Source organism: Mesoplodon mirus (assembly GCF_964341445.2).
Source record: "Mesoplodon mirus genome assembly, chromosome: 4".
Taxonomy (NCBI): Eukaryota; Metazoa; Chordata; class Mammalia; order Artiodactyla; family Ziphiidae; genus Mesoplodon; species Mesoplodon mirus.
The window spans coordinates 187,655,029-187,723,995 of record NC_138979.1 but is presented as its reverse complement, the minus strand read 5'-3'; the positions used below and the strand labels follow the sequence as shown (position 1 = coordinate 187,723,995).

At 65.1% G+C, this 68,967-nt stretch overlaps 1 protein-coding gene across 1 annotated transcript; it reads right to left on the bottom strand.

The window, feature by feature from the left end:
* Nucleotides 1-20,163: 20,163 nt before the first annotated feature.
* On the bottom strand, nt 20,164-60,396 carry KIF26A (kinesin family member 26A). Its single transcript, XM_082618322.1, has 16 exons — nt 60,259-60,396; nt 59,664-59,909; nt 46,785-47,219; nt 40,045-40,235; nt 33,508-33,697; nt 29,112-29,324; nt 28,489-28,582; nt 27,941-28,203; nt 27,651-27,831; nt 27,353-27,515; nt 26,847-27,009; nt 23,357-26,225; nt 22,185-22,390; nt 22,076-22,096; nt 21,559-21,709; nt 20,164-21,363 (listed from the first exon to the last, which is right to left on the bottom strand). The coding sequence occupies exons 1-16, from the start codon at nt 60,298-60,300 to the stop codon at nt 21,182-21,184; spliced, it is 5,610 nt and encodes a 1,869-aa protein (XP_082474448.1). The 5' UTR covers nt 60,301-60,396; the 3' UTR covers nt 20,164-21,181.
* Between the last annotated feature and the right edge of the window lie 8,571 nt (nt 60,397-68,967).

Below are 68,967 nucleotides of genomic sequence, written 5' to 3'. Positions count from 1 at the left end.
GGGGGAACGGCCCCTGGTTCTGCCTGCCCCCCACATACCCACCGCGCAGGCCCATGGGCATACGGGTTCTGCTCAGATATGCAGTCCAAGGCCATCCCCTGGGAGCAAGTGGCCACTCCCCAGAATGCCCTCCCCCTGCCCACAGCCAGAGGGGCAGGGCCAGCTGAGCCCCTCTGGGCGGCCTGGGAGGCAGGAAGCTTCCGAGCCCAGGTGGCCTTTGCACACCTAAAATGAGCTCTTCCTCAAGTACCAGTATTTGTCCCCCACCCAACAACAGACGGAGGCAGAGGGTGGGACCATTGGAGGTTCCCCCCTCCCCAATCCCAGGCCATCACTGGGCAGCCTGAGCCTTGTCCCCCTGCCACCTCCCTTCATGGGGGGAGACAGGACATTTTTGCCCTTAGGACAAGGCAGGCACATGCTGAACCCCAACCCACGTGGGCTGCTGTTCGCTGAGTGATTAAATTAATGGAGGAAAGCTGGAGATGTGGAGCACACACCCTCCTCCCCTCCCTCTGGCAACCTTGCACAGATGCTCTCCAAATGCAAATGTCCCGGTTAGGTGCCAGGGCTTAGCTGTAGGGTTTCAAGTCTCTTGGTTGGAAGTAAGGACTCTGTGTGCCCACCGTTCAGCTTAAACACAGCCAGGGACACACCTTTGGTGCAGTGTCCTTGCAGTGACCTTGAGCATTCCGGGGCCTGGGATACCCTGAGGAGCCAATGTGCCAGGCTCCTGCCAGCTGTCTCCCCCAACCTGGTCACCACACCTGCCCCTAGCAGCGCCCCTGCCCCGCACTGCATGCCCACCTGCTGCGTCAGGGGTTTGCCGGAACTGGGTTTAAACTACGGGTCTGAGGGCTGAGCCGGTCAGGCTTCCCCTGCTCAGGCCCGGGATAAGTGAAAATGTCACTGGGTATGAGAAAGGAAACCTTATTCTGCAAATCACATTTTTAGGTGCAATCCCTTAACTTTCTTACATTTTTTTCATCTGTTTCAAAACAGCTCAAGGTCATCGTAGAAAATCCAAACACAGAAAAGGCCAGATGCGCTGTCCCAGGATAAATCTGCAGGTCTATTGCCCAGCGTCACCACCCCCAGCCGGCCCCCGCAGTCTTTGCTCCCCTGAGACTCAGAGTTTGGGGCAGTCAGAGCCTCCTCTCCTGGCACCTTGCTCCTGTCCCCTTCTGTCACTTTTCTGCCTATGAACAACTCCTAAAGGGTACTTGCCAGGGCACCTTAAACACGGACAGGACACGGGTTCCCTACAGCCACCGTGCGGGGGAGGGCCGGGCCCGGCTCTGTCCCGGGCTGACTCCACGGAGTGCCCCTGCCCTGGGTCCGCACACCGCCAGCCCCGAAGCCAGAGGCCACAGAGAGAGCTCGCCCAGTGCTGAGGCTGGCGACACAGAGGGCAGTGGGGAACCCCTCTGTGTCCCCACCACACCAGGCCACCAGACCAGGGCCTCACGCGGCGGGGGCTGAGGCAGAGGTGGAGGAAGGCCACGCACACGCCCCATCGCAGCACATCCCCAAAGCCCCCTGCCCACCTACCCTCGGGTCAGCGCCCCTGGTGGCCAGCGTGTCCCCACCCGGAGCCGACTCTGCCCAGGAATGAAGCTGGTCCGAGCCACCGGCATCTGCTGTGGGGCGCAGACAGCCAGGAGCCCCCCCTTCCCCCCTCCGGGGCTCCGCTCCAGCCCCCACCCCGCAGTTGCTGATCTGGAAAAGCGTGGCTCCGGCGGGCCCAATGTTTATATACTTAAGAGTTTCACACACAGTTCTCAGCCTGGGCAGTTTATGGCGTGCCGCTCACGGGACCCCCAGGACGCCCACCCGGCCCCCCGGCCCCGCAGAGGCCTGAGCTCCCCACCCGCCCTTCAGGAGGAGTGGCCCCTTCCTCCACCATCCAGCAGCTTCCACAGCCCGAGTGTCCCAGACCCCTGGCCTCCACCGTGAGTTCAGGGTCCAGCATTCTCGGTGCCCCTGCGCTTGACGTGAGTCCCGGGCAAAATGCAGAGACTGGAGAACCGTGGGCCCTGCCTCTGCCCCAGGCTCCGTGGATCTTCCCCACGGTTCAGGCCAGCATCACTCACTCGCTCACCCATCCGCTCACTCACCCCACGACAGCCACAGGGACCCCCGCCGAGGATGCCCCTCCCCACGAGGGTTCTGGGGGGCAGGGTGAGCCCAAGCCTCCCCTCGGCTCCCCCCACCGAGGGCCTGCTCATGAGGATCTCTCCAGCGAGGGCCCCCGCCTGTGCGGGAGGGTGCAGGGGAGGGCTCCCCAGGACAGCCCGCAGCCCTAGAGCCCCGCCAACTGCAGCTCATTATCGAGTTGATGAGTGCTAACAGCTTTCCCGGGCAGCCTCTGCAGGGCCAGTTCCAGGAGCAATTAACTGTAATTATCCCCGGTCCCCGCGCCCCCAGGCCCATGAAGGAGAAATCGAGGCTGGGCTGCGTGGGTCCCCCAGGTGGCAGCAGGGGCCTGTCCCTGCCCTCTGGCGCCTCCGACAGCCGGTCTGTGGGGGGGAAATGGGGGAGGGAGCCGGGTTCCAGAAGGCTCAGGCTGGCTCCCCACCTCAGCCCCCTCAGGCTGGCTCCACCCAGCACCCCACCCACGGACCACACGCAGTGCCAGCTCCTGCCCCACGCCCACCAGCACTTTCTGTGTCTCAGGGTCCTTCCACGCCCTCCCTGACCTTGCACTACCTGGAGGGAGGGGGACCTGTTCCCATCTCAAGGAGAATCTGAGGTTGAGGGACAGCTCCAGGGTGGGGTGGAGCTGGGAGGCAAGCCCTGGACAAGGTGGCATCAGGACCGGCCAGGGCTGACCTAGAGGTGGGTCTCTGACTCCCACCCTGCCCCAACCCACAGCGAGAGCTTCTGCCACCCTGGCACAGCTCGGGGGCCATGGGGGTGGAGGGGGGTCAAGAAGAGAGGCGCCCGGTGACCCCGGCTTCCCGGCCTGGACCACGGGTAAACGGTGACCCCTCCGCTGGCACTGGGATCCCAGGCAAAGGGTGGGGCACGACGGGGGGAGCAATGGTCTCCATTGGGGTGTGTCGAAACAGAGGGGTGTCCAGGGGACACAGGCAAAGGGCAGCTGGACACCTGATCTGGAGTTTAAACAGCAGGGCCAGCTGGAGGTGGAGGTGTGGATGGAGGGCACGGCTGAGGCTGTCCCGGCCACGGCAGGCCACGGCGCTGTGTAGGGCCACACAGGTGGGTGAGGGCAGCAGCAGGGACAGCCGAGGGGACAGTCCGGGGCTGGCCATACGGGGCTGAGGAAGCTGCTTCCCAGGAAGCCCGGGGCCCGCCCGCCTGTGCTGTCCGCAGAGTGCCCAGGGGTGTGCGGAGATGCCCCCACATGTCCTGCTTCCCCTCAGACTGCGGGCCGAGGGCAGGGATGCAGGGGACAGTGGGGTGGGGCACAGGCTGAGTGAGTGGTGGGGTGGGCAGCCAGGCCCCTGGGGACGGGGTGGGACCCTCCCTCCCCTCGGTCTCCTGTGCAGAAGCAGCTGAGGAGGCTGGAGGCTGGGAGAAGCCAGCTGGACCCAGACACCAAGGCTGGTCAGAGGACCAAGCTGGCCACAGGGATACTGGCATGAGCTGAACTGTGTGCCCCAGGTTCCCATGTCAAAGCCGACCCCCAGCACCTCAGAATGTGACTGCATTTGGAGACAGGGCCTTGAAAGGGGGATTAGGTGAAAACGAGGCCCTTAGGACAGGTCCTAAACCAGTCTGACTGGTTATAAGAGGAGATTTGGACGCACAGGGAAACACCAGGGCTTCGCAGGCACACGGGGAAGACTCGTGAGGACAAAGCAGGAAGACAGCCATCTGCAAGCCACGGAGAGAGGCCTTGGGAGAAACCAGCCCTGCCGACACCTTGATCTCGGACTTCCAGCCTCCAGGACTGCGAGAGGATAAATGTCTGTTATCTAAGTCGGCCGGGCTTGGTACTTGGTTCCGGCGGCCCCGAGAAGGCGAACACAGATGTTTTATACTGAGAAACAAAGCTGAGGCCGAGGCGGGGCAGAGGGCAGACAGGTGACCGCTCTCAGTCCCTCTCCAGGGCTGCCGGGACCCCAGCCCCAGGCCCTGAGCCTGAACTGGCCCCTCCCTTCCCTCGCCTCCTGAAAGCCACCCAGGTCCAGCCGTCCTCCTCAGAGCCTCCCCAAGGACCTCACTGTCCCTGCTCTGTGTCCCGCCCACCCCACAGCCCAAGAGCCCCTCGGGGAGGAGAAGGTAACCCCTGGAGCCCCCAGCCCAGACCGGCCTCCACGAGCTGGGGACCAAATCCCCCCCGTTCCCTGACCACTCCCCCAAGCCAGACTTTTGCCAAACACAGTCAATAAATTATTCAGTTTGCAAAATGCCATTATGTGTGAGTTTACTTAATTGAATAGAATAATTTATGGTAAAACCTGGGGAAAGAAAGATCGATGAGGAATGGCACAGAAGAATGATTGAGTTTCAGTGAAGGCAATTTGATTTTTATTCCTCATTATAATAATGTTAAGGGGAAAACATCAACTTGGATCAGAATCAATATTTGCCCGTGGCCGGACCATGAATTTTAACTGGAGGTGGCGGAGAGGTGGGCTGGCGTATCAATAATTAACGCCTCCTCGTCTGCCGCCACAAATAAATGACGGGCTTTGGGTCCAGACGCCCGCTGCCCGCAGATTCGCGGGAGCTCATAAAAGACAATTTAGGAGTCGGTCTGTTCGTGATACGTGTGCAACACCCCCCGACGTGATTCAGGACGCAGCTCCTACCCGGCTTCACAGCAAATCACCCAGAGACGGATGGCGCGAAGTTTCAGCGCTTTTCCTCGGTGCCCCGCCTCGGTCATCATGATGCTCTCAGCCAGGGCCAGGCCGGGCTCAGCCTGCGTCTGGGCCACGGCCGCCCGACCGCCCTGCACCCCTGATGCCAAGGACTAGGCCAGCCCGTCCTGGAGAGCAGCTCAGGGGGACACTTGTGCCGGCCACGAGAGGCACAGGCCAGAGGCTCCGCCACCTGCCACCTGCGGGAACCCCAAGAGCGTCACCTCCGCTAGGAACCTCAGTGCCCTCTCCTGGAAAGCAGAAACGGGGATCCCTGGGTCTGCACAAATGATTGTTCCTGACGCTGCTTCCCCCCGCACTGAAAAGAGGTTCCTGATCTGACGTATTCAACCCAGACACCTGCCCCATCCCTGTCCACAGGCGCGTGTGTCGACGCACCCACGGCCCACACCCTCTGCAGGAAACCTCTGGCTTCAGTCCTGCAGGTCCAGGGAGCAGCAGAGAGTTCCGAGGCCCGCAGGAGTGGTTCCCTGAGCCACAGACCCCAGGGCTTCCTGCGTCTTGGCTCTGGAGCCCCCCGAGCCCCCAGTGGCCCTTCTGTGTCGCCCCCACCACACACACCCATGCGGTCAGCTCCAGGGAGCCCGGGCCAGTGTGCGCAGAGGTCCTGGATCACTGTCCCCAGTTCACAGAGGAGAAAATGGAAGCTCAGGGAGGTCGAGGGACTTGCCAGGGGCCACACACCCGGGTGGCAGAGCCCCCCCTCTTCAGACCATCTGACCACTTCTAGGGACTGGCCTCGCACAGGGCTCTGCAGCGGGGACAGGGTGAGACAGACCCAGCACCACGGCCCAGCATAACGACATATATGCTTCACAAATGGCTCATGAAAGCCCGGAAAACTTAGCAGCTCTCGCTGGCCAAGAGGAGCCGGCTCCCAGCATGGCCCCTGCCTCCACACCCGCCTGACATAAATGAATGGATGAATGAATGAACAGACGAATTCTGTGTCTCAGCCCAAAGCTTCCTTCTGGAGCTGCCTGTGGGTCCCCTGGACTGTCTAAAGCATTTCAGACTAAACAGGTTCCCAAAGCAATGTTGGCAAATCCTGTAGTCCCGGGACTCCCACCTCACCAGCCTCCTAAACCAGAAGGGCTGTGGGTGAGGCCGTGGCCAGGGGCCCAGCACGCCAAACACCAGCAGTGTGTTGTGTCCAGCTCCCCATCCACTGGTGGAGGGTCTACAGAGGGACCTGGAGCTGCAGGGCAGGGATGCTGCGAGGGCTGAACGAGGTCTCGGGTGCTCAGTGGACCTCAAGGGAGGTGGCCAGCACTCTGCTTTCCTCCCGAGGCCCCATCTCAGCCTGGCCACCCCGATGGACCTCCCCTCCCCCAGCAGCCAAGACAGCAGTGGAACTGAACTGCCTGCCTCGCCATGCACATCCTCTGCAATTACACCTAGCATCCTTTCTGCCAGGAGGACACTCAGCCCTGCCTGTCTAGTCCTCTCTGCCTTCCAGGATCTCACTAAGTGTCTCCTCTTCCAGGAAGCCTTCCCTGACTACCCCTGCCCCAGGACCTCTCTTCCTCCGAGCCGCCCCCCCACATACGTCCTCTGACTTCTCTCCTGGCCTGGGTCGCCTCCCAGACTGCAGGTCACTTGCTAGACCATATGTCCTGCTTCTGGGACCTACGGGAGCTCAGCCTGAGCAGCAGTGGGACAGGCATCTCTCCCCAAAGGCACAGCATCACTCCCGTGTTGATTGTGTTGGTGGGGCGGAAGCTGGGTCTCTGTGGAAGGCACTCCCACCATCCTAGCCTTAGACCGACTTTGACCGCTCACCATACAGGGTATGGCGTCCCCCTCGGCCACAGAGCTCCCTGGGGCTGAGCTGAGCAACAGAGGATTCCGTGCAAATATTTGTTTCGAGAAAGAGCAGGAGACCCTCAGGTGCGTCCATGAGGAACACACCAGACGGACCGCGAAATCCACTGCGGGACTGCTCAGCTCAACCACATCGGGAAGCAACTCAGCAAATAAAGCAATGACCAAAAGCAGACTAAAAGGGCAGACGAGATTTCACGGGAAATACATGTTGTCTTTTTGAGTGAAATGCTGAGTTGCGAGTACAGGGTACCTTCTGGCCTGTCACTGAGAGACCCCCCGCCCTTCCTCCCTCCCCAGGATGGAGACACCTGGGTCCCTCCCGGTCATGCCTGAGAGCCGAGGGTCAGGACTGGTGCGGCCATGGGGTTGGGTTGGAGGCCTCAGGGGGCAGTGGGGAGCCCAGGTCACCCCAGGTTCTGGGAGGAGGATAGCGTTCCCACAGTGGGCGGAGGGCAGGGTGAGCGGTGGGTTTGAGGGGAGAGAAAGCACTGGTTTGGATCCCGCAGGTCTGGGGAGTGCAAGGGGCACAGGGCAGAGGCCAGGGGTGGGGGTAGGGGCGACAGAATCACAGATCTGGGGACATGAAGCCACAGGGCGGAGCAAGGTGGTCCTGGGGGAGAGGGGAGAGGGAGGAGGGCCACCAAAAGGACACCCACAGGGCGGGGCGGCTGAGGAACATCCAGGAGGAGGCGAAGCCCGGAGTGGAGGGGCCCAGGTGCCAAGAGGAGTGGCCCCACGTGGCACCTTCCTCTGCAGCCTGTCTGTGACCTTGGTGTGGGGAAGGGGAGGCCGGCCCTGAGCAAGGGGCCCCAACCCCTCCTCAATCTCCGCCGCCTGCCTTGCACTGGGGTGACGTCTGCTAGCAGGGCTGGGTCTCACCCTAGGCCCCGCTCCTGGGCTGTGGGTCCATTTGCAAGTCTAATCGCCCTGCTCCCGCTCTGCCTTTCACACCCCATATATTGGCACCGAAGCCCAGAGCCGAGATGCCTGCCTGGGTGAGCTGTGTCTATAAGCTCACAAGTATGGGGGCCCCCTCCTCACCCGACTTACAGCACAGGAGCCAAAGGGAGGACCCCCAAGGGGCAGGCAGGGAGGTGTGGGGAGAGGGCCTAGGCCAGGCTGGGGCCCAGGGGCCTTCCTGGAGGAGGGGGCTGGGAACATGCAAGGACAGGGCTCTCTCCCCACTCTACTTCCCCACCTCCCGCAGCTCACATTGGGCCACCCTCCACCCTGCCTCCCCCCTTCCCCATCACGGTGCCCCCGCAGGCTCCTTCCTGCAGCATCGGCTGGGGAACAGGGAGAGGAGTCAGAATGGAGGGACTGGGGTGCAGCAGGGAGCGGGGAGCAGGTGGGACCTCACTCCCCCAGGGCTAGGAATTGAGAACTTCAAGGTGGCTACAGCTGAGCATGAGCACAGTGGGGACCCCGAGAGTGGCTCTGGGACTGCAGAGGTCTCAGCCCTGCCCCCTCCCCTCCATCCTGACTCCACCCTGACTCCAGCCCTAGAAGCTTCCCCGCCCCTCCCTCACTGCCCCCTCCCGAGCCCCACACCTGCTGCCTCCGTGGGGACCCCTGGCCCACCACCTTCGGGGATGCCCTTGGGGTCTGGGCCAGTCTGCTCAGGACTCTAGGCTGGGAGGCCAGGGGCCCCTGGAGGCCCACCTGCCCCTTGCATGGCCAGCTGGGGCCAACAGAAGCTTCAAACAGAAAATCCTTGTACCAAACTCCAGCTTCCTTCAAGGGAAACTCCAAAGCAGCCCAAAGACCTGAGCTAGACCCTCAGATCCCCAGACCCTCAGATTCCGAAATCCTCCCACCTCAGATCACAGACCCTGAGACACCTAGAGCCTCGTTGCCCCAGAACCCCAGGCCCTGAGGCCCCCAGGCCCCCAGGCCCCATACCTGTGGGCCCTGAGACCCTCAGACCCTCAGACTCCAGACCCCCAGACCCTCAGGCCCCCAGGCCCCCATACCTGCGGGCCCTGAGACCCCAGACTCCAGACCCCCAGACCCTCAGGCCCCTAGGCCCCCAGGCCCCCAGTCCCCCATACCTGCGGGCCCTGAGACCCCAGACCCCAGACCCCCAGACCCTCAAGCCCCCAGACCCCCAGACCCTCAGGCCCCCAGGCCCCCATACTTGCAGGCCCTGAGACCCTCAGACCCTGAGACCCCAGACCCCAGACCCCAGACCGTCACAGGCACAGAGTGCCCCCACGCCCAGAGGCAGGAAAGTCTCACTACCCCAGGCGCCACCGAGGAGCAGCTGGAACGGGAGCTGACAGTTTGAGCAGAGCTCACGGTGAAGGCCTGGAATAGATGAAAAACAAGGAAGCTGCCATCAGCCACCCAAAGGAACGGCCCCCTCACCTGTGCCTCACTCAGACCTCACCGACACCTTCCTCCCTACAAGGTAGGCTGTCCTGACCCCAGCACTGGGCGAGGGGACACAGGGCGCCTGCCAGCTGCAGGGCAGGAGACACTGCCCTGCTGCCCGAGGCCCCGTTTCAGGAGGGGGTGCTGATGGGGGCTGAGAGGGAGGCATGGAGGCCAGAACCTCCCAGAGAGCATGGCGGGTGGAGGCTGGCTCTGAGCGGGGAGGGAGGCAGCCTGAGCCAGCAGCCCCCCACCCACCCCCTCCTCCCCCTGCTCCATTCCTGGTGCCTGGGGACAGAAAGGGGGCCTCCTGGGGAGAAGCCACCTTGTGATCTAAGTGCCAGGACCAGGCCTGGAAGCCAGACGCATGGGTCCTGGCTCATGGCACCCAGGGAGGGCCGGCCAGGGAGGACTGGGGCCGGTGACCATGGCTTGTGAGGACCCTAAACAGGCCGGGGACAGAGCCCATCATGAAGGACAAAGAGGGAGGGCAAGAGGAAGCAGACAAGGGCAGGGGGACAGACAGGACAGGAAGGGAGGTGATGGAGACCTTCGGGCCTGGGCCCGGTCCTGACCCCTCTAAGTGCCCGGGAGACCTTGGCACGAGCCCGCGCCCCTCGCCTCAGTTGCCCTCCCCTTGCTGAATGAGGCTGTCCAGACTCTGCCATTCGGAGCTGACAGCTGGCCCCCCGCCTCCACCAGACCCCGGGAAAAGAGCAGGAACTACAGGAACTGGGGGGCAGCCCTCTCTGGAGCCAGGCCCCTCTTTGCCGTGGAGCCAGAGGGGCTCTGGAGGTGAACATTTCTGGAGAAACAAACCCAGAGAAAGGATGAGGAACTCATCATTTTTTAAAGGTGCGTGCCCCGCAAACGGCATCCACCCAGCCCGCCAGATGGCTGCCCTCACCCTGGACGGTCCTGGGGCCCGAGCACCACCACCCACACCCATCTCCTGCAGCCTCCTTGACCTCCGCTCCTCCCAGCCCCGGGGCCCCAGCCCCTTGGGGGCTCCAAAAAGGAGGGGTTCCCCTGCACAGCTTCATCACCTCAGCTTTGACTGCCAGGAGCCTGGACCCCCGCCTGCCCCCATGGGAGACGGAGGGAGGGCTTCTCATCCCACCTGGCCCAGGACCAGCTCAGCTGCTGTCAGCCAGTGTGGCTAACTGGGGGTGTTCTTAAATTACACTTAAAGACCCCATTCAACCCAGCGGGGAGGCTGGTGAGGGGCAGCTGGTCCACTGGCCTCCACAGACCAAGGTGCCCACTGGGCCCTGCTCTCTCAACCCCAGCGTCAGCCAAGGGCACCTGCCCAGCCGGCTGCAGCGCAGAGCCCCACCCTCTTCCCGGCAGCAGCTCAGGGGCCCTCCTGCTGCCCTGTGGGTCCAGAATCTGGACTCTTCATCCCAACAGCCCCAGGCATCCAGCAGTGCCAAGTTTGGGACACGCAGCCCGCCCATCCTCTACTCAAGTGTCACGTGCTCACTGCTTGGAAGGTCACCACTCCTGCCACTGAGCCCCCGAGCTGGCCGGCCGGCTGTCCCTCCAGGACCAGGGTAGGTGGGGAAAGAGGCCGAGAGCAGGGCTCCTGATGGGAAAGACCCCCCCAGCATCGGGGTTCCAAGGACTTTGACGTGACAAGCACAGAGCACTGGGGCCAAACTCCCACGTGTGCGTGCGCACCTGCATGCGTGCGCGTGCGTGTATCTGTGCCCGTGCACGCCAAGTAATAAATGTGTCTTTCTGGGGGTGGCGTGCTTCCCACCAAGCTCATTATCTTCCTCAGCTTATTAACAAATCGCATGGCCTGACACGCGTTTCCCCCGGGACTAAATCTCCCCATCTGATCAGCATAATGTGAAATAAGTAAACACTGCGATGCTCCAGCCACGATCGGCCAGCGGCCACCTCCCTGCCTGCCACGCACCCGCTCCAGCCCTGGGCCCTGCCCAGGACTGGCTGAGTCTGGACCTTCCGCCGAGGGCTCAGAGCCGCGCCGGATTCCCAGCCCTCACTGCCTGTCATGGCCCATGGAGGGGCCTGGGGTCCCCGGGACTGTCCCCAGGACCTCCTGGTTCCCCTCACACATCTGCCAGCCCTGGGAAACTGCCCCCCACGACCCCTGCGTGAAGATAACTGGGGTTCTTCAGGGCAGGCCCTCGGGGTCACCGTGGTGTTTATAGGGAAACAGTGAACTGTGGGTAGAAGGGCCCACCCTGGATCACACAGGGCTGGAACATGAGGCCAGCCTTGCCCTCCCAGGCCAGGCAGGGGCACCAGACCACTTGTCCCACTGCCACTGCTTCCCAGATTCCCGATTCCCTTCTGGCTGATGGAGGAGAAGATGCTTTTCTCTCCAAGGAGAGAGAAAAGAGCACGGCAGGGGGGCCAGCAGGGAGATGGGACCGTGAGATGCACCCCCTGCCCCGGTGCCTGGATCTCGGAGGAGGGGTCACCTGCCGGGCCGCCCAGCTCACAGCCGTCTGCTTTGCTGCTCTGAGACAACCCCACCCCAGACCTGGGGACCAGGAGGCGTGATTTTGGGGCCTCCCTCAGGCTGGGGTTTCCAGGCCCAAAGGGCTCGAGAACGGGAGTCCCCAGCTGGAGCTCACCAGGCCCTGGGGGCACCTCAGCATCCCCCCAGCATGACACAGCCCAGAACAGTCCATCCTTGGGAGATTCCAGGCCTCCCACTGCCCGGTGCACGCCTCTGAGTGGACCAGTGCAGGGTCCAGAGGCTTGAGAGACACGTGAACATCTAGGCTCACATCCCTGAAAGGGTCGGTCCTGCCCGGCTTCCAGAAAAGCCGGGAAACCCCTAGAAGGCCCCAGAAACCCGAGCCCAGAAGCGGATGCAGGGAGCAGAGATGCCAGCCCACAGCTGCCTGAGTGTGGCCCTGAAGCCCAGGCAGGGCCGGGAGGTGCCTGACCTCGAAGGATAGGCTCTGGGTCACTGAGTGCTCCCTTGGTCCCCCTCACTGCCACCCTGAGGGGCGGCCTGCTTATCCTCTCACTTTCCCAGTGAGGAGACTGAGGCTCAGAGAGGTGAGGTCACTGCCCCGCCCAGCATCACACAGCAGGAAGTGCAGGAACCAGGCCACAGACCTGGCTCTGTCCTGCTCCAGAAACGGAACTGGGGCAACACTGTGCTTCCTGGCTGTGGGATGGATGCCCGCCAGCAAGTGCATGAGACCAGCCTTTTGTGACAGGCTCAGCAGATGAGTGTGTTGGCTGAGCCTGGATCCCCCCGGAGGAAAGTCTCAGGCTCAGCCAGAAAGAGCCCCCGGTAGACTGTCCCTTACAGAGACAAGAGCAGTGTCCCCCTGTCTGCAGGGTGGTTTAGGGACCAGAACCCCAGAAATGGGCCACACATGTAGGCAGCGGGCGGTCTTGAAGTCAGGAGTGGCCAGCAGGCCTGGGGGCACAGTGGGCCCTGCAGCCCATCCAGGCAATGGCCACCCAGGTACCCAAAGGGGCTGAGGTTCTTGTCGGGGTTGGAGGCTGGGGTCTTGGTGGGAGCTCTAGGAGGGGTTGGTGAGACAGGCATGGAGGCTCAGGGGATTCCAAACGTGTCCTGCTAGGACAGTCACTGATGCGTGGTGACCAGCAGGGACCGGCAGGTGACATTCACAGCTAAGCGGGCCCCCAGGAGGGTCAGTTTCCCATCCCAGGGCTGCCACTGCACACCCCCTCGGGAGACCCGCAGGGCCCTCGTCAGAGGCCGACCCTTACGCTGGACCCACCACCCTGCTTCTAGCGCGGCCCCCTCCCTCCATCGGCTGCCCCTCCCCCTCGGCTCCACTCATCCCTGTAGGAGCCCCGGAGCTCGGCACGTCATTAGAACCGTGTCCACTTCTGAGCAAATCAAATCACCCAAAGATGAGCGGCGAGACATGGAGCCGGGACCTTTGCTCCTGGGAAGAAGGCAGCAGGCTCCCCGGGGGCTGGAGCGACACGGGAAACCCCCTGGGGAAGCCTGGCTTTCCGGGTGTGCTGCGCACCCTGGGTGGATGGGGGCGGGACCGTGAGTCAGCCCTGCCCCGAGGTTAGAACAACAGAGGCGGGCGCTTGCTGACACAGGTGAAGAATCGTGCCCATGGAGCCCACGTGACCCTCACTCTGACCTTGTTGCCCTGTTTTGGAGATGGTGAAACCCCAGGTGCAGAGCTGGGTTTCGCACCCAGGCTTGGTGCCAGAGCCCACCTGTAACCTTGACGCTCTGCCGGCAGCCTTGGGAAGCACAGTGCAGGACGGCCTCCTCACGCCTCCAGGCTCCAGGCCACCACCCGCAGATCCCGCCTGCCCCCGCGCCCAGAAAGCCCCGGTTCCCTGCATCTTCTGTCCGCCTTGGCTCGCCCCAGCCCAGGGCTGGGCACACAGGGCTTGGGAAGTCCCCACCACTGACTGTGTCCCACGAGAATTCCTTCCTGAAGCCAAACTGCAAGGACGTGGAGCAAGCACCAGCCTCTTCGCGACCTCAGTCTGGGGCCCAGATGGTGGCTGATCCGGGCCTGGCTCAGGGGACATAGTGTGGCTGGTGGGTGGGCAGGCGGGGCCAGCTCAGGCTGTAGATCATCCCCATCCAGTCCCGAGTCCCCAGCCGAGGCTCATCCTGACTCGTAAAGATGCCAGCGAGCCCTGGGCCAGCACAGGCAGGCCCACAAATCAGCAGCAGGCACTGGATTTAGAGCATCACCCTCTGCCAGGCAGATCAGCCTCCCCAGGTGGCCACCGAGGCTGCAAGAAATACGGCCCCGTGTCTCAGCTGCTGGAGAAACAGGAGAGATTTATTCCAAACCAAAGAGGTCTATGTCTGCTGTCTGGGCGTCTCAGACACAGCCCGGCAGTGGCTCCTTCCACTGGAGGGGAAATCAAGGCACAGGAGGGGGACCTGCCCGGGACCCACAGTGCCACGTCTGTCTCAGGCCCCATACCCAGGGGTCCATTCTGGGGGTGCTCGGGTCACCAGCTGCCCCCAGGTTGGGAGTTTTCTCTTGGTGGAGCACCTAGGTCGTCTTCAGAGGACATTTGAAACCATTTGTTAACCTGGACCGTGTTTTCCCAAATAGCTGAGAAAAGCAGAAGCCAGTGGGGGAGAGGCTGCCTTTCTCCAGATTGGGGGTGTGGGCAATGGCTGTCCCTGGAGATGGCTGGAGGCGGTGGGCAGACCAGATGATCCATGGCAGGAGGCCTGGCTGCCCAGGGGGTGGGCGGCATGTCCCAGCTGACCTCACATTCCCCAAGTGATGAGAGCGTGAAGGCGGGTGTAGGGTGACCTCACCCTGGAGCCGCCCTATGGATTGTCAGGGACATCACTGCCCCTTCTCCAGCCCTGGGGCCGGGCCGGGTGGCCAGGTCACACCAGCTATTAGTCCAGCCTTGTCGGCACTGAGACTGCAGCCCCAAGCCCTCCAGCCAGCAGGCCGCCTCCTGGGTCAGCCACGGAGTCCACTGTGAGGCCCAGAGCCTGGCACCTGGCCTTGGAGAAGACGGACCCAGCCTCGGGCAACCCCCAGGGATGCCATCACCACTCCCAGATCTCCAGGGTTGCTCAGAGGTGGGGCCTGGGTGCCTCCCCGGCACAGTCCCTGTCCCCCGGAGCTCCCCTCTGCTCAGGGAGCCCCAGGAGGGGACCTAGGCTGACTGCTCCCCCCACCTGGGCACTCAGAGACTGCAGCGCCCCCAGGGCCTCAGCCCTCACAGCTGTCATCTCAGGGGCTCGGGGCATCCCCGTGCTGGAGACCCAGGCCTGCAGGCATATAATGCCCAGTGGGAGGCTGGTGAGGACGCTGTGGCCACCGACACAGAGTCAGCAGAAAGGCCAGGCCGGGCAGGCCAGGGCGGGGAGGGGGCCCCGAATTTGCCACTGGATGGCTGGTGGGCCACCCATTCCAGACTTGGCCACCTGGGTAGGGCACAAGGGTCTCCATGCAACCATCGAGGACATTAAAAATGAATCCAGGGGCTTCCCTGGTGGCGCAGTGGTTGGGAGTCCGCCTGCCGATGCAGGGGGTGCGGGGTTTGTGCTCCGGTCCGGGAGGATCCTGCGTGCCGCGGAGCGGATGGGCCCGTGAGCCATGGCCACTGAGCCTGTGCGTCCGGAGCCTGTGCTCTGCAACGGGAGAGGCCACAGCAGTGAGAGGCCCGCATACCGCAAAAAAAAAAAAAAAAAAAAGACTGGCCAAATGCAAGGGCTCTCAGTGACCAAAGCTGGAGGGATTTGAGTAACAAGATTAGGTAGTATTGGATTATAACCCAAAGTATAAAATAAATATCCGCAAGTCCATAGCAGTAGACATAAGTGATGGTATAATTAACAGCTCGCTTCTGTAGGATAATTCCAAATCATTTACGTAGGTGCCACCGCCCTTTCACGGTGTTACCCTGGGTGGGACCCTGGACCAGATAAAGGACATTAGGGAAAATCTGAACAAAGGATGGACTTCAGTTAATAATAATTATCATTATAACAAATGTACAACACCACACTAATGTAAGATGTTAATATTAGAGGAACCTGGGTATGGGGTATATGGGAACTCTCTGTACTACCTTCTGAATTTTTCTATAAATCTAAGATAAAGTTTATTTTTGAAAGGTGATTCTGAAACAAATACAAGATAGCAGGAGGCTAAGGTTTGGTGCAGCTGGGTGGTGGGTACATAATGAAACTCTGTGCTTGTCTCTGTAGGGGTTGTTTCTCCAGGTAAAGAGGGGGAGGGGGGAGGGGAGGGGAGGGAGGAAGACATACATTCATGAAGGCCTCCAGGCCTGGCTACCAGGCCTGCCTTTGTTTGGAAGGCTGAGCAGAGCACTGGTAGTTTTTAATCTGGGATGAAGTAACCTGGTCAGAAGCAAGTTTGAGGAGGACCCTCTGGCTGCCCAAGGCTGGAGTGGGGCGCAGAGGCGGGTGGCCCCCAGGCAGGGCAGCGGGCACAGAGGGAGGGCCCACAGGGCAGGCTCCAGGTACAGCGCCTGCGGAGGCCCCGCCCCGGCTCCCACCCCCTCCCAGAAGACCCCTCCCCGAGACCTCCAACGTCCCTGTGCGCCCACCTGCCCCTGTGCCAGGCCACGCTGGACTCGGGGACAGGGAGACGCAATGCCCCTTGGCCCTTTGCCCGTCTGGTAGGGAGATAGTCGCTGGGCCTGGGCCTTACCGTCCCCAACCACAAGGGTCCCCAGGGCCCCCAGCCCTGAGTTCCAAGAGGGTAGGGTCCTCCCTGAGCTCCATCCCCCACCACCCCCACCACCCCACTCTACAGACCTGACCCACAGGAAGCCGGGCTTCTTGGCCGGCCCAGGGAATTCCTTCCCGGCCCCCTCCCAGCCTCCTGGGCTTCCTGTGTGGAAACGGGCCCTGGATCCCGCCTTGGTAAACACAATATCAGGAGAGAGAAGTCACCCTTCGAGCTTCCTGTTTGCTGGGCGCAGACTCCAGGGCCAAGCCCCGGCCCCCGGGGGCTCCAGGCACCCTGCTGGGGCAAGTAGCGGGGTCTCCACCCGTGAGACAAACCCTCCCGCACCCAGGGCTGCAGGGAGATCCCACTGGGGGCCTCGAACTCCCCTGGGACCATGGGGCCAGGGATTCCCAAGTGAATGTCATGCACCCCAAGACAGGTCGTGCATGCCCCCCTGGATGGCACCGTGCACCAGGAGGCCGGCCAGGGGTTTTGGCACTGGGGGGAGACCCAGGGGTGGGACGGACGCCCAGCCACGAGCACACAAACGGTGGCGTAAACAGAGGCGGGGACTTCCCTGGTGGCGCAGTGGTTGAGTCCGCCTGCCGATGCAGGGGACACGGGTTCATGCCCCGGTCTGGGAATTTCCCACATGCCGTGGAGTGGCTGGGCCAGTGAGCCATGGCCGCTGAGCCTGCGCATCCGGAGCCTGTGCTCCGCAACGGGAGAGGCCACAACAGTGAGAGGCCCGCGTACCGCAAAAAAAAAAAAAAACAAACAAACACAGAGGCGGGAACTGAGGCCACTACCCTCCGCTGCCCCTGCCCCAGACCTCAGGAGAGCGCCAGGTGGCCCCCGAGGGGCGGGCGGGCAGCGGGTCACTGCTGTTTATTTAGGATCCGTCACTCCACCCCCGCCAGGCCACAGGGCTCAGGCCCAGTGGGAGCCCCACAGGGGAGGCTGACGTGACCTCACCCCCATTTCCCAGGGAGGACACAGGTCAGGAGGGGACAAGGCCCCACAGCTGGCATCACTGGGGCCAGAGCCCAGGAGACAGATGGCCCCACGGGCAGAGAAGGGCCCGAGGCAGGCAAGAAGCCTGCTGCAGCCGGGGCTCCAGACGGCCTTAGGCGGCCCGCCAGGCCCCCGCACCTCTGCCGCCACTGCTCCGGTCCCTCCCGCCACCGTCCCCACTGCTGTCAGCCTCCCCAGGGCCACAGCTCGGGTGATCACAGGAGGCTCAGGGCCGAAAGCTCGCTCTGGAAGATCCAGACTCTTCTCCTGGCACCTGAAGCACTGGGCGGGGGTCAGCACGCCCCTTGGTCCAGATGAGGCCCAGGAAAGAGGGGGCAAGTCTTCCCCGGGGGCCGCGAGCCGGGTGCTCAGTTCCCGCCCCGCCAGCCCGCCCATGCTCCCTGGCTCAGGCCTGTTCCCAGCCACCGCTGGGCCTGGTAAGCCCCCCGCCCCTGGTCACCCAGCCCGGCCCGACCGCCCCCCCCAGCCCCACCTCCCCACGTGGCCTCCTGGTGCCCAGGGCTGGGGCGGGGGGCAGGCGGAGCAGGCCTGAACTCACAGAGTGAGTCAGGCGGGCACCTCGGAGGCCGCAAGAGACCTCGCCTGGGTGGGCTCATGCCCCTGTCCCGAGTGGCCCAGGCAGCCCCCCGTCCTCTGCTTCCACCCCAGACGCGGCTGATCCCGGCCCTCCACCGGGAACGCCCCTCGTCCTCCCCTCCCAGGAGGAGGGACCTGCCCACCCTGGGTGTCGGCTTCCCCAGATGCTGAATGAGAAGGATGCCCACAGACCCCCGCCTGCAGCACGACAGGGGGCGGCCGGGCTTTGCTCAAGGAGCTGGGTCCCGCGCCACTGCAGCTTTCCCATCCATAAAATGGGCATTCTCGTCCTCACAGCTGCTCCTCCGCTGGGTTCCCAGCCTGTAATGACAGGGCTGAGGGCTTTGATGGTCCCGATGAAAGACTGCCCAGGCTCCCAGGCTAGCCCCAGGACAGGGGGTTCCCGTCCAGAAGAGCAGGCGCTGCCCTCCCGAGCCTCCCCTGGACTGTGGGAAGAGGGCTCCGCTGGCCCCAAAGGTCAACTGCCCGAGCCTGGGCCTGCTCCACAGAGACCCCCACCCAGGACAGGTGCTGGGACGGGGGCCCAGGAGGATCAAGGGTAGGAGGGGCCTCCTCGGTGAGAAGCAGGCTCTGGGCCCCTCAGTGACTGGGGCTCAGGTAGGGGAGCAGGGGTTTCTACGCGGAAGAAAGGGACCCACCCAGCATGCCCCACGCAACATCCCATCCCCCACACAGCCCAGGTGAGATGGTGCAAGGCATGCTGGGAGCAAGAGCACAGCCCTCAGAATGGATCCCGGGCTCACAGGCCAGCCCTGGTCCCTGAGCACGGATCCCTGACCCACCCAGACCCCAGCAGCACCCTGGTCCCTCAGGATGGAAGGGCCACCTAGCCGGGCCAGCACCTCCACACAGCAAGGTCAGACCCTGGATCACCGGATCCACAGGGGGGCTTCTCAGTCCCTCCCTTCAGATCACAGGTCCTGAAAGGATCTATGTCCCCATCCCACCCCAAGTCCCACCACACCTGTCCCAACCCCCCAGAAACCCCCAAATTCAGTGACAGAGAAGAAGGCTTGGGAGGCATCAGGCTGGCCTCAGAACAGAGAGGGAGAGCCTGCAGGGTGAGGTGGGGGGTCCAGGGTCCCGGTGCCTCTCGGCAGACATGCAACCCCGATCCCAGGGGCCTCAAATGCCATCGAGAGCGGAGAGCGAGGAGGCAGCCCGGGGCTCGGTGTGGGCAACCCTGGGGCTGGACCACGTGGGTCACACGGCCACACAGAGGACCGGGCCTGTTTGAGGACAGGGAGGGTTCAGGGAAGCACCTTGCAAACTGTTAAGTGCTCTCGGTCTTGGACCTGCTCTGTCCCGGGACACTCCTTGAGGCGAGGCCTCGTTTACTTGTTCGCTCATTCATTCATCCGGCATGTGCCCCCAGGGCCCCACTGGGGCCCAGCCCTGTGCCTGATGAGGGGGTGCAGCCGTGACTCAGACCCCACCACGCCCCCGAGGGGCCCCATCGAGGCCAGGAGATGGGCTGAGACCAAACAGGGTGTGACGTGCCGGGTGGATGCAGCCCCAGGCAGCCAGGCCACCAAGGAGGGGCCCTGACACTCACCGCCCGGAGGGGAAGTCCCAGGCGTACGTAGGGGCTGCGAGAGGCCCGGCTGGCTGGGAGGGGCCTCAAGGTGCCCGCGTGGGTGCCTGCGGTGGGGACACCCAGATGGGGTGGGAGTGGCAGCCAGGGAGCATCCAGGGCCATCGGGTAGGGCGGCCTGAGCACAGCAGAGAGGGGCGGAGTGGGGAGGGTGGCTGTGCTGGGTGGGGACCCCCTCCAGTTCAGGGGGTCCTGAACCTTGACGTGCCCGTGGAGTGTCTACTCGTCTACCTCCTGGAAAGGCAGGTGGGGGTCTCCCGAGGGGTCACCATGGCTGCTGCCAGGATTTCCCCAGCTAACATAACCTCTGGGAAGGGGGCCAGGAGCCCACCAGAAAATGCTGCTTCCCATCAGCCCAGCCCTTGCCCCTGGCTCCCTGCCTCAGGACCCCGAGAGCCGGGCAACTCAAGACGGAGTGGCTGGGGAGGGGGACAGAGAGGAGATGGGGGCTTGCATCCCAGCCTGCAGGAGGACCTCCTCCCGGTCAGTGCCTTCTCGCCTACAACGCTGGTCCCTGCAGGGGCTGCTGTAGGGTTTGTGGGCGGAGGGAGGGTCCCCTGCTGATCCCGAAGCCCTCTGATCCCGTGGATGCATCCTTCCAACGTTCTAAGGCCCCCTCGCCCCAGGACCCTCAGAGGACTGCACGCCCAGTGAACGCAGGAGCCACGTGAACAATGGATGCATCTTTTATTCACAAATAAAAGCTGTAGCAAGATATTATCTACACGTTTGTACAAAGGTTTGGACAACCCTGGAAAATACATGACGATCAGAAAACAGAACCCGTAGTGACAGGAATGTCCCGCTCGTCAGCAGGCTCACCCCTGGTCTACATTTGGCAACAACTGCCTCCGAGGACCCTTGCCCTGCTTGGGGACCCCCCAGAAAGAGTCCAGCCGGAGTGACACCTTCCATAGAAAACCATAAAAACATAGATCATTTGTCTTCAAATTCCAACTGCAAATACCTCATTTATAGGCAAAACGATATAAAAATACGAACCTAACAGAACCTTTACAAAACCCTCCCCCCACCATTTTTGTGTGTGTTGGTTTGTTTTTTGCTTGTGGTTTTGGTAAGAATTCCTGCCGTGGAAGAAGGCGCCAGGTGCCTTCAGCTCAGCCCTTGGGTGCCGCCCTCCCGGTGACCTCAGAACAGAGCAGGTCCTGGGGAGAGGAGGGTCGGCCATCCCCGCCTGGGAGACCCCACCGGCTCAATCTGCGCAGAGAACACATGCAGGCCGAGGGTCTGGAGACCACCAAGGCGGGCTCTGCTGAGAGGAAACAGCTATGAAAGAAAAGCAACCCTGAATCCTAAACCAGAGCCCGGTGAGCCCGGGGCTGTCTTGCTACATGGAACTGCTTGGCTGTAAAGAAGGCGCGATCAGATCAAACAGTAGGGCCGGCGGCCCCAGCGCACCGTCTGCTGGTGTCTTGAGTCCTTAGCACCAAACGCGAAAAGGAGAGAAATCCAGTCCAAGGTTAAAGGCACTTGCGTTGCTGTCGGGGGCGATAGTCCTCCCGTGTCCCGCTCACTCGCTCCTCCGTCCACGTGCTCGGCCGGCCCCTCCCCCGCCTCACGCTCCATCGCCTCCAAGACCCGCGGGTCCCCACTGGACCCTCCGCATCCTCGTCCCTCCAACCCCTGCCACATCCTCGCTCCGTCCCACGTCCCGTCCTCGAGCCCCCGACACCCCCGTCCCCTCCCCCGTGTCCCAGTGCCCAGCCTCAGACGTCCACCTCCTGCGGCCCCGGGGCAGCGGTGGCGGCAGCGACGCTGATGTCGAAGCAGGTGACCATCATGACGCGGGCCTTGCACAGATTCACGCACTGCTCCAGGGCGGCCGTGGCGCGCTCCAGGGCCGCCAGGTACTCGGCCGACTCGGGCTCCAGCTCCGGGTCCACCTCGACTAGGGATGGACGGCAGACCGCTGGTCAGGCCGGGGTCCCCGCAGGGCCCAGGAAATGCTTCTCTCCCTCCCAGCCTCTGGGTCCCCACCTGGGGCGGGGTGAAGTGGCTGGACTGGGGGCACAGGTGGGGCGCGGAGCCTGGGGTCCTGCACCTGCGCCTCCCGGGGCGTGGGGGGATGAGCGGGGAGACTCACACTGCTCCAGCCAGCGGCCGGGCTCCACCATCAGCCGGCCCTGGGTCTCAGCCAGCTCCCCGCGGAGCGCCTCACGCTTGGCCCACACCTCCTGCAGCCGCTGCTGCCTGCGCTCGGCCAGCCGCAACTTCGCACTGACGCACACCGGGCCCTGGGCGGCGGGGACGGTGGTGGGTGGGCTCAGGCACGGAGGACGGCCTGCTCCCAGGGGCTCCGCGAGCTTTCCTCCACCCCCCGGGCCCGGGCAGGCACACAGCGGGGCCTCAAAGGAGGGCAGGGGTAGGACCTGGGACCCTCCTGCCCGAGGGGGCTCATGCCACGTGCTCCCAAAGCAGCCTGTGCCTGTCTGGAACCCGGGCCCAGGACAAGTGGGCACGGCGGCAGGAAGCACGCTCACACCCCGGCATAACTCCAGGGCACGAGAGCGGTGGCCTCAGGACCCCTCCAGCCCCCCACTCGGCCCACAAGGGCCATCGAGAGATGCCAGGGGTTCAGGGCCGAGCGGGGCCTTTCCTACCTTCTCTGCATTCTGGGAGGGCTGTGGACAAGAGAGCAAGGTGAGGTCAGCGGGCTGCCCTGCCACCCCCAGGGGCCCACCCTGCCCTCCCAGGACCGCCTGCCCCGACCTCGGCCGGGTCCTCCCTCGGGGGCAGGCGGTGCCGCTGCAGGCGCTCCATGTCATCAATCTCGTACACCTTGATCTCGAAGGGTTCCTTCAGCGAGCCAGCCAGGGGCAGCGGCAGGTCCACCCACTGGCCGGGGAGGCTGGGCTTGCGGCCCAGGGCAGCGGCATCGGGCAGCGGGGCCGGGATCAGCCGTCGCCGCTGCAGACCTGCAACAGAGAGCCGGGCGCTGGGTGAGCAGAGGCTGGACCCCAGCCCCCAGCCCCCAGCCCAGGACTGAGAGAGGTGCCGGGCTGCGGTTCTGACAGGCAGAGCCCACGGGGGCCCTCCCAATCCTGAAATGCTCAGCCTAGCGCCAGCCGGAAACCCGGCCACCCCTGCCCGCCCGGTGGAACAGATGGGCTCCTGTCCCCCAGCCCCTCCCCCAGCCGCCTCCCGCCTGGACGGCCACACCCTCCCTACTGGACAGCAGCCTCAAGGGCACACCCGCCAGCCCTGGAGGCAGCCCTCGGACACCCTAAGGGGCCACGCTGCTTCCTAATCGCAACCGTCTCTACCGCCACCACCTCCGGACAGACTCCCAAGCCAGGCCCACGCTTGTGGCACCACCCACATCTCCCAGCACACCCCTCCCTGCTCCCCACGCCGGCCTCCTGCTTTCTCAGCCCACCTTCAGCCAGGGCGTGCATCCCCCACCCCCCCGGAGGACATCAGCCAGTGGCCAAATCCCCCCAGCCACACAGCATGAGAAACAGGCCCACCCTACCCGGGTCCCCAGAGACAGAAGGTCCAGGGGATGGAGGCAGGGACAGCAGAGCAGGGGGCTCCCAGGCAGCTGGCCACCGGCCCCGGGGTGGGGGGGGCACCAGGCTTCGAGCCCCAGACCCAAGTCCTCGCCCAGCTGCCCACGCCTCGGCAGGGCGCCCCGTGTGGGCCCACCCCTGCCAGCCCGCTCTCAGGGGATGGGGACCAGCCTCAGAGGCAGCGTGGGGCTCAGAGAAGGGCACACGCTGGGTGCGTCTACAGACGGCAGGGGCTGCACACGCCTACGGCCTCAACAGCCCCAGGCAGGTCTGTGAAGCCCTCGAGGGCCGCCCACACTGGGATCCACGAGGGCGGTGCCCAGCTGTCAAGTGCGGCCGGCCCGGACCCTGCAGGGGCTGCGCCACACCCACCTGTGGCCCTCTTCTTGGGGGACTTGAGGCTGCGGGAGCGGGCGCCCGGGGACGCGGCCCCACTGTCGCTCATGGAGTCCGGGGCCGAGGAGGCGCTGCCGGTGGCCTCACTGTCACGCATCATGCTCTCGTAGCCGCTGCTGCCGCCGCTGTGGTAGAAGAGGGCCGTGCGGCCCATGGCGGGCGGGAGCTCCCCGCTCAGCACGCTGCTGTTGTCACTGCCGTGGCCGCTGCTGTAGCGCTGCGGCCGCCGCGGGGCCGTCACCTTGCTGTACGGGGAGGGAAGCACCGGGCCCGCGGGCGGCCGCTCCTTGGACACGTTCACGCCGCTGTCATTGCCGCTGTCCGAGGCGGCCGAGCCCCACAAGGGGCCACTTCGGCCATGGCCTCCGCCGGCCGCCAGCTCGTTGACACGGCTGTGGGCGGCCCGGAGCGCCTGCTTGGTGCCCATGATGGTGCCCCGGCTGGCCTTGGCCCCAACGCAAGGCACCGCTCGCGGGGTGACCCTGGGGCCCGTCACCGGGCCCCCAGGGGTCCTGCCCGCCGCAGGGGCCAGCGGCTTCACCGAAGCACTCAGAGCCCTGGACCCTGCCGCCGGGCTGCGGCCCTTGCCCCCGCTGGCGGGGGGCTTGGGGGCCCCCACGCCCTTGGCCGGGCTGCTCCTACAGGCAGGAGTGGGCCCAGGCGTGGGGCTGGCAGGCGGCACACCCAACCTGGGCACAGCCCGGGCCGGCCTCCCAGGGCCTTCCCTGGCCTTGCTGCTGCCGTGCACCAGGCCCTCCTCGCACCGCTCCAGAGACCCGTGAGTGGCGGGATGGCACCCTGCCTCTGCCTTGCAAGCCCGAGCCTTCAGGCTGGACGTGGCCCTGGGGATGGAGTGGTCGGCCCGGCCGCCAGGCCTGGCCTCCCCCTCCCCTCGGAGGAAGGCAGCAGCCCCGGCCCAAGCCAGGCTCCCGACCTGGGGAGGGGCCGGCGCCGGGCTGTTCTTGTGCTCCAGGCTGGACTTGCGCACCGGCGGGGCCGGGGGGGCCGCCCCCGCGCCAGGCCGCGGGAAGAGGTCCCCTTTGGAGGCCACACTCTTCTTGCTGCTGGAGGCGGCCTTTGGGCTGCCCAGGCAGGCCGCTGGCTCGGCCGAGGCGTCCCCGAAGGAGGTGGAGGGCGTGGTCACACCCAGCGTGGTGGCCCCCCTCCGCAGCGGTGGCATCTGAGCCACGGCCTCTGGCCTGTGGGCCGCCCTGCCCACCTCACAGCCGTCCACCACCCTCCGGGCACAAGCCAGCATTGGGGCCAGGCTGGGGGCCCTGCTGGCAGAGGCCAGGGGCAGCGGGCCACATTCGTCTGCCCGGAGCAGCCAAGGGTCCTCGAAGAGGCCTCCAGGGCCAGGCGGGCCCGGGGCCAGGTGGGGGCAGCCCACACGACTGGCCGCTGAGGTAGTCCTCGGTTTGCGGGGAAGGCTGGAGTGGATAGTTGGTGCTGGGGCGGCGCCCCGTGGAGACGCGGCGTGGGGCTCCCGGCCAGGTCGGCTGGCAGCTGCCGTGGCCTCCTCCGTGGGACAAGGACTCTGGGTGGGGCCGGGACTGTCCGGTCTGTCAGGCTCTGAGAACTGAAAGCTGCTGTCCTCCAAGGAGCTGTCCAGGATCGGGGATCCCAGAGGGTCAGGCCCCGCTGGTGAGCCAGGGTTGAAGGGGTCTGGGCTGGCCGGCGAGGGAGGCCGCGGGGCGGGGCCGAGGCTGTCGGCCGTGCACACGCTGACCTCGCTGAGCCACGAGCCGATGGAGGAGCTGTGGCTGCCGCCAGCGCCGGCCGCCCCGTCCAGGGCTCCCCCAGCCTGCGAGGTGTATGCGTCGAATTCGTCGTTAATGCTGCTGATGATGCTGACTGGCCTCGAACCCGAGGCCAGGGCCCGCAGGGAGCAGTCGCTGCCGAGGCTGGCCAGGCTGGAGGGGCGCCCAGGGCCGGCCAGCGCCCCCAGGGACAGCTCCTCCACCAGCGTGAACACCAGCTCGTCCTCGCCGTTGAGCTCCACGGGCTGCTGCAAGGTCACCGTGGTGGTCAGCAGGCCCCGCTCCAGACACTGGCCGCGTGCAGAGGGGCGGGGGCAGCCCTCCTGCCCGCTCATGCCCACGGGGGGTGTCCGTACCACACCCACACCGTCGGCCCCCGCAGGCTCCTCTGAGGCCCCGCCAGCTTCCGGCTGCCGAGGCAGTGGGGGGGCCGTGCTGGGCAGCGGCCTCCTGCCTCTGCCCCCCGTGGCCTCATCTGGCACAGGCAGCTCAGGCCTGGCACCGCCGTCGTCTCTCTGGTCACCACCAGCTTTGGAGGGTTCCAGGGCACCCCGGTGGGTATCTGGGCCGGGGCTGCCGCGAGGCGTGCTGGCGGCCAGTGGGGAGCCCACGGCTTTCCTGGGGGTCGCGGCCTTGGGCAGCAAGGGCTTCCCGCCCCCGCGGGCCGGGCTAGCCTGGGCTCCACTGGTGCCGCCCAGGCCTCCTGGGGGGCCCTCGCTGCCGTGGATGCACTCCAGCCGCTCCTGCAGCTCCGCGAAGGTGCTGCAGCGGAAGTGGTCGGCGTCACGTGGGCCCTGGGAGGGACGGCGGCGGCTCAGCGCGGGGATGATGGGCACGAAGTCGGGCGGGCCCTCGCTGTCCGTGAGCTCGCGGTCTGACAGCGCCGCCCCCCCCGGCCCCACGTAGATGACGGTGTCGCAGGACTGCTCGCTGCTGGATGAGTAGTCGGGGTCACCGGGCGAGCTGGGGGCCAGGTGGTTAGGGTCTGGGGCTGCAGAGCGCGGGTGGAAGGGTCGCAGGTGCGGGGGGCGGCGGGCATGGCCTTCCTCGCAGGAGCTGTCCCCACCCGAGGAGCTGGACGCGTACTGGGGACAGAGCAGGCCCACCTGAGCGGCCTCCCCGCCTGCCCCCCCTTTCCCGCACCCCAGCCGCACACACCACGCTCCAGTGAAGGAAGTGACAGCGCAGCCACCAACCGTGTCCCATCAAGCACTGGACCGGCACGAAAGGTCTCAGGCCCTGAACATAACCGGGCCTCCTCAGCAACTTCCAAGGAAGCGTTAAGCCGAGTCACAGGGAGGTGAGAACACGTGCCCTCAGCACACAGAGAGTAAGTGCAAACCCAGGATTCAGACCCAGGGCACCCCGGGGCACCCCTAACTCCACCCTCTGGCCCGACGGAGGGCTGCGTGGTGCATGCCTGCTGGACCAGGCCTGGGAGGGGTACAGCCCACGGGCATCCCACCAGGCTGCCCTGAGCACACACCTACCCCTGGGCCAGGCAGATGGAGACCAGGCAACCACAGCCCCCAGTGCGAGCAGGTCCGGTTCTGCTGGGGGCGACCTCGAGCGTGGGCCCTGCCGTCTCTGGGCAAGGCCATGTGGGCACAGCCCTGTGACCCCAGGGCACGCGGGGCCCCAGCACCCCCACCATGCAGGCAGGGGCCCTCGGGGAGAGGGAGGGGCAGGCAGGAGGCGGAGCCAACCTTGACCTTCTTCCTACGCAGGCGGTGGAGGTGGGCAGCCAGCTGCACGGTGCTGAGCGTCTCGGCGTGGCGGGCGGGCGCGTCGGAGACATGGGCAATCATGGTGGTGCGGCAGTTGGCGGTGGCCAGAGTCTCCCGCAGCAGCATGGTGAGCCTGTGCTCCCTGGGGGCCGGGGAGGGGCGGGGGTCAGGGGCTGAGGGCCCAGCAGGGATGCCGGGTGGGAGGCTGGGCGCGTGGGCTGCTGCAGGGCTGGAGGGAGGGAGGTGGGCCTCTCGCTGGACCAGGGCCAGGCCTGGAGCCTCAGAGTCGGGGCTGACGCCCACCTCTGTTCCCCATGCCCTGGGCACCAGGACACCCCCCCCCAAGCCCTCGGGCAGCAAGGCCCCTCAGGTGATGGAGGAGCAAAGAACTGAGGGGCTCGGGGACCACAGACACGCTGGACACGCCTGACGTGGGCTGGGCTGGGCTGGGTCCCCAGGGCCCCGGCCAGGGGCCCACCACTCACCTGTAGGGCACGTGCTTGGCTCCACTGACCAGGGCCAAGATGACGCTGCCCAAGGCCGACAAGGACAGAGACGGCGGGCCCCCGGGGGCCTCCCCACCCCGGCCGGGTGCCCCCTCACAGCTGCCGAAGTCGATGAGGTGCAGGCGGCTGCGGCCTCCAGACACTGAAACCACAGGGCAGGAGGGTGAAGGCTCGGCCGCAGGGCACCCACACCCTGCCCCGCGGCCCACGCCCGGGACAGTCCTGCTGAGAGGGAGGGCGACCGGACCCACACCAGGCAGGCGCCACGGCCACCTACTTCCGCCCCTGCCGCACTTCTCCACTCGGTACTGGTACACGTGCAGCGTGAAGAGCATGTGCGAGCTGCCCAGGGCGTCCTCGCCGCCGGCCCGGCTGGTGCTGCGCGCAGCCAGTGCTGCGTCCAGGTAGAAGGCCGCTCTCTCAGCCGTGGGCGCCCGCAGCTCGCTCTGGTTCTGGAGCTGCAGACGGACAGCAGGGACGGCGCCTGAGTGGCTCGGGGCCAAGCCGCCGCCCCCACGCGGCCCCCAAGCCCGCGGCCCTGCTCCCCGCGCGGCAGCCTCGGCGTACCTGCGCCCCGCAGACGGGGTCCTCCCGCAGGTACACCCCCGGGGACTGGGCGTCCTGCAGGCTGCCGGAGGCCACCTCGGCCAGCAGGTCCCGCAGGCTCTGGTCCCGGCCGCACACCTCCACGGCCGAGACGCGGACGGAGAAGCGGGCACCCACCCGCTCCTTGCGCTCGTCAATGAGCCTGAAGAGCCAGGAGATGGCGCAGGGCACGATGCCCAGGCTCTGGGGCGAGCTGTCCTTCCCGATCATGGTGTAGGACTTGCCTGGGGGCCAGCGTGACAAGCCCTCAGAGCCCAGCCAGACCCGGCAGCTGCTTCCCTGGCCCTGCCCGGGGCCCTCAGGGCCAACCTGGGGCCACTGAGACCCCGGGGGCCTCTTCTGACCCACTCCATGGCTCTACCTTCTAGGCCTACAGGGTTTCAGCTGCCTCTCCACAAGCCCCCCGCCCCAGGTGCCCACCTGCTGCCCATATGGGATATGCCCACCCACCACCGCACCCAGAAATGGCGCCCAGCGACTGCAGAGAGGGGATGGTAAGGGGCGTTTACCAAGGCTCATGTGGCCGAAGGAGAAAATGCAGCCATCAGCCCCACTGACCACTGACTGGAGCACGTCGGCCACTGTCCCCGAGCAGACCTCGGCCTGGGGGAGGGGCACAGAGTCAGGCAGCCACCGGCCTCCCACCACTTCTGTCTCATCACGTGCAGACAGTGAGTCCACGAGGTGGCCCAGAGGGCACCCAAAAATCTCCACGTGGACACACGACACACACGGACCGGACACGGACACACACACGCTCATAGCATGAACCAGCCAGACACAGCTGACAGGCACATGCAGTGAACACGCGCACACACAGAAGTCACAGTGCCCTTGCGGCCACGCCGGGCACACACCATGCTGCAGGCACGCACGGCACACACGGGACGCATGGAGGAGCATCTCTGGGAAACAAAGCACCACTCGGAAAGCTTCCATGGGGCGTGGGCTCTGAAAACCTTGGCCTGAGAACCAGGCCAGGAGCTGGGTGGAGACACCACGAGGGCTGGGGAGGCCAGCGAGGAAGGGGAAACACAGCCGGCCTCCTCTCAGCGCCTCCTCCCCCCGCCCAGCCCCGGCTCTGCACGAGAAGGGCCCCGCCCCCGCCCGAGGCCGCCACTGTCACCCTCACCTGCTCCGAGTCCTGCGGGAAGACGGCATCGAAGGCAAACATCTTGGGAATAGCAGCCGTGGTGGCGTGTCGGGGGCCCGCGCTGCCTGGGGGCCCCGTGGCCGGGTCATAGAGGGTCACCTGCTTCTTCCTCGGGTCCACTTTCAGGAAGGACGTGGACTCGGCCAGGTGCTGGGCCCCCTGCGCAGGCCAGATCCGCAGCATGACCTTCACCTGGGGAGGCGGGCAGGGCGGGCATCTGAGCGGCTGCTAAGTACAGGGCAGGAGGAGCTTCACGCGAGTCAGGACAGTGGGCCAGGCCCCGGCGTGGGGTCCCCACCGCAGGAACGCGGCGCCGGCACCCCAGCTCCAGGCCAGAGCGCCTCCCATAGGAGGTCAGCCATGCAGGGAGAAAACGAGGGCCAGCGAGAGGAGAGGCTGGCCGGGAACAGAGCACGTCAGCACAGCACGGGGGGCACAGGACGGAGCAAGGGCAGGACAGGGAGCAGAGAGACAGGAGGACGAGGACGGGACCCGGAGCGCACCCCACCTCGACCTGGGGCTCCTCCGCGCCCTCTCGCTGACTCCGAGGCAGAGCCAGCACCGAGGGAGCTGAACCCAAAGACACAAGCCTCTGAGGGCAGGGTCCCCCCACACAGGCACGCCCCAGGCCCGCCAGCTCCCCGCTGGACCAGCCATCATGGCGACCCACCCCCCAGGCCCGCACAGGCTTCAGAAGGGGGGAGGAAACGCACTCAGAGAGGTCGACTGTCTCACCCGTGTCACACAGCCTGCCAGTGGGTCTCCTGACATCCCAAACCCCAAATCTGAGGGCGGAGAGAGAGGGGCAAGCAGATCGGGGCAGCAAGACCCGACCCAACCAGATAGGAAGGCACAGGCCCCGGCCCCTCCCACAGGGTCCCCTCAGAGCCCCACGCACACTCCTCTGAAGGTGCGTCCTCCACCCCTGATGCGGAGGACAGGAACTGCCTCAGAGCTGGGGCCTCCACACACCCGCCAACTCCCAACCTCAGGCTCCACACACAGCAAGGTGTAGCCCCAAGGAAAGACAGCCGTGCCCCGCAGCCGGGCAGGCCGAGGGGCACGCAGGCCGTGTGAGCAGCTGACTCCCTGCTGAGGGGAGGGACAAGTGCCCCACACGCCGGCCCCCCACATGTCTGTCCAGCCTCACCTCCTCCAGGGAGCCCCTCCTCCCAGCTCCCAGCCCCAAGCCAGAGGCCTTCAGGGCCCTGGGCACATCCTCCCGTGTCTGCACCTCAGGCGGGGGGCGGGCAGGAGTGTGTGGAGTGAAGGAAGGACAAACACATGGAGGGGGACGGGCCTGACGCCTGCGGTGCCCTCGGGGAGAAACGGGATTTGGTGCTTCTGACCCCAGAGCCGCTCGGAACCCCAAGGACACCTGGGGAGACTCAAACCCCTTGGACACCTGGGGCAGGACTCCGGGTCAGCAGGACGCCAGAGGCAATCCCATTGGCACAGAACCCGGGAGGAAGAGGGCAGGATGATCCCAGAGGAGATGGGAATTCTGAATCCCCCGCCCCAGGCCAGGGGAGATGGTGGAGAGACGGAGGCTGGGCTGGGGTGGGGTCCCGGGATGGGGACAGAGGAGGGCTGGACAGGCCACCAGGCAGCCTCTGCCACTGAGAGTCCCCCGAACACAAAAACAGACGCAAGGGTTGCCCCTGCTCCCCACCCGCGTTCATGCCAGCTCCCGGGGCTGGACTACCAGCCCCAAGGCCCTCATGGGGACAGAGGGCTCAGAGGGGAGGGGGGCCAGGAACCAAGATGCAAGAGCCCAGAACAAGCTACACTGCAAACACCCCAAAACCCGCACGGAGAACAAACACCCTGGGCCACGCCTCTTGTGTGTGGCCAAGGGGGGCCGAGTGCTGACAGGGCAAGCCACCCAGGGGGAGGGCCCCTCCCAGGAGAAGGCACCAGACTCCGGTTTCCGCTGGAGGACACCGCCCTCCGCTCTCCGGTGAAATCTCCGATTTCTCCAGTACAGTGTAAATCAAATTACCAGCCTCATCTCAGAGCCAATATTTTTCACGGGTTTAATTGTAAGTGACAGATACATAACTCCGGCGAAATTGGTTTACCGTGGGCCGTTCGCACGAGGCACCATCTCCGTCCCTTCGGCATGTGGCAAATTGACATGCAAACTCGCGCCGAGTAAGGAGAGGGGGTCCTCCGGGGAGACGCGGAAAGACATACTTTTCTATTGAGCTCCTCCGAACCTGGGCTCCATTAGGCGAGAATCGATTCTCTTATTCCCCGACGACATGAACAAAACTATTTCATTTCCAAACGCCACTGCCAAGCAGATGAAAATGTGCACTTCCCAGTAATTTGGGGCAATTTTTTTTCAGCGTGAACTCCTGGCCGCTTCAGGAGCCAAATGGGTCCTGCGGATCGGAGAGTGTTCCCGGCGGGGAGGGGACGTCGCGTGCGCCAGCCCCACACCACGCGCCACCGTCCCAGCTAAATGCCCGGGTCACTGTCTGCGAGAATCCTTTCATTACCGCAGGGAAATGACAGGGTCTTCGCGCCATACAAGCACTTCTCCCCCCCTAAACGTTCAGATATTGCAAAGCCCCGCTGAATAGCTGCCAGGTAGGGAAAAAAATACATTTTGCATAAAAAGGGGCTTCCGCTCCTAAGAGACAGCCCAGGCAGTCCTGGGGGGAGGGGCCGTCTTCTTTAATACCGCAGGATGATGAATTATCTTAAGTGGCACATTAATGTCAGGAATCGAGTGTAATCTAACTTTCTTTCCTCTGACAATATTAAATGCCTTTCAGGAGGCATTTCTGCATTTCTAACTACGTGCTATTCGTGCAAACACCATCCAGGGAGCTGGGGAGGGGGCTCTGGGGGGCACGGTGAGAGGACCAGGACGGGTGGCCACAGGCTCCCTGCCGCAGGGGACCAGCGCACAGCGGTGGTCTGCCGGAGAGAGGGGAGGAGCCCCCGCTCTGGAATACTTGGGTGGGGGGCCTGGCCCCAGGGGGACGGGGAGGCCTGCTGGAGCCCCAAGTAACACGGCAGCAGTAAGAAAGCAGGGTCTGTGCCACGAGCCTCCTCAACCCTCCAGCCACCCAGCCCCCACCCCAGACGGGCCAAGTGACCAGGCCCAGAGTTGCTTAGAGCCCCTTCCCCACGGCCAGCTCGCGGTGTCCTCCCTCGGGCCCCGGCACTCCCACCACCCAAGCAGGGCCCAGATTCCCCACTTCAGCAAGCTCCCAGGGGACATGTCTACCTCCGTCTCAGGGCGTGGTGGTGATGGGGTGAGGGAAGGCTTCCTGGACGTCCGGACACGGGGACTGACCTCCGGGAGGCCGAGCGCAGAGGCTACAGCAGGAGGGCCAGGGGGAGGGTGGGGTGGGGCCCTGGGGAGCAGCTCGGGCCCGGGCAGGGTGCCCCCCGCAGATGCATCAGACCCGTCTGCAGACGCGTCACTAGGAGCAGAAGCCCCCTGGGGCATATCCCCTAGGCGGCAGGACAGACTGGGTCCAGGGGTGCGTGGAACCCGCCCCCCCAGCTCTGCAGGGGTTGGGCCTCTGGGCGCTGGAAAGGCCGGACCCAGTGCCCGGTGGGCGGCCGCCACCCTCGGGGAGGGGCAGAGCGGGCAGAAGGCCAGGGAAACGCGGGGGGTGAACGCTCGGCGTTGGGGTCCAGTCCTCACCCCGAGCCGTGCGGCCCCGGTGACAGGCCCGACCCCACTGTGCCCTGGTCTCACACCCTCCAGAGGCACAGAATCCCCCCACTAACGCACTCACACAGAGCCGCACACGCAGACCCCGAACCAGACTCGGGGGGCAGTCACAGGCAACCCAGATGGGACCAGGACAGAAACCCGGTCTCAGCCGAAGGCACAGGAGCCAGGAGGCAGCCGGCCTGTGACTGGGCGAGGCCTTCTCCACTCTGGGCCTGCTTCCCCACCTGAAACCGGGTGACTCAACTGCTCCCCCACTTCTCACGTCAGGCTGCGGCTGGGGTTTGCCAGGACTCTGGATAGCTGAGGGATCCCACCCCTGACCCCGAGGGCAGCATACCAACAAAGACAAGGCAAGGGGGCTCCTGGGGCCAGACCCCACCCCTGAGTCCCGGGAAGCCCTGGCCGTCCCGCCCCACACTGAGACCAGCCCGTGCCCTTGGGACCCTCCCACCCACTCCCCGTAGGCCCACCAGAGTCTCCCAGGCTCCCTGCTGCCGCCTGGAGCCGTCAAGGTGGGCCTGGGCCTCCGGCGCCCCATCTGTACACTCACCAACCTGGTCCAGCCCGGGAGAAGGAAGCATCCCCTCCATCTCCCGCGCCCCATCCCGCACCTGCCCAGACACCCCAGCCTCGTGCCACCCCCCAGGGTCACCCCCAAGTCAGGGCAGGGCCTACCTTTCCAACACTGCTGGGGTTGTCCTTGGCCTTGGAGGCGGCCCTGAGCAGGCAGGGGGGCACAGGGGGCGGCCACAGCTGCAGGACCCCACTGAAGTCCGTGGGGTAGGTGGAGGCTCCGCGGGCGGCGGGGGCCGGCGGTGGGTGGGGCTTCTTGCGCCTGGAGCCCAGGCTGAGCTTCTGGGCAGCCCTGGGGAGGGGAGGGGCGGAGAGGGCAGGGGCGGAGGCGTGGGGAGGGGAGGAGAGGTGGGTGCAGGTGCTCAGAGCTGTCCTGCCACCCGCCCCGCCCTAAATGCGCCTACACGGCCACAGGTCATTCCCGCCCAGCCAAGCAGGGGCCCCCGGGGCTGGGGCCACCATTGTCCAGCCCCTGACAGCTCTGCCAGTACAGGCCAGGCGACAGAGGCCCCAGGCAGACACGGGACCCCGGCCCCTCTCCACACCCCGCACTGAGGGCATTCCCCTTCCCCCCACCCTCTGCCGCCCCAAGTCCCCAACTCAGCAGCTGGGGCAGGACGGCACATGCTGGGGTCAGCCACTCACAGGCTGTGTGACCCACACGTGGTGACTTAGCCTCTCTGTGCCTCGGTTTCCCCATCTCTAACATGGGATGACATGACCACCAGAGGCCCTCGTGTATAGCCCTGAGGAGCAAATGCATTCAAGGCGCCCAGCACAGGTGACACAGACGGGCCTGGGTCCAGATGGCCCTGGTTCCAGATGGCCCAGGCCTCCGTCCGCCCCCCACCCCGCCTGCCGTCCCGGCGAAAGGGGCTGGAGGCCAGAGTAGGGCCAGCTCAGGGCTGAAAGAAGCTGCCCACCAGGTCTGCACGCAGCCCCCCGCCGCCCCGCCCAGCTGCCCCTCTCCCGGTCCTGCTGCGCCCGCCCTCCTTCTCCCAAAGCCCCCAAGCCCCTGAGTCTCACCTGTGCCCCTCAAAGGGGCCCGACAGGAGGGCCTGCACCCTCTGGGCACACGGCCCCCAGCCCGCCTCCCACTCGGAGCAGCTACCAGCGTTTTGCTTAACTCCTCTCATCTTTCACAGGAGCTGTCTTTTAAGAGACCCCAGGGACGGCTTTCCTCCTAGTGAGGTGTCCTCAAGGAAAATAAAAGTAATCTACGGTGCGGGGCGGACCCTTCCTAACGCAGTGGGGCGGCTGGTGCACGCCTGGCGGGGGCGGGCGCCTGTGAGCGGAATCCACGAGCGGCCCAGACAACTCGGGCCGGGGCCCTCAGCCGGAGACGCGGCCCCGATTCCTGCCTGAGCCCATGTGCCCTAAACCCGAAACCGTCTGAACAGAAGTCCTGCGTCCCGGCCCCCATCCCCGCGGCGCCCAAGGATCGCACACGGGGCAGAAGAGGTGCTGACACTGTCCCCCGGGCATAGGGTGAAGGGCCGGGGGCAGAGGAACTCAGAAGGGAAGGCCGGGGGAAGCAGCTAGAGAGGGCAGGACGGGGACCAGGGGACCAGCTCAGCTCCTGGGGCCCCTCCGGCCCCGCCCGACCCCGGCCATCCTGGGTTAGGCCACAGCTTGCCGCCAGCCACTCCCACGGGAAGAAGCTGCAGCCCAACTTGGAGGACCTGGAGGATGTTAGGGTCCAGCAGGCAGCCCCATCCCCGGGCGCTGCCCCAGGGCGGGGACACCCAGGGCAGGTGGGTTGGCCCTCAGCCTACCTGGGCGGGGCGGGCTGGGGAAGCGGGGACACAGACTGGCGCCTGTAAAGGTGGAGAAGGTCCGGTGGACTGGGCTCCCCAGCTCCACGCGTGCGCAGCGGTGCTGTCCCCAGGACATGGGGGAGGGGCAGCACAGGGACTGCCTGGCACCAGCCTGTCCTGGGAGGCACCGCCTGGGCCCTCAGGGAGACTGGATGGGTCAGCAGACCACCATGGCCGAGGTGTGTCCCCCGCTCCCGTCACAGCTGGCTCCCTGCTCCTCCCTAGGTCGGGCAGGGCCACCCAGGGTCCCCGAGGCTGGGGTGGGGCCACCCTGAACCCTCCACGGCTCAAGGGCACGTGAAGGCCGGGAGGACGGGTAAGGCGCTGGGGGAGACAGGACGACATCGGGCTGCAGAGGCCACGACCGCAGGCACTGCTCTGCCCGGTGCTCAAGGCCACGGACGGCTCCGCACCCTCTGTGGAACCAGGGTGTCCGGCACAGACCTCAGCCCCCTCCGTCACCCTCAGGTCCCAGCAGCAGAGCACGGGGAGGTGTCCTTCCCCGCTGGACACGCCCAGGTCTCGCCTGGACAGAGGCTGGGCCCGGAGCCGTCTGAAGTCCCGCCAGCCCCACGAGGCTGGAACGGTACTGGCTGGGCGTCTCTGCCCCGTGGACTGACCTAAGTCGGGGCATCCCCTCCTCCCTCCCGGGCCCTGGGTCAGCCCCCGCGGGGCTGGGAGCTGAGAAGCTGTGCCCAGCCTGCCCAGCCCTCCAGGTCTCTGCTCTTACAGGCTTGCCTCACCGGGCATGACTCAGAGGCCTCGGGACAGCACTGTCTCCTGTGATGAAATCCAGCTCCCTTCAAAACCGGGACAAGCCCGTCAGCCACTGAGCAACGGCACCTCAGCTCACACGGTCTGGGGGTGGTCTCGGGAGGGTCCCAGCCTTCTGGGTGCACAGACCTGGTTTCCAGGCAGTGGGGGTGGGGGAGGAAGTGATGCCAGGCTTCACAGAGGCTAAGGGAACACACAGGCACCACACTCAGGACCCCGAACACCCACTGCATTGCTGGGGAGCAGGGCTGGAGTGCGGGGTGCTCAAGGCAGAGCCCGCAGGGGGCGTGTGGGCACGTCCAAGTGGTCTGGCTCTAGAGAGGAGACTTGGAAAAGCAGGAACTTCACCTGCACGTGCAGCTCTCCTCGTCCTCAGAGGACACCTCCCCCGGGAAGCCTGCCCTGATGCCCCCACACTGGGCTTCCCCAAACCCTGTGCCTGCTGCTACCACGGGAACCATTCCACGCCCTGAGCCACAGGTTCACACGGCTTTGTCCCATCAGGTGGGGACTCTGGAGGGCAGGGGTTTGCCAAGCCCAGGCCTAGATCACAGGGAAGCTCAGGATGGGGCCGTGAGGGAGGGAAGGAGGGAGGGAGTGAACTAACGAATGAGGGAGGGACCGAGCTCCTCCAACCTCCCTCTGAGCCCCCAGCCCTCTCACCTAATCCCAGAGGCCTTTCCCCAGGCTCACTGGCCCGGGTCATTAATTCACATAAACAGAAAAGAAAATATTTGCCTTTTTACAAAGAAAAATTGCCTCTTCCAAACAAGAAGGTAATTTCACAGGCAGTTGGCCTTGATGGTGAGGCCCTTAATCACCCTGAGGAGACACACGGGCCTGTTTGGATGTGTGTGGGGGTCAGTTACGGCCAACCCAGGGCTTCCTGCCTGGGCCACCTGGAGGCCGGCGGACCAGGCCACATGCCACATGCCACGCCCCACGCCCGCATCCCCCCCTCGGAGCTGCCTGCTAAGGGGGCCTACGCCTCCGAGGCCGAGGCCCAAGGTCCTAGCAGCCCTGGCCTGGACCGCTGCTCCCTGCCGTGGCCTGCTTGCGTTTTCCACGTCACCCGGAACTTCACGCTGAGGCTATGAAGCTGCCTCGCGCACCCTGCAGGTGAGTGACACCTCTCCGTGGGGCCCTCCTCCCCGTGCGCCTCTGGGCAGCACCCGCTCTGGCTCTGGGCCTCTGCCAGGTGCCACACCTGACGTTCCGTGGTCTGGGCACCCGGGCTGACATTCCGTGGCCTGGGCACCCGGGCAGACATGGGGAAGGGGGCTCCGCTGAGGCTGCAATGGGGCAGCGGGGGTGCCTACGAGTGCAGGGGGCTCCTGTCGCCGAAGGAACCCACCACTCCCCCTGCCCTGTACCTCCCAGAAGACCCCCAGCAGTTCTTCCCACGGCATCTAGATCCAGGGGTCCAGGTGGTGAGTCCCGGAAAGGCCCAGAAGCGCAGGCAGGAGAGAGCGCTAATGGACGCATCCCGGGGGAGGAGAGGCTGCAGAGACAGGAAGGACGGGGACATCACACAGCGGGGAGTGGGAGGACTCGGGAAGGGGGAGTCAAGGTCACCAGAGCCTCCGGAGAAAATGTAATTACTGGCGGCCCGGCCTTTTCAGGACTCTGGTGGGGGCTGGCACGCTGAGCTCTCGGTCACAGCTGTGGCTGCAATGCCCGAGCGACCCACCCAGCCCAGCAGAGGGCTGCAGGGCGCCGGGCCTCACCCCTGTGCCCTACGTCCTGTAACAAGACCCTGGGCACCAAGCTACCCACAGAATCACCCCCACCTTGGCTTGCCCAGAGCAGGGCGAGGGGCTCGGAGGTGGTCGGGAAGGCCTGTGGCTAGCGTGCCGGCAGGGAGTGCTCGGGGCCAGTGGAGAACCCGGATCCTGACCCCACCCTATCCCGCCTCCACTTGGCAAACACCGGACTCCTACTCAACCCTCAAAGCCTGTGTCCTGCGACACTGCTCGGCTCCTTCAAAGGCTCCATCCTGCCGTCAAAGGCTGACAGACCCCACCCTGACCCCCGAGTACCAGAAACTTCCGAGGGGCAGGGCATGGGCTGGGTGTCAGCTTTGCCCCCCAGATGCCCAGTGAGGGATGCAGGTGGAAGCACGGAACACACGCTCAGCTCATGCCCGAGGCCCCCCAGGGCCCAGCAGCTCCTGGTCTTTGGGGACTCTGGACAAGCCCCTTCCCCCTCTGAGCCACAGCCCCACAAAACAAAGAAGGGCACATACAGCTGAGAGCACCCTACCTCACCCCAACAGTGAAGGGTGCCACAGCCCCAAAGAGCAGAGGGTCTCGGGCCCAAATCAGGCACGAGCTGGAGATGGTGTTCCCATCAGGAACACCCACCCCACAACGTGGCCCATGCCCCGCCGGAAGCCACTGTGACTGGGGGGATCCAACAGGCTGGAAGTAATGGCAGCCGGCAGTGTCCCCCACCCCCCGCCCCATGCCTTGTAAACCAGCCCCCAGCCCCCAGCCTGAGCGCTTGTTTCTATGGTAACTTCCCAAGGTCAGTGGAGGCAGCCTAGCTCGGCTGGAGACAAAAGGCGCACCCCTCCTGCAGGCCCTGGGTTGCTAATGAGCCAGTGTGGCCCCCAGACCCCCGGAGCTGGTCTTCCTCCTCAGAGGGTCTCAGGCTTGAAATCCCCCAGCAAGCACAGCCTGATGGAGCGCGGCCGCTGCCCAAAGCCCAGGGGCAGAGACCACCCGGGCCAGGACACCTCCCGAGGCCCGCTTGGCCCCTCTCGCCCCCTCCACAGGGCTGCCGGGCCCTCCAGGCAGGCCCCACCTGCCCCGCAGCCAGAGTCCCAGCCGGGCTCTCTGCACCTAACTGGGGCGGTGAGCCCGCACAGGGCCACAATGCTGTGCTCACCAGCCCGGCGGCCCCCAACGCCCCACCGTGTGCCCGCCACTGGGCCAAGCTGATGTGGCGCAGGGTCCTGGGATCCGGGGACCAGATTAGCGCCCGCAGGGGCTGCTAATGGGACAGTGACCCGTGCTGGGCCAGCCACCACCACTCATCACCACCGTCACATCCTGCATTCCCCACACCGCAGGGGGAAGTTCGGAACCCAAGGGCATCGCCGGGGGGCGCGCAGGTGGGAGAAGGGACCCCCTGCTCCCACGCACCACTCCCCCGCACCCCGCACCTTGCTCACGCAGCGCCCCGGCCTGCCAGGCCTCATCCACGCCAGCCGACGGCCCAGGACCTGGTGTCTGCGGGGCCACGCAAGGCATCCCGTGGACGCGGACGGAGCGAACGCTGGGCCCCGGTCGGCCCCACGCACTGGAGCCCAGGCCGGGGACGGGGACCCACTCGGCTCCTGCTGACGGTGGAGCCGGATCTGACAGCAGAGCCGTGAGGGGATGTGCCAGCAGCTCCCCGGGAGGGGGAGCCCGGCAGGTGGGGTGTGGGTACAGCCGGCCCCCAGGACAGCCTCCCAGCTCACCCCAACCTCCTCGGTCGCCCAGGGACGCTCCCCCGGGCCCGTTCCACCCCTGTGCTCCCCGACTGCAGGGACAGCTGCCCTGAGACCTGCCTCATCTGCCTCCCATCCGTGGCCCCCCTCCCCCTCCCGCCGGCCCTGGCTCAGGGCCGCCCGAGGACGTCCACCGTCCACGGCTGAGCGTCCTCCCGCTGGGCCAGCGTCCTCGCAGGGCCTCACAGACATCTGCTCGCTGCACCTCTGAGGAAGCTGAGGCACAGAGAGGACAGAGAGGTTCTGTGACTCGCCCAGGGCCGCACAGCTCAGAGGGGCAGAGCTCGAACCCTGGCCTTGGCTGTACCCCACCCCCAGGGCGAGAGGCCTCCACTCACACTGCCGTCGACGTGGCGCCCTGAGAGGCCGGACGGACGGAAGGACGGCTGAGAGCTCCCCTTCTGCTCGACTGCCGGCAGGGCGAGGCCACAGGTCTCCCCGGGAAGGCCCGCAGGCCGCCAGGCCAGGGGCTGAGGTCCCCAGGCCCCCTCACATTGTCCGCGCCCAAGCTGCCCCCAAGGCAGGCCCCGGCCCTGCCCCAGGAGGACGTACCTGAGGAAGAAGGAGGCTGCGGCTGATGGGCCCGTGGAGGCCCCCGCTGGGGTGCCCGGGGCTGGGGTGACCAGGGCCGTTGCGCAGGCCCCGCCGCGGCTCCACGTCTTCGACGCGCCATCAGGGCCCACGGAAGGGGGGCCGTCCCGGACCGTGTCTGCCACCGCCACCGCGGCCACCGCTGCTTCAGCCTGGAGGGAAGCAGGGAGCCCGCATGAGGGACAGGCACCCGTCCCTCACCGGGGAGCCGGGGAAGCGGGCCCGTGCACCCCGGAGCCCAGCAAGCTCCCTGGGCCCTGCACGCACGGGACCAGCTGGCTCGGGGAGGGGCTGGAGCAGAGGTGTGCACAGACGCCCGCCCGGGCACTGGACTTTCCAGCCCCTCCCCCTTCCAGGTCCAGAAACACAGTGACCACAGTGGGCAGGACCGATGGACAGGGACCACCCCTCACCCCTGGGCCATCTGTCTGGGAGCACCCAGAGGCACAGCTGAGAAGGAACCACAATAAATATTTGTCACGAGCACTAAGTGCTCCACGTATGATAATACATTGTCTTCCCATCACCTGAAACACTACTCTGGCATTTCCAGCTAATTAGCTAAAATAAATTCCGGAAAGGGAGACAGCCTCGTAACGAAGCACAAAGGTAATTAAACGCTCCCAGGACGGCGCTGGCCAACTTGAGATCTGGCCACTGTATATTACATTTATACACACGTGTCGGGCCCTGGACCCCCAGGCCAGACCTGGCCCTGGAGGGGGATGGACATCGGCCACCCCAGCCCCATCCCCTCCCCCAAGGGCCCCAGCCTCCGAGGCTCCCCAGGCACCACAGCCCAGTCCCTGGAGCTTCTGGCTTCACTTGGCCCTGAGCCCTGTCCAGGGCGTCCTCTGTACCTGGATGAAAGGACAGGGGCCTGTCTGGTGACCCTGCCTGTGAGGAACCCAGGGAGCACCCGCACTCTAGAGGGCCTAGCGTCCTCGGGGTCTCCCAAGTGACACGGCCACAAGCCAGGGTGGCACTTCGGCAGAATAAGCCATCATGGGCCCCAGGAGGGATGTTCTGGCAGGAGGTCCCGCCACCTCACGGCAGCATCCCTCCTCACCACAGCAGAGGGTCTCACCCCACCCAGCCTGTGGTCAGCACCAGCTCCCAAAACCCCCCTAGGGACTCAGCATAACCATGTCTGCAAAGGAAGTTCAAAGCGAGCCCCAAACCTTAAGCTGGATGGACGCCGAGCACCCCCACCTGGCCCCCGGCAGCGCCAGCAGCACCCCCAAGGCTACAGGGACGGGTCAGTGGCAGAGGAGCGCCAGCCTGGAATCGTCCAGGCCCTCGCCAGGCACTGTGCTAGCGCACCACACCCTGCCACCTGCCTTGCATCTGCCCGTAGGGCAGGAACTCCTATGCATCCCTCAGAACCCAGTCCGGCCAGCCCTCTCCTTCTCCAGGCCACTCGTTGTGCCTGCCCTGGCCTCCCCCAGCCCTCAGACCTCCCCCAGCTTCCCCCAGTCTACATAGTGCTGCCCACTCCCAGAGAAACAAGGCCAGGCTCAGCTACCCAGCACCATATTCTCCCCTCCCCCAAGCTTGCATGAGCACCCTAGTGCTCAGGAACCAGGAGGCCCTGAGGGAGCCTCTACGCCTGCCCGGTCTCCGCCACGTCCACGGCACCTTGCCTGGCACATAGTAGGTGTTCAATAAATCTGTCCTCCAGGAGCACAAGGCGTGGCAGGGACACGCGGGGCTCACGGCCAGGAGGTGGGCCCTGTGCCCCAGGGCGGGGGGGGTGGTGCTGCAGGAACAGAGGGGCACCCGCTCACAGGGAACATTCCACAAGGTGGGGGGGGTCAGCCAGGCCGAGACCTGGGCAACGGGAGCCGACGCTGCTTCTCCTCCAGGCAGCTGCGGAGCTCAAGGCAAACGTGAGTGACGCGGGGCAGCCAAGGTCCCCCACAGCCTGGACGCTGCCTGCTTCCCCTGCGGCCTTACACGCACGTGACGTGCGATGCTCCCTCACCTCAAACGTCAGTCCCCTTTCTGTCACTTAACATACATGCTCCCCATGAGAGATCTAAACTCCTTTGCCGAGCAGAGCGGTGGAGGACAGGACTGATGTTAAAAGCTGCGTCACCCGCAGGGTCTGGCCTGGGTCTGGCTGAGCAACCCCCTGTGAGCAGCGCACGGACGGGGGCTCCCGGGGGCCGGGGAAGGGCTCATCCCTGCAACACCCCTGGTACCCGCTGCTCCAACTGGCCCGAGGCGGGGCCCACATCCAGCGGCCCAGGCTGGCCCATTTACGCTGGCTAGCAAGGCCGCCTGGACGGCAGGGGACAGGGCTGTGAGGTCACGGCCCCACACAGCCCTCCACCCACTCCCGCGGGGCCCAAGCATCCCACCTCCCACGCTGGCATCTCTGCCTTCAGCCAGAACGTCCGGCCCCACCAGCAATGGTGCAGGCCACCCAGCCTGCCTACGGCCGGCCGAGCCCCACACTGACCTGTCGGGGGTCCCTCACACGCCTCGGCTCCGCCGGCCCACGAGCTGCCAAGACCCGGCTCCGGCCACCGGGAGGCCGCTGCCGATTCCTGCCGGAAGCAGAGCCCAGACGCGCGAAAAGAAGTCGAGGGGGAGGGCGGCAGGAGGGAAGACCACGACACGACACAACACGGGGACAGCAGATGGTGGGGGGGCGAGGGCGGGGGTGGGCGGGCGGCCAAACAGAAAACGTGATGGAGGCGCCACAGCAGCAAGGAAAGAAAAGCATGAAGAGAGGAGAGCCTAAGGAGGGCCCACCGTCCCGGGAGGCCCCTGCAGGAGGCTCCAGATCTCTCTACAGGGTGCCCACCATGGGGCGCCAGGGTGCCAAGGAGCACGGTTTGGGGAACACCAAGCTAACCCATTCCTTAGGAGCCCTCTGGGCCTGCATCCCGTACCTGCAAGACTGTGGCCCGTGAAGGACAGCGTTCCCCAGCTCCTCAGGATAAACACCTCTCCGGGGGCCATTTCGCACCCAGAGGAAAGGTGGGGAAGCAGAGGACGGGGTGGCCAAGGGGCGGCCGGAGCTGCAGGGGGCACGGGTGGCATCATCCTCTGGGCGTGTGCTGGGCCCCCTCAAAGCTCTGCCCGGTCAGCCAGAGGGCCCCGGGCTGGGACGGTCCTAGCCTCTGCAGGTGCCTTGTCCCGCCCCCATGTCACAGAAGCACCTCACATGGAAGTGGGGGGCCATCTGTCCAACTTCCACTCCACGGGTGTGTAAACTGAGGCCCAGACGGGGTACCAGCAACGGGTTAGCCAGGTCAGAGAGACAAAGCTCCCTCCATCCCACACCGTTTCGGCCTTGTCCCCGAGGACAGGTGAGCACCCACCAGGGACCCCTGCCAGGGTTCACGGGAAGGTGGGGGGAGGCAAGCAGGCGGGCACAGAGGCAGCAGGAGCCAGGTCCCCAGGCCGGGGCCACCCAGCCTCCATGGACAGAGGGAAATCCTGGCTCCACCAAAAATGACCTCACCTCCCACTCAAAGCAGCGTGCAGCACCTCCACCAGGAAGCCCTCCATCCTCCCTGTCCAGGCCGAGCCTCCGCTGCCCCAGCCCCTGCGGCAGGCTGGGAACCCTCTGCTCCAGGTCCTCCTCCATGAACTGTGGGGCCCTGGGTAGGGCCCGGCCCGTGTCTACAAGACTAGGGAAGGTTCGCACAGGCTCTGCTAGCCTGGACCCAAGGTGGCTGCACCCTTCACCCAGTTACTCAGTCCCGCCCTCGGCCGCCCCAGGCAGTGCTACCTCTAGCCTACCGTGGGGTCAGGAGGCCAAAGCCTCAATCTCTTGGCATCTAGCAGTAAAACGAGTGCAGATGTCCTGTGAACATCTGACGGGGCCCTGCCAACATGGGGGAGACATCACAGTTCACAGCTGTGTCCCCGCGGAGCAGGCCAGGGCCGAGCACCTGGGGTGGCCCACGGGCACCTCCATCCCCCACGGCGGCAGAAGTGCCTCTGTCTGACACAGTCTGGAAAGCAACTGCCCGACTGTCCCGCTGGGCGGCTCCCACTGTCGGGAATCATCACTGGACACTCCGGACACTCCGGAGGTGAATGACCCGGAAAGGGCTGAGCTCTGTGCTCTGGACGGGGAAGTGGGCTACAGTCTCAACAATAGCGTGGCTGGCTGAGGGCTGCTCTGTCCGGACACTAGAGAGCCATGCGCACAGAATGACCCCTGGCAGCCCATGGGGCAGGCTCCCAGCCACAGCGCCTAGAACACACCAGGCCCTCTCCGCCCACCTCGCCCGCCCAGATCCAAGTCTGCCTAGAGACCATGGCACCCAGGGCCGCTGATGGGCTGTGGTGGAGATTCACAGCACGTCTCTCCAGAAGTATTTAATTCTAGAGCCTAACGTGCAGTATTTCAACATTCCAGGGCCACCTCTAATGATCAATACCCGGTTCAGGGGAAATTACCTCATCTGAGTCCAAAAGTTCTATTTATGGTTCTAATAATCTCTCTATTGATCGCCAGGACTGTTGTCTAATTATAAATCCACTCCCACCCGCCCTGATCGCAATCAATGCACACATAAAACCAACAGGGAGCCTTAAACGCTCACGTTTTACGGTGTGCAGGCCGCCGGTGGGGCTGCCCAGCTAGAGGCCAGTGACGCCACCAAGGCGCTGCGCCATCCCGCCCTCCCCCACCTCCGCTCACCCCACTCTTCCACCTCCTGGAGCCCTCAGAGCCACGGCCAAGCCCGCTCTCCACCTGCAAGACTGAGCTCGGCTCCCTCCCAGGTAAGGAGCCCCCTGGCTATTCCCAGCAGCCTCCTCTGCCCCCATACACTTCTCGCTGGGCCCACCATCTCTGACACTTCCCTCCAGGCCCAGCTCAATGCCACCTCCTCCAGGAAGCCGCCCAGCTCTCTCGAGCCACTCGGCACATTCCTCCCGGGCAGCCCAGCTCTCGGGCCAGGAGGCACCATGGGACTGGCACGGCAGAGGCTGGCCTCCCTCTTCTTGGCCTCACTCAGGACTTAACAAATGCAGGAGTCGGAAGCAGTGAGGCCACACCCAGGGTGCGTTGTCACACCAACTAGAGGCTAGTTCAGACCAGAAGTTCTTCCTGGGAGCCCCCTGTGCACCCCAGGCTACTGAGGGCCAGGGAGGCCCCAAGGACAGGGCAGCCTCGGGCAGACCAGCTCCAGCAGCGAGTCACAGCGGGCCAGCTCCCAGCAAGGGCAGGGCCTCGCCAAGGGCCACCCTGGGGGCGGCAACGTCCAGCCAGCATGTCTCAGTGCCTTCAGAGGGGCCAGCAAGCCCAGAGGCGGGGGCAGGGTGGGGGTCAGTCCCGCCCGGGGGCTGTACGGACTTTGCCCCAAGAGCTGGGGGCCCTCCTCGTGCCTCCATGTCCCACAGCCCCACAGGGCACGGAGACCCCAGGAGACGTCTGCCTCGTGTTCTATTTCAGAGACACTTGCTGGGCGAGTTGGTGCGGCTGGCGCTGTGGCGACTGGAAAGGCTTTCACAGCCACCGACCCCTCTCCCTGCCCCTGGGGCTCCATGCGGGGTGGACGGTACAGCCACCAACACCTGTGCCACACGGCCACCTGCTCCCTGCCGGTCGCGACCCCACCCCCAGCCCTGTCTCCCAGCAAGGCCTCCCCACCTCCACGCACACACACCAGTCCCTCTGCTTACAGGGTCCCTTCTACTTTGTCGCCTGGTGAGCCCCTATTCCAGGCACGGCTGGGCCCCCAGGAGAAGGCACCCAACCCCACCCTGTCGGGGAAAGGCCCTGCCGGTGCCTAGCACACCTAATCCCATGTACCACCAAACTCAAAGCAACGCCCTCCAGCGTCCCAGGAAACCCCCGATCCAAAAACCCACCCTCTCCCGACCCCCCTACCCTGGTACGCCTTCTCTTAGAAGGAAGACTGTGGGGACACAGAGGACACTTGGGAGAAACTCCCACCAGCAAAGCCCTGTGACCAAGGCGGGGCCGGGCCCCCAGCTCCGCCCTCCGGAGCTGGGGTCATCTCAGGCCGCGGGGCCCTCCCTGAGCACACCCAGCCCAGGTCCGGGGCACCCCCGGCACCCCTGGTGCCCAGAGCTGGTTCCACGGAAGCTATGCCACTGCTGTGGGTGACAATCTGGTGGGCCTGAGGAGGGGAGCCCCGGGGAGGGGGGTATCCCGCAGTCACCCAAAAAGAGGCGGCTCCTGAGAAACCAGGCCCCGTGTAAGCGGGAACGGGGTCCCCACCACCTGCAGGCCCCCCGCTACCCTCCAGGTTCTGTCACCTGTCCACGGGGCAGGGCTGTGTCACCCAGGGCTGCTGCGCTCCAGGCAGAAGAGCCTGGACGGGGAGTCACCAGGAGGAGATGTTGGATGACGGTCTGATCTTGTCCCAGCAGCCCACAGGGCCCTTCCGTCAGCCCACAGCGCCACGCATGCTCTGAGAGTGGCCAAACCGTCCCCAACCACAGGGCTGTGCCAGGTGGAAGCGATGCTCCAGGGTACACAAGAAGACCCTGCCCCCCAGTGACCTTGTAGGCTGACTTGACGAGGGCCTTGGGAATGTCTGGGGCCTCCTCAAAAGGCACAGCCCCCCTGCTCTAGGGGGAGCCGTGCTACAGGGCACCCACTGAGCTGGGCACTCAGCCCCGGAGAGCACCCAGCCCTGACCGGCTGTAAGCGTCCTGCCTGGTATCCCAGGGGGCCCACAGCCCACTGCGCCCCGGGCACTCACCAGGCACGTCGGTGGCAGGAAGCTGTTGACCCTCGAGACGCTCCACATGCCCTCTAGGCACTGCTGGGCCTGGATGGTGACCGTGCTCAGTGCCCCGCCCAGGCCGGCGGGTGCCACTGACACCTGGACGCTGGGCCCGGACGGCCAGCCCAGCCCCTTCCTCCGGTCTGGCCCCGCTCGGCCCAGCTGCCGCCCCACCGGGCCCACCGGCGCCGGTCCATCCCTCGGGCTGGCGGCGGCACCGGGGCTGGGAGGCATGAGTCCGGGGCCTCCATGGGGGGCGTCCGGGTCCTCGCGGCTGGCGGGCGCCTGCAGCAGCCGCAGAGCCTCCCGTGTGAGCTGGGTCAGGTGCGTGGTACAGACGTCACAGCGGCGCTCAGCCTCCGGGCGACACGCAGGCACCTCGTCAAGAAGCAGAGCGGAGAGGCACGGGTCCTGGGGGAACAGGGGACAAAGGGACAAAGGGATCAGTGCCTGGGTGCCAGGACTCACCGCCTGGTCCTCACGTCCACGGCGCCAGGCCAGCGTGCATGGCGGCCGCTGCACCATCCTCAGCTGACTAAAAAGCCCAGAACGGTGCCGTCGGCACACACCCAGCAGGAAATAACCATCGGGGCTTGAGAGTGAGGCTCGCGGTGCCCTTGACAACTGCCCAGCTCCTCCTGCCGTCATCACCACGCTCGCTCACGGCTAACGAGGCATTCGCACGCTCCCCGACGTGCAGCCAGCAGCCAAGGCCAAGGCCACCCGGCCAAGGAGCAGCCAGGGGGCCGGCAGAACAAGGCATCCCCGGCGGGCTGGGGGCGGCCAGCAGCAGGCCCGGCTGGAAGCAACGTCTATTCCAGAGCCAGTGGAGGTGGGGCTGGGGGGCTGGAGACCCTCCCTCTGCCTTTGCGGCGTCTCCGGCCCTGCTCCACAGGGCCGAGCTGGCAATTCCAAGTCCACGGGAAGACAGAGGCCGAGCGCGGCCAGCAGAGACAGGAGGCAAGGCTCGATGGCCTCCACGCTCCATCCCGGGCATGGACTTGGTCCCTGCAGCCCACCCCCTGCCCTGCACTGAGGGGGACACACGGGTCTAACTGCAAGCCTGGTAACCAGAGAGGGCTAAGAACAGGAGCCAGGGGAGCCCAGAGGAGGCCCTCGCCTAGCCTGGAGGTCAGGGAGGGCTTCCTGGAGGAGGTGACATCTCTGGAAGAAAGAAGAGGAGGAGGGAGCCAATCCTCCGAAGGAAGCTCACTGGAGGGAAGCCATTAAGAGCCCCATTCTCGGGGCCCAGCCGCTGCACCTCGACCCCCAGCCAGGCTCTGCCTCTGCGCCTGCCCGGGGCAGCCCTGCCGGGCTCCGGGTCTGTGCTGGGACTAGCCCCTCAGCATCCCTGCCCCTTCCCCGAGGGGCAAGCCCCAACTACAGGTGCCTGGCTGGGACATCCCCTCAGCAGGGCATGAGCCCAGCCCGGCTGTGGCTGTGGCCACCCAGGACGTTCCCAGCGCCACCTGACAGAGCCAACCCCAAATGTGGGCCTGGGTCTCCAATTTGGCCAGCTGGTGGACTCGGCCGGCCCCATCCCTCCCCGTCACCACAGCCTGGACCCGCTGCAAATCTGCAGAGCCGGGGCCTTCCCCCCTCCCTGGCCACACTTCTCCCAAAAGGTTCTAGGCAAGGCCTGGCTCCAGTCCAGCCACCCTCTTGGCCAAAAAGGGACCACGACCTCCCCAAACCCTCAGATGCAGAAGCCGTAAGCACCATGCAGAAGGGGGTGCCTCATTCATCCTAGCAGGGTTCCCCGAGCCTGACCTGTGGCCAGCCTGACCAGTGTCCACAGATGCCTGGGAGGGCTCTAGGGGGTGACAGCTGAGACACAGTGGCCTTGCCACGAAAGTACACTCTGCTGGTCCAGCATCAGCAGGCCATCGCTCTGCTTCTGTGTCCCCAGGACATGCAGACCTCGGAGATATTTCAGTTTCGGTCCAGATCACCACAATAAAGGGAGTATTGAAATAAAGCGAGTCACATGAGTTTTTTGGTTTCCCAATTATACGAGCTATGTTTACACCGCACTGTAATCTGTTCGGCGCGCAACAGCATTGTGTCTAAAAAAAACAATTTAACGTTAAAAAACAGCACGGATTTAAAAATGACGCTGTCAGAAAAACAGCGCTGACAGACTCGCTGGACACAGCGTTGCCACAAGGCCTCGGCTCGCAGAAAACACCGCACCTGTGAAGCGCAGTAAAGCAAAGCACGTCCAACCGGGTGTGTCTGCGCGGCCCCACGCTCCCGGCACGCTCGGCCATCGAGCTGCCCCCTCACGTGCCCCCGGGCAGGCCTGGTCGAACGACAGCGTGACCCCAGCCAGTCCAGGCCTTGCCAGCTACCTGATTTACGGGCCGCTCCGGAAGGCCTGGCTTTTCTCCAGCTGGGGCTGGCGGGCCGCAGAGCCTCGGAAGCGCCCGGAATATCTGGTCCCAATCAGTGACACCACCCCCGCCTGCTGCTCCCCCGTGGGGCCCCGAGGAGGCCCGGAAACGCCGCGGGGACCCCACTCGTGTTGCCCGTGGGCCACAGATGGAATCCAGACGGCCCAGCCACGCCTGGCTCACACGGGCCGGCTGTCACTCCATCCCCCACCCCCAACCCTGCCAGTTTTCCAGGCCCGGCCCTGATGACTCTGGTTTTTCCACTCAGCGGGAGGCAGCTAATGGTGGGCTGGTGAGAGGGCAAGGGAGGGCGGGCCCGCTAAAGCCATTAACCGACTTGAAAGGCGGCCCAGACCCCGCCCGGCCCAGGCCCAGCTGCCCATTGTTCTAGGGCCTCCGCTTCTGGGGAACCCTGGCATCCCCTCCACGGCCTGCACAGGAGGAGGCAGGAGGCAAGTGGGAAGCGTAGGGCATGGGGGGCTGCTAACGGCCCTGGGCCCGCACCAGACCCCCACCGCACGGCCACGGCAGCCCCCAGCCCGAGCCCCGCCCCGAGCCGGTCCCGAGGAATTCAGGTGGGGCGCCAGGGAGGCCCCAGCAGCCCCAGGCCTCAGGCTCTGAGCATCAAAGCCCCACGTGGGAACCACAGGGGTCTGCTCTGGGGGGAGAGAGCCCCCCAAGCTCAAGCACCCCCCGCACAGGGAGACAAGCCCAGGGCTGCCCGGTCACCTGCTCGGTGAGCCAACTGCAGGGGTTTCCGCGCTCGTGGCGCCCCCACAAGTCCTGCTTCACAAGTTCCCAGGAGGGCCAGGCCCAACACACCCGGGCCCACCCCATGGCTAAAGCCCCCTTGAGGGGCCAGGCACCCCCTTGCAGCGCTGGCAGCCAAGCCCACCCCCTGGGGGACCCTCACATCATCACTGCCGAAGGCCTGGCCGATCCCCCGGGCCTCGAGGGGCTCCCGGCATGGGGCAGGCCCGTCTCTCCAACCTCCGTCTTTTGTCACACACGTGAGATGGCGAAGGCCAACAGGAGGAGGGACCGGCCTGGGGTGACCACACGGAGAGCCCAGTGGACCCTGAGCCCCTCAGGCCAGGCAGCAGCGGCGGGGCCAGTGCAGGGGCCAAAGCGGCTGCTCGGGCGGCAGCTGGGCCACTGAGCAGCCTGGGACAGTCACTGCACGCTGGTCACTCAGAACCACAGCCCACACTGGGGGGACCGGCCTGGGGGCCGCAAGCTTTGGGCAGGACAGGCCTAGAGCCAGGATCCCCGCCCCCCGCACCCTGGCCCAGCGCTCAGGGCTCCAGGGAGGGGGTTTCTCCTGGGAGCTGGCATGGGCCACCCCCAGGACGGGCACCCTGGACCCCAGAAGGTGAGGGGTGACGGCACCTTCCACACCACCTGCCGACCCATGGGCAGCCCTCAGGGAGACAAAGGCCCCTCCCCGCTCCTCAGCCACCCCTTCCCCCAGTGCAGCCAATAATTCTCAGACCCCAGCACGGGGCGGGGAGCTGGGGGAGGCCTGGGCAGAGCAGCCCTCCCTCCCCTGGGCCTGGTCTCCTCTCCCAGCCCTGGGGCAGCTCCTGGCAGCTCCAGGGTCCACAGGCCCAAGTTCCAGAATCTTAACCCCTGAAAGCCCCGGCCACCGTGCAGCCTGGCACCCACCCCTCCCCTCCGGAGCCCAGCAACTTCAGAAAGACAGTAGTTTTCCTGCTGCAAAATATTACTTTTAGTTTCCTCTTTGTGGCCTAATTAAACAGATATTTTACTTGCATTGGAAAATGTTTTTCTTAATTTGATTCAATTGAGCATTGCGTACCAGCTACCCTGCATGCTGCCTGGCTTTCAGGGAGCTTCCCCGCACTTAAAAATGATGACTTCTCATTCTTCGCTTTGTTTCTGGGTCTCCAAGTTGCTTTAAGTAATCTTTCCATTTGCTCCTGTGAGGGAGTCCTGGAGGGGGCCGCACTGCCCCACCATCACCACCAAGAGAGGCTTCCCCAGCCCGGCCAGCCAGGCCGCCCCGCAGGGCAGGAGGGGAGATGACCAGGAGCCCCCCACCCCACCGCCATGGATGCCCCCCTGGGAGGGGGTGGGAAGGGGCTCTATTCCCCAATTCAGAAAAGACCCCAGGCCGCAGGGCTATGAGGCGACCCTCTCTGAGCCCCCATCACCCCGTCTTTTAAAAGGGGGCCCTGGCACCCACTGGCAGGGCGGCTAGGAGAGCACACGGGCCCAGAGGCCAGGCACACGGTCAGGCTCGACAAGCAGGCGCTGAGCAAGGTCCCACCCACCACAGCTCCCTCCGCCCCATCCTCCCTTCTCTCCACAAACAAAGCAGCTGGGCCGTGACCCCGCGTGGCCCCCTTTTCCGGAGTTGACAACAGGTCCAGGAAGGGACCCCTGGCTGCCGGGCCGGGCGCTGCCCTCCCAGGCTCTGCTGTCGAGGACATTCCCAGGTCGCGTGCAGCGGGCTCGGTTTCCAGCCACACCGCAGCCATCCCAGGCCCTCCCTCCCTCCCTCCCACCCAGCCAGAGCCTCACCAGGGGCCCGGCCCCCAGCCCCAGGCCCCACCACCTGCTGGGTCCAGTGGGATGCCTGGAGACCCAAACCCGACCCTCCCTCTGCCAGCCAGGCTGCCAGAGACCACCCCGGCCTGCAGGCCTGCAGCTCTGAGGCCCCAAGCTGACACAGGGGGAGGGGCAGGGAGGCCGCAGCCTGGCCCACCCCGCGCTGCCCGGCACCCATCCCCAAGGCTCTGTGCCAGGCGCCAGCCAGCTGGCCAGCTCGGGGCACACACTAGCTCATTGAGACCTCCTCCCCTCAATGGCTTCCCTATCCTCCACATGAGGCCACACAAGGGTGGCGGGGGCCCGGGGGGCTAAAGGCCAGACAGGCAGGACGGCCTCAGCGGGTGAGGATGGTGGAGAAGCAGCTCCATCAGGACATCCGCCACGGGGTGGGAGGGGGTGCCTGGAGCCCAGCCAGACATAACCTTCAGTCTGACTGTCCACCTCTGGATGCGAGCACAGCCTGTGGACCTCAGTTTCCTCATTTGGACAACTGGCCGTGGCAGATAGCACCCCGCAAGCCCAGCCATGGCCAGGGCCCCCAATGCCACTTGGGGGGCTCTGAGCCCCGGCAAAAGGGGCAGGTGCAGAAGCCGAATGGGGCCCCTGCCCCCAGGTGGCCCCAGATACCGTGTTCTCCTGCACACAGGGCCACCCGCGCCCGCCAGGCCCTCTGACAAGGCTGCCAGAAGAGCCCGGAACTACGGCTCTTTATCAGAGGGCTTCCCAGGACACCCTAGGCCCCACTTCTACTCCAGGGCTGGAGCGCAACTGCACTCCACCCCACCTCCCGACCTTCGACCTCATCCTGCTTTCCCCTTGTCAACCTACAGGGCACCCAAGACACAGTCTCCACGTGTGCTCCGGGCATCCCCATCCTTGAGCTCTTGATGCTCCACCCCTGGAGACCCTCACCCCATCTCTGAGCTAATTCCAGCCCAGATCAAATACCATCTCCTCCAGGAGGTCCTCCTGGGTGCCCCTTTCCAGAGCCCTCCCTCCCAGAGCACTTTGGTTAAGAGCACAGACTTCAGAGGCAGAGAAGCCAGGGTGCGTGGCCTCGGGCAAGTCACTCACACCCGTGTGTCCGCTATTTCCTCCCCTGGCGCATGGGGTGGTGGAGCCAAGCACATAATTCCCAGAGGCCTGCTCCCTGGTGACTGGTTTTGAACAGGCCAAGTATGTGGGGCTGGCGGGGATTCCAGGAAGCAAAACTGGGCTGTGGCCTTGCACCGAGGCTGTGTGGGGGAGGATGGGGACAGGGAGCCTAGAACGGGACAGTTAGGAAGGAGTCGACCCTGCAGCCCACACCCCCGCACAGGGCACGGGGCAGGGCAAGCGCCCGGCACGCTCCACCCGGAAACAGAGGGAGTTGCGCAGGCCAGCATCCATCACACGGGATCAGAGGTGAATGTACACGGCGGTGTAAGGACATCCACCCGAGGTGGACACAGCAGCCTGTCACTGGGCCGTGTAGGACCATAAATCCGCCAGCCCCAGGCACCCAGCTGAGCCCACCCACCCCTGCCCCAGCCCAGCGCCCACAGCCGAAGCCTGGGATGCTGCCCAGGGTGGGCAGGGACCAGACCAGATGAGTCCGGGGAGTCCTCCAAGGAGCCCTGCAGTCCACGTGGGTCCCTCGGCCACAAAACGTAGCACCAGAAGCGAAAGCGCCCCTTCACCCGGAGGGGTCCAGAGTGTCCACTCAGCCCAAGGACACTGTTCCCAGACAGGGCAGCTGAGGCCCTGCCAAGAAGCGACCATGCCACAGGAGCTGGGGCCACAGGAGCTGGGGCCACAAGAGGTGGGGCCACAAGAGGTGGGGAGAGAGGCTTGTCCGCCACGCGTCCACCCAGCGGGAAGGGAGATCATGGGGCTCAGAGGTCAGGGCTCAGGGGTGGATGACCAGAGAGCAGCTCCCAGAGGCTCCCAGCCAGCCCAGACTGGCTGCTTCCAGAAACCTGACAGGGGACAGCCTGGCCCTGAATGCCACCCCCCACCGCAGGGGTTCCCCGTCCCCAGGAAGCAGACAAGTGGACGGAGGCCAGACGCACTGAGGGACACTCGATCCACTTCTATCCTGTTTATTTATTCATACCCCGCACCTTCTTGCACAAAAACTGCAGTGGCTTCCAGGAACTACTCAACATAAATTGGAAGTAAAACCACGTGGCTAGAGACAGTCATGTTAGAGCAGCTAGGAACGATCAGTTCCCACAGACGTGTGAGAAAGGGCCCATGCAGTTGGCGGAAGCTGAAGACTGCATTTGCTGTGAGCTTCCTGGCAGGCAAAGGAAAAAGGAAACTAGACTTTCCTTGTCATTCAAGACAACAACCAGCTCTTCCGACTGCCAAGTAAACGATCCCTTCAGGACACTCGAGGGAGCCTTGAGAAGGCCCCAGACCCCCTCCTTTAAGCCATGCCAGACCAAGACAAGCCCCCGGCAAGGCACTGAGCAGCCTGAGGTACAGGGGTGACACTCTGACACTCCCCTTTTCAGCAGAGAGGCAGTGAGGAAAGTCACCACAACTCACTCCCCTGCTCAGCCCCAGTGCTGACTGCAGCTGGACTCCCCTCAAGAAGCTCCCTCCTGCGAGACACAGAGCTCCCTTCCCCAGACCCCGGCCAGCCCCCAAAGCCCCATCTCCGCTTCTGGCTGACATTCAGAGGGCAGGTGTTCAGGACCCGAAGCTCAGTCCCGCCCCCACTGCCCACCTTCTCCCCCCGAAACACCCGACCAGCAAGGACCCAAGACGGGCACACGGATGGGACCAAAGGAAGTTCTCAGGGACAGCAAGGGACACCAGCTAGACCACTGCCCACCTAGGGAGGAGGGGGCCAGGGCAGGGTGTGGAGGGGCCGGCCGAGGTCTCGCAGAGGCCAGGTGGCAAGGCAAGGCCTGAGCGGCCTCCTCCCTCCTCCTGCCCAGGCTTGGTCCCCGCAGCCTGATCCGCCCCCTGGCTGAGTCATCAGTCCCCTACCAGCTGGGAGACTGCCCAGCAGCCAGCCCCAGGGAGCACCAGCCCCTCTCACACCTCCCAGCTGCCTCTGGAGCCTGCCAACACCTGGCTCAGCTGGAGAATGCTGCTGACACCAGGTGCCCCGCCCCGGGGAACCCCCCCAGAAGCTGGTGGAGCTCAGGCCAGGCTCCAAACAGCATGGGGGACAGGGGCCCAGGGACCGTGACCCCAGGTGGCAAATGTCCAGCACCAGCTGGGCCAAGCCCCTGCCCCCCCGGGACCCCACCATGGCACACCAGTACGATCAGAGCTGGGGGCAGTGGGGACAGACCACGCAGGCTTCCTGGGGGTGGTGACAGAGGCCCACCACTCCTGAGCCAGGCCCCAGAGAGAGATGGGAGTGTCTCCAAGCCTCTAGCCTTAGGAGCCTGGTCACATCACCCCGAGCTGTGCCCGGGGTGAGCCCACAGCCTCCCGGCAGCCTTCAGACTCACTGTCCAGCTTGGCGAAAAACACGAACCAGTGCTGGGGCTGCATGGGTGGGCAGTGGTTCTGGAATTCGCAGGGTGGGGGAGGACGAGACCCCCCTGCCCGGGTGAGCGAGAGATTCGCAAGATCGAAAGGAGAACTGATCACTTTCCCCATCTGAGCACTAATCAATTCAGTGCCGTATTGACACGTGGAAGTCACGGGTTCCAGAAGAGTCACCACCTCCACGCGACGAATCTGGGCGGCAGCTGGAGCAGATCCCCGAGCAGGACCCCTGCCCCCCACGGCTGCAAGGGGCTGGGGACCACCATCCTCCACAAGGGCCTCATATGGGGCGGTGGGGGAGAGCCAAGATCCAGTCCAGCAGCCCTCGGGGTGAACACAGCAGGGCGTGGGAGGCAAGATCTGGTCACTCAGTCATTCGACAAACGTTTCTGGGTGATCCAGACCCCGTGCCGGCCCTGACAGAGCTCCTGGCCTGGGGGTAGCACACTGGCCACAGAGACCACACAGTGGTCGTGCAGTGTGGGAAGGGCTGAGAAAAGGCAGGGCCAGGTGGCAGCAGGGGTAGCCTCGGGGAGGACGGTGGAGATGTGGGGGAGGGAAAGCTCAGGGGAGGGGAGGGGAGGGGAGGAGAGGTTCACTGCACATGGAGGGCCGCCAGGCTCTGTGCCAGGCGCTCAAAGTGAGGCCACTCAGTGAGGTCTGAGTCCCCCACCACCGTCAGCTGCCCAAGCGGGGCTCAGGGCAACTCAGGCTGTGCGGTTCCACCAAATGAGTATGGGGCGGGGGGTGGGGGAGAAGTCTGCCAAAGGGGCACGGCGGGGGAATCTGCCACAGGGGCACGCGGTGGGGGGAGTCTGCCACAGGGGCACGCGGTGGGGGGAGTCTGCCAAAGGGGCGCTGTGGCAGACCACCATGCAATGCAGAAGCGGCCCCGTGCCCAGGGGCTGTGCCTGTCGGGGGGCCTCGGTCTGGCCTCAGTCTGGCAGGGCCCAGCTGGACAGCAGGACCCAGGACTGGCCAGGGACCCTCCTGAGGGCCCCACGGTTCAGAGAGTCCCCTCTGGCTGCCCTGAGGGTGGGCAGCTGTGGGTGGGCTGGGCCGGGGGACAATGAAAGGGGCCTGCAGGAACTTGGTGACCAGTTTGCCAGGGAAGGCTGGGGCCTCAGGTTCTGACTCGGGGGATGGAGTGGCCAGTGCTAAGCTGGAGGGCGCTCAGTCGTGGAGGAGAGGAAGGTCTGGCTTTGGTCCCTGGGTGGGGGGTTCTGGGAGCTCCCAGGAGAGGCCCCTCGGAGGCATGGGCAGGGAGGGCAGAGCAGGGAACTGGCAGGACCACCCGGGGAGGCCAGGGCAGGGGGAGGGGGTCTGGGGAGCAGCAGGGCATCTGCAGCGGGGCCCACGGGAGGAGCGGCCCACGGAGGCCACAGGACAGTCCGAAGGGCATGCTCCAGGCCACACAGGCGTCCGACGGGGTCACTCAGAGACAAGGCCCTGGACCTTGGTGAGAGCAGAGGTGGCTCTGGGGAGGCCCAGAGGCCCCAGCCTGGCATCCCCTCCACAGCCCGGCCCACCGCCCCTCTCAGTTCAGGCAGGACGGTCTCTGGGCTCCAAGCTGGGCAGGCAGAGCATGTTCCCTCCCCCAGGGACACTGGGGCTCAAAAGCAGGGGGCACAGTCCTATCTGCTCCGCATGGATGAGGTCCCTGGGTGGGAACCACAGTCATCCTCACTGCCCAGGTGGGGAAACTGAGGCAGGCGCAGGGAGAAGGGAGCAGAGGCAGCAAGGGAGAGGCGGGCCCTCCACCCAGGCCGCCCGCCCACCTCCCATGGGCACCGAAGACCTGGGCACAGCATGACCCCCGAGCCCACATCCCAGCAAAAGCAACAAGGGCTGAGGCATACGGGCCAGCCTGTGCCAGACGCGGCCCAACACACCTGTGAAAGGGGTGCGAAGGTGGTCCCAGGTACAGAGAGGGAAACCGAGGCCACGAGCTCTCAGCGAAATTGCCCAAGGCCCCACAGCCCGGAGCTGTCAGCTGGCAGGAGGGTGGGCTAGAAGCCAGCAGGGAGTCGAGCCCTGGCAGGGATGCCTCAGGCAGAGGATGGGGTGGCTGTGATCACGTCCCTCAACCCTTGCAAGCCTCCCTCCCACCTGAGACCAGGCAGGGACCCCAGGGGCAAGGGCCTCTCGGCCAAGCTAGGGTCCCAGCTCCACCCTCACCCCAGGCCATGGGAGCCCAGCAAGCCACCTCCGGTGCGGGGCCTCCCCAGATGCCCCAAGCATGGGACTAAGTGAGATGACAGCCAGCAAAGTTCTCTGTAAACTGTGAAGTGCCGTTCTCACAAAGCTCATCTCCTCACAATGAGAAAGAAGAAAGGGTCCCCTAGGGAAAATTCTAGACCACAAACTCTACATTCCAGTGCCTTGTCAGCCTCAGAGCAGAGCCCAGTGCCCCTGGACCATCGGGCCAGACTCCTGGGAGGACCCCCTGGGGCTCACCCAGAGCCGGGCACACACGGGTCCCCCGGCTGCCCCAGCCTCCCTCCCAAACTAAAAGCAGAAGCAGCTGCACAAGCCCATCCCGGGCACCATCCCCCCAGCCTGCCCTGCGGGAAGCTCTGGGGCAGGCCAGGTGAGCCTGCAGGCTGTGTGCGCATCAGCCGGGGTCACACAGGACAATGACACCCACCAAGGCCCCAGCCACCTTGTCCCACGTCCCACAGCCAGGGTGGCTCAGCCCAAGGGCCTGAAGCCCCCTTGGGCCCATTCCCACCCTCTCTGGAGAAACAGTGGATGATGGGGCCCTCCCTTCCTCAGGCACAGCACCCTACAGGTTGGACAGCACCCCAGAGGCTACCCCCATCTGACAAAGGAGGAAATGCAGCGGGGGAAGGGGCCAAAGAGATCAACAAAGCCAGAGACCCTGGTCTGCTGCGTGAACAGGCCGCTGGGGGCCAGGGACAGCTGGGGAAGGGGGTGAGCCCTCACCTGGCACCGAGGGGTACCCAGTGTCAAACGCCAAACTCGAGGAGGCCAGGGGAGGTGGGAGGTGAGCAGTCTGGGGGGTCCAGGGCCTTCCCTGATGCGCTGTGTCTGCAGGAGAGGACCACCGAGACCTCCCAGGTGAGGGACCCCGAATCCACCAGCCACTGGGGTGACCTGCAGCTCTCTCCACCAGGATCCCCTGCCCACCTGCGACCCACCGGTCACATGTCCAGCACCACCAGGCAAAGCCCAGCTCAGTCACTAAAGCCTCTCCTCTCTCTGGCCTCAATTGCCCCTAAGGGGTAGTAAGATGGCCCTGTGGCCCTGTCAGGCCCCCAGGAGTCTAGCCCAGAACACCCTCTCCGGGGGCTGTGAAGGTCTTCTCATGTCTTTTCAACCAGATTCAGGCCATCTGGGGCACAGAGCGTGGCAAGGCTGCACCCTGCTCAGGGCAGCAGATGCGGGAGCGTGCAGCCCCACCCCAGGACGGGCCACAGGTCCCCTCCCCTGACCGCAGAGCAAGGGTGCCCAGGACACAAACCAGACTCACATCCCCACTCCCAATGCCACGGGGAACACCGCTGGACCCCAGGAGGCCAGGGTCTCCCCCAGACCGCAGGGCCTCCTCAGAGAACTATATTTAGATTCAATGGGGATTATGCAGGCTTACTTCCCAGGACAGCTTTCAGAAAGGCTGCAGGTCAGGCGGGAAGGGCTTCCTCTGGAGACCCCCCCCCCCAGCCCCCAGCTTCCCAGGCTGTGCAAACTTCCAGAGCGCATTGTTCCTGGAACAATGGTCCCCGCTCCTTCCAAGACCAGGGCAAGCCCATTGGCTGCAGAATTCGGCAGAGCCCCCTCCCCTGGCCAACACCTTGGCAGCTGGGGCTGGAGCCTGGGGAACCAGATGGGTGGCCACTGCCTAAACTGGCAGAGCCCCAGGCTGTGAGCCATACGCACCTCTTATCCATGGCCCTGGGAGGGGACAGGGAGGGCCCCCCCCCTCACAGCAGCTGGCCCACCCTCTGGCCCTCCAAGCCCTCCTGCCCCAGGTGTGCAGTTTCCAGACACTTGGCTGGGGGCCCAGGTGCCCCAAGGGCGACAACGCACCAAATAACCTCTTGCCGCTGGCAAGGCAGGAGCTGTCCCGCCCGGGGTGGAGGCCCTGCCATCTCCCCCTCTTCTCCCTCTCCCAAACACACACTAGGCTTCCAGCTGTGGGACATCTGCAGCAGAAACGCCCGCCCAGCCCCTCCGATCAGACAGTGGGACCCTCTTAGGATGAAACGCCCCAACTCACACACAAGGTGTTAACACACGGGAAACCGAGGCCCAGAGAAGGGAAGGGATTGGCACCAAATCCACGGTGGAACCTCGCCTCCCTCCGGGCCCCGAAGACTCCCAAGTTCCAGCCTGGGACCCGTCCCAGGGGCCGGCCTGAGGAAGGGTCACTTACCCGGAGGGGTGTCCCGGGCCCGCCGACCAGCTTCCACGCCTGTCGCTTGAGCTCGGCGAGCTTCGTGTGGCAGTGCCGGCACCAGCCGCCTCCACCGGGCGAGTGGCCCTGCTCCGCGCCCGCGCCGGCGCCCTCGGGCGCAGGGCGGCTGCCGCATGGATCCTGTTCGGGCCCGGCGGTCAGCCTCTTGCGGGGGGGCACCTCCAGCAGCTGCAGCGGCTCGCGGGCCGGGCCGCCCTCTGCCACCTGGGGGGGGGGCAGAAGAGGACAGTGAGCTTGGGCCGCTGGGCGGCGCCACCCCGGTACCCAGCACCGGAGACTCCAGACCTCTGAGCGACCCAGCCCGAGTGACACACTCGACAAAGTTACGAGCGCTGGGCGCGAACCTGCAGCGCGCCGTGTTCTTCCATCCCGGGAGGTTTTCATTGCCCGCCCCCCCCCCAGCAGGAAGCCCGTCGCCACCCGCGCTCCGCTCCAGGCCCGGCCCCCAGGGGGCGCCGCGCACCCTGCCAGTGTGCTCTGCGTCCCGGGCTCGGTCCCGGGCCGTCCGCCGCCCCCCGTCGCCCTCCTCCCTCTCGGGCCCCGCTGCGCGTACCGCGGGCTGCGCCGCACACAGGGGGGCGCCGCGGCTGCCCATGGCCGGGACGCAGGAAGGGCTGGGCCGTCGCTTCGGGGCCACGAGGGCTCTCCAGGGTCGCCGCGGCTACGTGATCCGGCCTGGGGACGCCCCCATGGCCCGGCCGGCCGCTCCGAAGTTCGCGGCGCAGGCAAGTGGCGGAGAGCGCGGTGGCTGCGGCGGCGAGCGCGCTCGGAAACGAGGGCGGGGCCGGGGGCTCCGGGGGCGGGGAGGGGCGGGGCTCCGGGAGAGCTGTCCCGCCCAGCCCAAGCCCTTGCTCTGCAGTGTGTGGGGGAGGGGGTCCCGCAGCGCCGCGCGGCCGCACCCACTCCGAGGCCCCCAACCTGTTAGGCGAGTCCCAGCCCGAGGGAGGGGCGCTGAGGGCCGCGGTGAGATGCCCCGTACACGCGCGCGTATGCGCCTTCCCGCTCCTCTCCTGGAACACTGGGGTCCCCTGGGAGGCCCCAACCCACTCGTCACTTTACAGGCGAGAAAACTGAGGCCACGGAGGGGAAGGTCTTGCCCAAGGTCACACAACAAAGTGGAAGGGAACCCCGGCCCCCAGGCTCCCGATCGCTTTTCCCTGAAAATCCAGCGCACTCCGCGTGTCGGTGGCCACACTTTGGGTCTAACTGTCACGCGTGGGTGAGTATCGCCGGGCTCTGCGTCTCGGAACATGCAGCGCCCATGCCAGTGTATCTGTGCCTAGGCGTGTCTGCAAACGGCACGCGAGTCTTTGCAGCCGCGCGTGTGCAAGAAGGCCGGTGTGCGCGCCGTGCGCCCGGGAAGAGGGAGGAGGTGGCCCTGGGGGTGTGCGCGGGACCTGTTGTCAGCCGGCCGGGCAGATGGGAACTTAGCTCCGGAATTAATTGCCTGTTAGTCTCCGGCTGGGAGGTCGCCCCCCTTCTCCGGCGACCAGTTGCTCCCGCTCCAGCTCAGCCCTAAGTGTCTTCGCTATCCGAGGCGGCAGGCGGCTCCGGGTTCGGCTCTGGGTCAGCCAGAAATCCAGGGTCGGGCTCCGCGGGCGCGGCCACCCGGTTTCTCGCGACGCGAGCGCCCCCTGCTGGCCGCCGCGCACCCGCCGCCGCGTGGCTCGGAAGAGGCCCCGCGCCACATGTCCGGGGCGAAGAGGCGCGCCGGGGGAGGGGGGCTAGAAGGAGCGGAGCCAGAGCAGAGGGCGGCTGGAAAACCGCGGCCCAGGCGTAGACCCCAACCGCAGCTCCCCGGCACGCAGTGAGACCCTCACACAGATTCGAGCCGCTCCCCGCCTCTCCTGAGCCCCTCAAAGCGACTCCTTCTTTATGTTTTGCCCACCCTCCCTTTCACTTGAAAGGTCCTCTCCACCTACACACTCACTCCCCAGAAAAGAGTGGAGCGGGGTGATCTGCCCCCCAACCCCGGCTCTCCCAGTTGTTCTTGGCCTGCAAATCGGCGAGGGGAGCATAAAGTGGGCAGAGGGTCCCCACTCTCACTCCACGGTCCCACGTCGTGCAGCCCCTTTCCACTCGGCCTGGAGGCCGAAGCTCTTCCCCTTTCCTAGCTCCTCGAAGCCTCCTGAAGGAAAGGGGCGTCACCCCGTCCGGATCTGGTTACGGCGGGACATGGCAGCCCCCGCCCCTCAACTGCTCTGGGACACAGACACACACATACGCAGGCCCGGGAAGCGCGACTCTGTAGCACGCCGACGCACACACTCCTCACCTGCACCTCCGGAAACACATCGGCCCCAGGAGCCCTTGTCCTATGCCCGGGGCCGGCCACACCCGCAACTTCGTTTGTCCGCGCGGCTGCGGCGCTTCCAGAAGCACACGCTCACACCCTACACCCGGGTTCCCGGGGACAGCCAGACACAGCCCCGCGGAACCTGGACCACCTCGGGACTCGGGATCAGCCGCGAGACCCGCGGCCCCCTGCCTCGCCCTCCCCAGCAAGGCGCGCGGTGGGACTCGGAGTCCCCGCGCTGCGATCTCCTCCCTCGCCGACAGTCCCCCGCTCAGGACGCCGCGCTGAGGGGAGAGAGAGAGATGGGGCAGCACTAAGGGGGAAAAGTGCGGCCCGGCCTGCGCGACGCTGCTCGGGACCTGCCGCCTCTTTCCCGGCGCCGCACCCTGAGCCGCGGGAGCCGCGCCGCAAAGTCGCGGGACGGCGCCTCTGCCGCCAGCCGGGTCCCGCCGCCCGGCCCTCACCTTGGCTCGGCGCCGCAGGAGGTGGCTGGTGAACCCCAGAATGATCTCCGAGTCCAGGCAGAGCGCCCCCATCTCCAGCAGGCTGGGCGCCTTGCGGGGCGCGCCGCGGGGCGGCTCGGGCGGCCCTGGCAGCGCCATGGAAGAGCGGAGCGCGGGGAGCGCCGCCGCCGCCGCCGCCGCCGCGCCGCCGCCGCGCCGCCGCCGCCGCCTCCCCGCCCGCGCGCTCACTAGCCGCGCGCCCGCCTCCGCCGCGCCCCGCACGGCGCAGGGCAGCCCGCCAGGTGCCCAGTCCTCCGTAGCCCGCGTCGGCGGCCCCTGCGCTGGCTCCGCGCCGCGCGCCCCCGCGCTCCGGCCCCGCCCGCCCGCGCCGACAGCGCCCCCTCAGTCGGAGCGGCGAGCCAGACTCCCGGACACGCACACCCGAGGAGGAGGGGCGGGGGGCGAGTACCCTGCGGGGCCTGGGGCGGAGGATGGGGGCCGGGACCCGGCCCGGGTCCGCACCCCCTTGCTTCGCGCGCCTCCTACCGGGTGCTCTGGCCGGGAAGCACAGGGTCTGGGCAGCAGCGCCTAGCGGGATTCCGCGAAACCTCGGCGGACAGGGGGCGTGTCGTGGCCCCTCCCACTCCAATCCGCCCCGGGGACTCCGCGCCTTGGGGGTCCCAGTCCCTAGACACGTGTAGGGAGCCCAGTGACCTTGCGCTCCCCCCTCTGCCCATGCTCCACAGCGCTCCTGTCTGGGGCCCCTCCTCGGAAGCCCCGCATCCCACACCCCAGCCTCGGTCAACGGACTCCTAAGGCCCGTCCCGCCAGGACCCCAGCGCGCCTCACTCCAGGACCCCGATTCCGCAGCCACCTGCAGCCTTCTCTGCCCTTGACCTGAACCCCTCCGGCCGTTCCTGGAACTCCCGCGGGCTGGAGGATCCCTGCTATTCGCCAGGCGCCACCAAATTTCGGAGTCCGTGGCGGGACGCTCGGGGAGCAGGGGGTGGGTTCTACCGGGACACAAACTCAGGCCCGAATCCCGCGCTCCTTCAGTGCGCAGCCCCCCAGCCTCGCAAGCTGACGGGCGCCCTCTGTGGGCGCAGGCCAGGCGGCAGGACGCCTGCCTGGGGAGGGTGGAGCCCCGGGACAGGGTCTCCTAAATAACCGAGGCCCACGGGGAGGTCTTTGGGAGTTAGCAGGGCGGGTATGAGGCAGCACTGCCGCGGGAGATGGACCTGAACAGGATCCGGGAGGTAAGCAGGCATGGAAAGAAGACCAGAGAAGCGAGGGCCTGGCGGTCACAGCGCTGGGCCCTTTCAGAGGCGCAGGTGCGCAGATGGCCTGACATGACAGCTGGGCTGGGCCAGCCCCGCAGCCCCCTCTGCCTCCTGGAAAGGACCATGGACTCTCCCTACTCACCCCTCTTCCGCCGCCGGGAGACCCTCCTGCTTCACGGGGTTCCTCCCTCGACACTCCAGTGGCAACTGGAGGACATTGTCTCCACCTGACTGCACCCGACGGGCTCATCATAAACACCTTATCTGCCCGGCACAGGACCATTACCACTGCTCTGCCCAACCCGGGCCTCGCGTCAGGAGAGACACCCCAGGAGGAGCTGCCTGCCTCCCCAGCCCCATGGCCACTCCTGGCCTGGGGCAGAGATCAGGGCAAGCCATAAGGAGGTCCGGAGTCCCCCACTCTCCCTCCTCAGCCCCTCCTGTCGGCCACTGGAGGCCACCCTGGGGACCTCCCACCCTCCTCCCTCCCCACCTCTCCAAGACCCTGATCCTGGGAGGCTTCCTCCAGTGGACCCCGCTCTTCTGGGAGGGGGCTGCCACCACCTCAGTGGATTGATTAAAGCCATCGTGGGGATTTTTTTAAACATTTAATCTACCAAGCATGCCGCGGCCAGTCAGAGCTGTCCCCGGGGAAATCTAGGCCAAGGGAGCAAAGGAGAAAAACCCCTGCAGTTGAGTGGAGCTCTGACAGGATTAATTGCTGGACTCGGCTTCCAATCAGACCCCACGTGGCAGTATTTCCGGAAAGCAGGAGGACACCAGGCTGCAGTGGTCAGAGTCCTGCACCGGGCATGGGGAGCCTGAGCCATACCACCACCTCACCACGACCTGCTGGGGACATTGGGAAACCCCCCCAGCTCCACATGCAACCCAAGTTCCCATGGGTGGTCTCCAGCCCACCCCCAGCCAGCCTTTCTAAGAGGGGCCAAGCCCTTCCAGCCAGCAGTTTGAGAGCTGAGCTGGCGTCCTGACATGCGTCCACGTTGCACTTTGGAAGATGAATGCCTGGCAGCAGTCTCTATGATGGTGGGAAAGGGGACCCGTAGGGAAACGACCAACAGATCCTAATACTCGATCTTCACTGACAGTAGACACAGGTCAAAAACCAGGGGATCCTGGAAAGATGCCCAGACACAGTGTGCAGCAGGATCAGGTTTGCGTTTCTAGAGCACATTTATGCCCATAAAGGCCTGGACCTTTCCTGGGAGAGATGCAAGGGACAGGTAGGAGTTGTTGCTTCTGCGGAGAGGAGAGGGTGGGCCAGGGAGAGGCTTCTCTCCACTTTCTCTCGCCCCGTGTGGTTTTAACTCTTGCAGGGCATTTAAACCATGAGTGTGGGCATTTAATAAAGAGTTCAAGAAGGATTGCAGTGCCTAAGCTGCCAGAGACCAGATGATCTGAGGTCCTCGAACTAGGACCCCACTCAGCATGGAGCAGCCCCTCCCTCCCCTCCATGGGCAGGGTGGGGGAGGGAAAGAAACCTTCCCCCCTCATCTCAAGGGGGGCTTGGGACCGTCCCAACTTCCCCAAGTCTCGTCAGCTCGCCAGGCGCCCCCTCAGCACCCCTCCAAGAGTCTGGGCTCATGTCTGGGGGGGAGGGGTGCCTCAGGAGGGCAGCCCGTGATGACAGCCCCACCGTGTCCACAAGGGAAGCCCACCTCGGCTCAGGGCAGGGTCTCTGGCGGGGTTGGGGGGGACAGGCTTCAGGTCAGGAGAAGATCAGCCACGTTGCCAGTTCTCCTTCAGGGGTGGCTGAGGGCTGGGGGCCACTCATTTAATTTTCACAACAACTCTAGCGGGGGGTGTTATTGCGATCCCCAGCACACAGATGAGGAAACAGGCAGAGTGGTGAACTAAGTTGCCAGAATGCATCCCAGGCCGTCTGGATGCAGCGTCTGTGCAGGTGTGCAGGTAGCCCCTTCACCCCCAGGGCCTGGCCTCAGTAGTGCAGCTGTGGAGGGCAGGACAGGGCCTTGACCTGGGGGCTCTCAGCCGGGGCTCAGAAGCAGGAGGCGAGGATGATCACATTCCATCTTCCATCCCCACCCCCACCCCTGCCGCAGTGGGCTGCAGCATAAGGGTGCGTCAAGTAGAGAGAGAGAGAGACCAGCAGAGTCAGGCCGGCTCCCTGTAGAACAGGGACCCGCCCTGGTCACTGGGCCAGCCCCTCCTGCCCTCTGCCCCGCACCCCTGCCCAGCACCCCACGCCAGGAGGAGCCCCAGGCCCAGAGAGATGGGACCACCTCCAGCACCGTGGTTTCAGCACCTCGGCCAGCGCCAGCAGAGGTACTAATGTGGCGCGAGGGCCCGCCCCTTGGCCCTTTCTTCGAGTCACGTGGGGATGGGCTCCGATAAGGGCAGTGGAGGAGGGGCTCCTGGGTGTTGGGTTTTCCGTCATTCGCTTGCTCATTCGTCCACTCAGTTCAATCACCCTGGAGTCATCCTTGACTCCTGCTTGCTCTCGGCGCCCTTGGGTCCTATCCGTCAAGATTTCCTGTTCCCGCTCCCTTGACAGAATGTCCATGCCCTGTCTCGGCCACCATCATGTTTACTGCAGTGGCCCCTAACTGGAGGCTCTGTGACCACCGCCACCTCCCTGGATCTGCTCTCAACACGGCAGCCAGGGGTGCCTTCTTCGAGCAGGTGGGTGACATCACACCACCTCTCTGCTCAGAGCTCTTGCTTCCCTTCTCATGCCCTGGGAGCCCCAGCGTCCCACAGCCTCACAGACTCCTTGCTGTTGCTGAGCACGGCCCCCTCAGGGGCTCATTCCTGTTCCCTCTGCAGGGGACGCTGTTCCCCAGACATCCACTCTGCTCTCTCTCTCTTTTCTGGAAGGTCACCTTCCCGGCAAAGCCCTCTTTACCCACCTTACCTAAAACCCCAAACCCTCCCAATATTCCCCAGCACCCCAGTGCTTTAGTTTTCCTCCTCAGCACCTTCCACGCGTTACTATGAATGTTTCTTATTTGTCTTGTTTACTGCCCATCATCCCTATTAGAAAGTCAGCTGTTTCTCTCGTACCTGACACAGCGTAGACACCCACTGATAGTTGTTGAAGAAATAAAGGCATGAGTGATTCCCGGCATGCTCTTTGTTGCTAACTCCTGTGTGAAGTCCCATTGCAGAGGGGCCCCTACCCTCCATCCCCTCCCTGAGTGCAGCCCTTCTGGCCCCCCACCTGGATGTCTGCTCTGGCCTCCTCACTCTGGCCCTCCTTCCCACCCGATCCAGAGCAAGGCTGCAGGGTCAGACCCTGACCCTGGGATGACTTGACCAGACCCGCCCAGCCCAGCCCTAGGTCAGCAGGTTTGACCAGCCTGAGGACACTTCCTAGCTCAGATGGAAGCATTCCTGATCTGTCTGCACCTCCCCAGCTCCTGAGAGGAAATGTACGTGGCACTGAGTGGTCCCCAAACCCTGTAATCAGCAGCTGCACCATGACAGGAGCACTCTGGCCCTCCAGCCCAGCCTGCAAGGCTCCCAGCCCCAGTAGAAATTCTGAGCCCTTCGGAGGTGCCCCACAGAAAGTGGTGGTCCCTCAGCCCACCCGCAAGGCACCAGCCTGGACCTCCTCCTCTTTGGACTCCGCTCCTTCAACTTCTTTTGTCCTCTTTGCCTGGACTTCCCCCTCATAGCTGACCGACTCCAACTTCAGGGTGCACTCAGATGCCACCTCTTCCAGGAAGGCTTCCAGCCCTAGGCAGAACTAGTCCCCCAGTCCTGGTACTCCTGCCACACCTGGCATGTTCCTGTGCCCCTCCAGGGCACAGGTGTCACTGATTCCCAGGTGTCAGTGAATGTTTAAGGAAGACAGGAAACTAGTCAGGAAGGTCACCAAGTAGCAGGAGCAGACCCCTCCTCCCCGACTCCCTGGTTGATGAAGTCAGAGGGCAGGAACCAGGACTCTGGGAAGCCAATCCCCTGTGTTCACGCAGTCACAGCTGCAATGGGGACACTGCCACTTGTGGCCGGCAGATGGCGCCCCTTGGCCACGGTCGCTGGTGAAAAAGAATGCATCAATATTTAAGAGAGAAACCGTCTGGTTTCCCTCTTATGCAGATAGGAAAACTGAGGCCCTGAGAAGGGTAGGGGCTTGCTTAGACCCCTGAGAGTGAGAGGTGCCAGCCCTGAGACCTCTTCAGCCTCCCCTCCACGTGCCTCCCTGTGTCCCCCCCCACCCCCACAGGCCTCAGCCCACCCCTGACTCCCTCCTCCTCCCTCACCCCCATTCTTGCTCCCTCTCCCCCTATCCCTCAAAGACCTGGGCTCAACCTCTACCTCGAGGACAAGCAATGACCAGGGTAGAGGGACACATGGGGGCAGGGGGTGCAAGCTGGAAAGCCCTGGGAAACCCCTACTGCAGCTGCATCACTGCCCTGACAACGTGCCAGAAATGGCCTTCCTGCTTCCTGAGGAGCCCGTCTGGGTACTGTCGCATACAAACAGCTCCCTACACCTCTCCAGGGCAGGGGCAGAGTCCAGCTCAGCTCTGGATCTGCAGGAACCAGGGCTGGACATGAAGCTGCCCTTTTGAACACAGGTTGGGTGTGTGTGTATGTGTGTGTGTGTGTGTGTGTGTGTGTGTGTGTAATACAGCTTACACAAGAGTGTACAGCATGATGGACCACACACACTGAGAATGCAAACAGCATGAGCTGGTATGCTGGATGAATAAAGATGGGGGTGCTGAGGGATCCATGCCCTCCAGACCCCAGGGTCCAGGCACACCACTGACCATGTCAAGGACAGCTGCATGCCTCATGAGCCACCATCCCTCACTCATCCTGGGCATGACCATGGGGGTTCCTCAAAGAAAGAAGAGAAGATGTTGAGTTCCATGAACTTAAGTACAGATGCAATTCAGAGAACAATAAGAGAAGCACTTGGAAAATAAAACTGTGATAACAGAAATAAAATTCAAAAGGATGAAAGATAAAGTCAAGGAAATACCCCAGAAAGTAGAAGAAAAAGAAAGAGAAAAATAAGGGGAGGAGGAGAAAGAAAAAAAATTATAGGATTAGAGTAAGAAGTTCAATATCTGAATAATAGTAGTTGCAGGAGAAAAAAGCAGAAAAAATATGGGTAAGGAAATAATGAAAAAAAAATCCCAGAACTAAGGACTGAGGATTTAATGGTTTCCACAATGAAAAAAAAAAAGAAAGAAAGAAAGAAAAAGAAAGAAAGAAAGACCAACATCTTTGTGAAATCTCAAAACAACA

Bases quoted from the DNA above. Each gene is read 5' to 3' on its own strand.
- KIF26A (XM_082618322.1), bottom strand. From the start codon at position 60,300: ATGGGCAGCCGCGGCGCCCCCCTGTGTGCGGCGCAGCCCGCG. The intron at 59,910-60,258 runs GTACGCGCAGCG...CCCCCCCCCCAG, and splicing joins TGTGTGCGGCGCAGCCCGCG to GTGGCAGAGGGCGGCCCGGC. The intron at 27,010-27,352 runs GTGAGTGGTGGG...CCCGGCCCCCAG, and splicing joins GCCAAGCACGTGCCCTACAG to GGAGCACAGGCTCACCATGC.